Raw genomic sequence first — 72,089 nt, forward strand, 5'->3', positions numbered from 1 at the left:
AGCACTTAGAGAAGTACAGTATTTCCTTATTTTACATGTTAGTTGCTCATTTTTTCTCTTACCAGCCTGGGAATACAGCACTCCCATTAAGGTGATATGATATCAGATTGCTTTTATGGCACAGTTTTTTGGGTAATCTGATTTGGTGAGGATTTGAGCTACTGCTTGTGTACCCTGCTTGTATGACAATTTCCTGGCTAGGCAAAGTAATTCCTTTGCTTTTTAAAAACAGCCAACTCCCCCCTTTCCCCACTTCCTAAGCGAAGAACTTTGACCACTCCATGAGGCAGCAAGGTCAGGGTGCCCCAGGAGGGTCCCTGCAGGCTCCCACTCTGCACCACTCCAGCTGTGCCTGTGCATGTGCCCAAGCCCAGAGGTGGGTGGCAGGAGACACTGGGTATTGAAGGAGTCAGAAAAAAAGTTAGGCAGAGGAAGTTCAAAAATAGAAAAGCTTTTCCTGTAAGTCTGAGTTATTTAATTTGTTGTTGTTGGTTTGCATTTAGGAGCCTTTCTTTTCCCCCCTCAGTGATAGGGAAACAAAGAAAGGGAAAAGCTTTGGGAAACAGGCAAGGAAACAACAAATCTTTTAGGGCAAAGATGGGGGGAAAGAGAAGGATTTTAAGAGGACCAGTGTCAAGGACAAAACCTTCTCCTAGATACCCACCAGATTTTAATTCTGAAGAAAGAACAGAAACCAAGACAGTTGGAAAACTTCCTTCCTCTTCTATCCAGGCTTTCAGCACTGCCATTTGCAGCTGGGTCCCTGTAGCCCTTTCTGGTGCCCACCCCAGGGCTGGGGATGCTGTGATACCCACAGCCAGGCAGGGACACCCTAAGGGGCAGGACCTGGGCTCCATGCCTCCAGAAAACCACATAACCCTGTTGCCTTGGAACCCATTCAGTGCTGTGCCCTGCCTTCTCTGACCCCAGCAGCTGCTGCCCTCCTACCCCATGGGATCCAGCCACAGCCCCATCACTCCATGTCTGGACACAGACAGGAGTTCAGCAGCAGAGGCTGATGGAGAGGAACAAGTCCTAAGGCAAGCCAACCAAACTCATGGATTGCTGACAAAGCAAGACCTTGACCTACACTGCCAAGGTCTCCTGCAGTGCAGTGTCACCTCCTAGCTTTACTTTTTTTAGTGACCAGGACTTTATCCCGCTATAAACCCCTGGGAGGAACACAGAATAATTACTGTCTGCTGTATGTGTAACTGTCACCAGAAGCAAATCAGCATTCCACTTTCCAGCACCACCTGGAAAGTGGAAAACCCCCTTACCAACACTGCTGGCTGCATACACCCCTGCATTACTCACATGGAACTGCCAGAACAATTTTCAGGGAACTCTGATGAGATGCACAACAATAACAGGTTATTTCATCAGTGGGTTTCACCTGAGGATTTCAGAGTATTTTACATCACCTCTTGTCAGCTTGACAAACCCCTTTAAATGCTCCCCCATGCCATAGGTGGGGATGGAGGTGCCAGAGAGTCACCACAGGTGCCCCCACTTGGGAGCAGACACAGCCCCTGTCCTGGGGCAATAGCTGGCATCATGCTCAGTATGTGCTTAGCAAGTTAATTAGCAAAGAAAAGAGAGAAACTTCACCAAGCCTGTCCCCAACAGCATCTCTAGTGAATTTCACTTTTTTTCACCACAAAAAGGGGCACAATCCGGAGAAGGAACACAGCCCAGCCCCTGCTACACAAGCCAGCACTGTGGGAGGGCTGAGGCCTCTTAGCTCCTGCTACCTGCCCCAGCAGCACTGCTCAGTGAGCTCCTCACTGCAGACCCTTATAAAATCTTGTTTGGTGTATTCCCAGTTTCCCCTGGCCTCTGGTATCTGCTGCCTGTCAGTGACACTGAGGAAAAGGCTCACATTCTGAGGTCTCACCTCTCTTTTTCACAGCCATAAAAGGGAAAGCAAAATGTTTGAATTTGAACGCTTTGAAGTTCTGCAGAATAAATAAACGTCTTCATGAAGATTGCAATGGGAAAAATCCACAGTGTCTCTGTAAGATGTAATAAATCTGGTATCCATTGCATTATCTGTGCATCCATGGCAAATAATACATTAAAGGCCTGAAAGCAAAGTGCTTGGGGACACCATGCAACTAAAAAAACAGGGAACCAGTTTTGCTATGATGGAAGGCAACTGGAGCATCCAAGGCACAAGTAAAGATGGGATCAAAACCTACCAAGAGGGCTGCAGGACTCATAGAAGCATGACATTAATGGAATCCACTGTAAAGACCCCTAAACTGGAAACATTTTCTTATAATGAGAGCTGTTTTTATAGAGATGCCCTTGGAGGCCTGAAGTGACTGTAAATGTGTACTTATGGAGTGTTATGGGCCTTCTATGCTGTAGAGAAAAAGGGTGTGAAAAATGGAAATACGTTTGGCATGGAGGCAGCTTTGGGCCATTTGTTTGTACTCTGTCTGAATTCCTTGCTGGCCTTGTTTCTAAATCATCATTATCACAGATCCCCAGCAGCTGAGTGATCTCCAATGGAAAAATGTCCAGGCAGGCAATGTGTAAGGAAAATACTCTCCTACATTAGGCAGATCTCTCAGGCATAACTTCTAAACAAGTACTGGATGAAACTACAGCTCAAATGGATGGATTTAGATGCAGTTTCCAGCTACTTTTTAAACTTTGCTTGGATAGCTGGTTAAATGAGATTTGGATAAGGCTAAGGCTTAAATGTATTGCTGTCAAGGGAAAACATCCACACACACATTATAAATGATTGACTTGGGGAGACATTGCTCGCTTTTGTTTGGATAGTGTCTCAGCACATACCAAAATCCTGGCAAAAATTTTTCAGCTGTGCTGTATAGAGGGTTATACTCAGCTACTGGGACCAAGCCCCCTTGAACACCCAGGGATGGTGGTATCTGCTGTAAGTCATTTGGGTAGGGAACTTCTCACCTCCTTTCAGCTGCTTGGGATTGAGCATCACACAGTTGGTGCTGGTCACCTTCCAACTCCAGCCAAAGGATGCAGAAAGGAGCTGAAGGAAGAGGAAACAGCCTGTGCCACCTGAGGGATCTGAGGCAGAGAGACCTAATTGTACCTCTGAACATCCTACCCCTGGAGCCTACTGATTAGTTCAGCCAGTGATTATTCCTTTTCCTCTAATCCCTGTTTAAAATATCCTGAGCCAAATACTAAGACAGACAGGACCTGTTCCTGCCAGGGCTGAGCACACCTGCAGCATGGAGAGGAGAGCTGTCAGTGACACTGGGAGCACCTGAACTGGCCTCACCACGTGCCACATGTCTCACCTCTGCCACACTTCCTCATTCCTGCTGTTCTAGAGCTTGTTGCCCTCTCTGGTGAGAGGATGCATAGGGACACTTGGCACCCCATGCTCCAGCCTTGGGGCCCAAGGGGAACACCAGTTTTGGGAAACTCACCACTTCAGTCATCTACTGACACACTAAATATTTTTCCTGGGGGAAAGAAAAAAAAAAAAACCTAGGATGTTGTCACCTTATCACAGGGGTTCCATACTGTTGTCTTCTTGTCTCAAAAGTTTCACACCTTCTTGGTGCTTCTCACGGACAACTCCTCAGATTACTGACTCTTTCTTCTTCACAAAGCAACCAACTAACCCCAGCTCCCTTCTCACCCAGCCACCCCACTCTTTTATAGCATCTTCTTCTCACTGGTTACAGCTGTGGCCTGTTAAAGTCAGGCCTGTTCCTAATCTTTGATAATTGGCCCAGCTGCAACTCCTTAGGGGTAAGATTACTTTCTACATTATCTTTATTTTCTTATATTCTATCCCCCTACAGTAGGACACAGAGACAATAAGGCCTGGAACATGCAAGTTTTGAGCAGACACATATTTTATATTTGTGTAACTTCCCCCAGAGAGTCTGACTTACCTCTTGCCCCCTTATGAATGAGGACTCTTGAAGCCTACCTAAGGGGAACTGGGGTGATGAAGCTGAGGGAAAAAAAAAGACATTGAAGTAAACAAAGGGTTTTTTATTTGTAATGAAAGCCCTAAGTGTCCTACTGGCAACCCCAGTGCTGTGGGCAGCAGGGGAGCCTGGCTGGTGGTGTGGGTGCTGCAGTCACCCCGTCCCACCCTGCTGCCTGGGGTCAGTGGGGTCAGAGGGTGGCAGGGTGGCTGTGGGCCTGCAGGGCTGACTGTCCCTGATGTGGGCTCTCAGTGTGGGCTGGAACACAGCAGAAAAGGAGGCTTGTGCCCATGGCAGCTGCTCCCTGCATTGCCATGGCAACACATCTGTTTCCTCCATTTCCCCATTCCTGCCAAGGGAGAGCCCCAGCCCTTCTGGCATCAACACAAGCCCAGGAAAAATCCAAGTCTCAACAAAACACCTTTTCACTGGTCCCTCTCTCCCCAGGCTGCAGCCCTCTCTGCAAAGACTGTAAAAGCCTTTACTCTGTCATGGACAGAACATTCTCTTACAAACTCTTGCCTTGCTGCTGCACCCCTGTTTTTGTAAAGCACCTTAACTCTTGAGCCCGTGGAGCATAAGGGCCAGCAGAACCCCACACCCCTCCCCACCCCTGGGTATCATCACACCCCACAAGATGCAGGAGCCCCCTGCTTCACCACCTCACTTTTTTCAGGCATGCAAGGTTTTATTTACCCCCCTCAGACACTTGATAAGCACTAGATTTTTTTTCCAGGTCCTTTTCACATGTTTCCGACCAAAAAATCTTTTGCTTTGCCAGATTTATGGCAAAGCTCCACTTGCAGGAGGTACAAGCTTAAGTTGATGCACAAGTTGGACTCACGACGTCCCAGCCTCATTTTTCTGAAGAAAACAGCTACAAGTACTTGGGTGCTCACAGGAGAGTGTGGGTTATGGTGCTGAGGAGAGAGTCCCAGAGCTCTGGAGGAGCTGTGAACAGCACAGGTACTGTGGCAGAGCTGGCTCATTGATGCTCCAAGTGCCTGGCTGCTGGTGCTGGCAGGGATGAGCCCTTGTGCAGCTGGTTTCTGCTAATGGATGTTATCAGCAGTTTGGAAGCAGTGCCGCTCCATTTTCACAACCTCTGCAGAAACACTTGCCAGCAAAGGCAAAGCATGGGCTTGGCAGCTCATTGGGGTGGCCATGCCAAGCTCCTGGGGCAGGAGCAACCAGCCCTACCTGCTTGGCCAATCCAGCCCTCAACTGGCAGGGCCACGTGGTTGCTCCTCATCTGTGCAAGTGCCAGGCCTTGCAAAGCCATTTCCATCAGCTCAGAAAGTTTATTTTCTTGTCTTTTCTACTGATTCATGCCCCTGATAAGCTCTCTGGTTTGAAAAAAATGTGTCCAGGCCCATGGCTTTGTAAAAATTTTCAGCTCATTGAAGGCACAGGGGTGACACCCCCAAGGGTTAGGCTGTGTTTCCAAGGAGCACTGTAGCCACCCTGTAGGAGCACATCTGTGCTGGGATTCATTTACCATGTCCTGCCCCATGCAGATACAGTGTGGGCTCTGGCATGTTGCGGGTGATGGTGAGAAGGGTCAGTGTTTCCAGAATGACACTGGTAGCACACTGAGCTCTTGCAGTGAGGATTTAGCAATAGGTTTCTTGTATTTAAAGGAAATAAATTCTGTCCCTTTGAGGCTGTCAGTTCTCCTCAGTGCGTCCGGCACAGAGATGCTGCAGTCATGTGGGTAAATCAACTGCCTCATGGGTAGCATCACCTTCAAAACATAGGTGAGAAGTGCTCTGCTGCTTCCAGCTGTCTTGCATCCAACCACAGTAAGGATGCCCCTCTCACTCTCCAGCCCTGCATTGCAGAGGATCATGTGCTTTGGGAGAGGGACAAATGGGTAAATGAGGTCACAAGTCTCCCAAGCACTAATCCTGCCTGTATTTGCTCCTCCATTTCAGTTTCCCAAAGCTACTCTTTGAATAGGGTATTATTTTGCTCTGTGGTTTTGTTTGCAACTTGTTCTGAACTCATCTAGCTCCTAGATATAGCCAAAAACTTGATCCTAAGGATAACCTTGTGACTGTACTGGAGTTTTGTGCTACTTAAACGACTTTCTTCTCTCTGCTCCCAGCAAGGAAACAGGATGCCAGAGCTTTGCCAAAATATTTTACTAAATAAATAGAACTGCAGGCAGTCTCCACAAGCCAGTCCAACAGTGCCACATGACCCCAGCTGGCAAGAGACAAGGGTTACATTTAAATTCAATTTTAATTCAGAAAAACATCAACACTTATTTACCACAGTTCATAAAATTCATGTGACAAAATTCCTCTAACAGAAAGTTTAGTAGCTCTCTTACTCCAGCAATGTAAAAGCACAACAAATCAAGTTAGTCTGTGCTCCAGCATATCATACCAGGCCGGAGCAACACATGCACTACAAAGGGAATGCTTGCTGAAATCTCTGGGTGCTCTGTGGCTCTTGGTGCATCTGGAAGTCCTGAATTCCCTTGCCACCTGTGTCAGGTTCCAGAGGGACCTTAGAGTTGTCTGAAGTAGCACAGGTCTGCCTTTCATGTAATTGCAGCACTGTAAAGAGACACGGTCACTCATGTCCCATTTGGCCCATTGGGAGATGTTCGGAAGGAAGCCCCATCTTGCCATGACCATTCTCAGTGTCCATGCCACTGCCACCTGTCACAGGATGTGGTCCCCAGACCCACTGCTTTAGGTGCATCTTCCCGAGCTTGGCAGCAGGGGAGAGGATGGACTGATAAAATCATTCTTAGTAGAATGGTTCAAGAGTGCCTGTAATGCAGGTGTGTTACTCCACCCCTGGGATCACACACCTTGCCAGTGCTCCCCATGGTGGTACCTGGGAACCTAGCCCTCACCAAAAGCCATCAAACCCCACTGCTCATGATTAATTCACTCTTTGACAGTATTGTATTTTAAAAAACAACTTCCCTGCCAGCACAAGCTCCTTTAAACGTGTGCCTGGGGCCAGAGGACCAGAGTGAGGTCCTCATGCTGCTCTGGGCTTCCTTATGTGGAAGCTCCTTCCTTATGTGGAAGCTCTGGGGCCATTGCCATTCACTGCACGTCTGCCAATCTCATGTTCCCCTATGACACACCAAAGTTCTCAATCCCAGTGGGAACAGGGCAGGTCCAGCCCAGATCTGTCCCTCAGGTGCTCTGCATCCAGTGTAACAGAGAAGGGCACGGTGATGGGAAATCAGGAGCTGAGCCTGGTGTGCCAGGCATCCATGGGTGGAGGTGGGCCTGCAGAGAGCTGCTGTGCTGAGCTGCCCTGCTGGTGGGACACCCAGGGCCCTGCCCAGCCCCTGCCCCAGCAGGGAAGACACTGAGGGGCCCATCCTCACCCTCTTGTCAGACCCCCTCCTGTATCCATACTCCTGCAGCATTCCCAGCCTCTGCCTGTGTGCCACTGCAGGGGCAGCACGTCCCCATGCCAGCCCCCTGCCAGGGCTCACCCAAAGGCAAAGCCAACTCAGGCTGCTGTGTTTGCCACTCTCCTCCCTCCACTGGGACCACAAGCACCAGAGAGAAAGTAATTCCTGCTCTATCTTGGCAGGACAGTGCTGTCTTGGTATGAAACACCAAAACTGAAACACATTATTCCTTACAACTTAAAAAAACTGAAATGAGGAAAACATCCTATACCAAATGCAGGCAGCCCAACTGCCTTTGGAGCAATGTCCAAATCTCCTCAGATTTATAGGGGAGTGTGTCAGATGCAAGGACTGACGGCACCATCTCCCTGGCAGCACAGGCACATGACAGGGGGGAGGAAGCAGCCCTTCCACCCTGGCTGTGGGCTGGCAGGGCTCCCAAAATACCCCCAAGCCCTGGCAGAGCACAGAAACCAGAGTGGGGGAGTTGCTCCAGCAGGAATGGTTTTTTTCCTGGCCATTTTGCTGGCTGCTGGAGTCAAGCAGTGGAAGGAGGTGCACAGGAATGGAGACCATGCAGCTGTAAATCCTGTCAAGGATAACGATGTTTTTTTAAGCATATTTTCTTGATTTCCCTCCCAAGGGACCAAACCCAAAAGATGGTTTGATCTTTAGGTAACCCAGAAACAACGTGCTTCCCAAACAAATAATCACATTGCAGTCTGACAATGGTCATTATTACAAAAGAGCATTTTATTTCTGTTTTTTCTGGGTGTACTATATTGCAATGTAACACTATGCAGGTCTATTATGATATTAAGATTCTTGCTACAGAATTAAGTTTGTCCATTTGGTCAAATTTCAAAGTTTTTTCTTGGCATTCCTGCAGGACTTGTCACCACTTAAGCACTTGAATTACTGACGTGCCAGAAAAGTGATATAAGACTTGGAGCAGGCATTTTCCAATCAGAATTTGCAAAAGTTGTTGGGCTGGCTGGATGCACGAGGTCAGCACAAATATCCATTCTAATTTTGACAAAGGGGGAGATTAACATCTCCAGATTTTGATCACAAAGTAGATTTGCTTGTCAGGCTCAATGTGCTATGAAGGTTGTCTTCTTATTTTTGATGCAATCTTTGTCATCTCTAATTCTGTTACCAAGGAAGATTTTTATTATTTTTGAACAATAATGGAAAAATGCCTTGCTTAAATTCTGGAGCTGTCATACTTGTTAGGCACCTGATTAATATAAGTAGTTATAGAAACTCCTTGTATATATATAAACCATGCTGAAGTATTGTCCACAAAATGTCCATCCACTCTAAGTCAAATACTATTGGTCACAGAAAGTCTAGTATGAATTGCACGTGAATATACATATGAGCAGTACATGATTCACTGAGTAAATATGGCACTTTTACATATTTTCCTGGATGTTATAGACAATTAGGGAACAATCTTCCCTCAGCTGACTCATTCCTAAGTTACTGTAATATGGGTTTGGAAAATACACCCCAGAACAGACAGTAAGAGGTTTAGAAAAGTCAACAGTGCAGCTACCTGAGTTTGTTTCATTACGAAATTAACAGTAATGTGATATTTTATCATCCACTGCGAGCCTGAGGGTTGTCTACTCACAAAAGCCAAGCTGCCTCACCCTACTATACATAAAACAGCACAGTTCTCCAAGCACATGGCTTGGCAAGATGATGAACTGACCCAGCATCTCCAAAGGGACTTGCCCTGACTTCTTGTACAGACCTCAGCTGAGAGTCCTGTCCCCTTGTTACTCCCATCCCAGTGCCCATCCAATCCTTTAGAGAGCTGATCCAGCAGAAAATGAGTCCCTTTTTTAGACTGGCATAGTTTTCTGCTGGCTTAAAAAGCTCATTTATCCTGTGGAGGGATCGGACCAGCACCAGACCTGTAAAGGTACATGAGAAGCAGCTGGAAGGTGTTGGCAGGAACAGGGAGCAGGGGAGGAGGAGGAGGAAGCTGCCCCTTTTTGGTGACAGTGAGCTGTCAGACTGAGGATGTTGTCTCAGCTGACCAAACCCTTGGAGAAGATACAGTTATTAGTGTCAAAGTGCTTAGACTGGTATAGTTTATTCCTTGCACATTGAATAAAGATATGCCAGCACAAGGCACTTTATACTCTGTAACTGTGTCCACATGAGGGGTTGCACTGGTATAAATATAATCAGTTACAAAGAAAACCCCACATCCCCTAAGTGATGTATTTACAAAAATGGCATAGAACATGTCTCCAACCTTCAGTTATGAGATGTGCATAACTTCCATTCAGAAACAAGACCACAAACTACACATGAAACAATATTACACACAAAATAAATTAGGGGTTTAAAATGCTACATCAAGGAGTATAAAGACTTTTGAAAATACTTTAAATGTAATCCCGTATTTAAAATCTAACTAAGAGAACTATACAGCTCCACCAATTACCTGGACATTTCAAACAGTTTACATTCATCAGGGACAACAGCACTTTGGTTTACATAATTAGGTTAATATGACCAATGAAATGTTTCTCTTCCTCAAATAACATCATAGTGAAATATATTTAGAATATATATACTGCCAAACTGTTCCAGTAAGTGCATTCCACACACAAGTAAGGGTAGCTCTTACAATAGCTACATCAATTACAAGTCTTAAATAGAACTAAATCAAACCCCTTTTAAAAAGCTTGATTTGATTCCTTCACGCCTGACCCATTTTTGATTAATCTGGATCTTCTCCAGAACACAGCCAAGCGCAAAAAATAAGTCTGACCTGGTACTGTGGCAAGCTCACGCCAAATTGCATAGCACACCCTGGATTAATGAGGAAGGTCTCATTGTAGTTTGTCTCACCACCTTTGTAAGTCATACTCTTAAACCAACTGTATGCTTTTGTACCAAGTTCAAGATCTCAGACTAACTGTAGCTCAAGACACACAATGGCAGTTAGAAAACATTTAAGAGCAACCAATCTGACAACTGTCAAATATTTTACATAAATTTGAACAAGCTGCAATTTAACCTCTGCAATTTATGAACAGTATTGCCTCCTAGTGAAATAAGGATTTATTCCCAGATATTCTTGCAAAACATTTATTGAGTGCCTGCATCTGACTCAAATATGTGTTGTTGGATACGATGCAGAGATCTCCTCCCAGCAAAATATTTTACTACTTTTGATTAGCTTATATTAGCTTGTGAGCAGCACAGCTCTTTAAAACCTGACTAAAAGAAATCAAATGGCTGGATTAAATAAACAGCTGAACATGGCTTCAGAGGATAAAGTTCCCAACATGATGCACATCGGAGATTACATTATTTTACAAAGCAAACTTCCAACTGTACAATTTCCAATTTAGTTACTCTTAGGGAGATGAAAACATAGCCTTCAACACTGTCCTTGGATATGCTGGGTAGGCTGAGACTTGTGAGAAATTAATGTATTCATTTAATCTCATTTTTGCAAATCTGCAAATGTTCCTGTGCTGAGCTAGGTTTTATGCTACCCAGGCTAAATCAAGGAGCATATTAGAGGCTATTTCCCTGTCAGAAGCTTTGATTGCACTGTTTCTGGATCCCATTCCCAGAAGGTGCCAAGCAATTTGGGGGGAAGTGGGCTGAGGGGGCAGAGGGCACTTTCTCTCTTGCAGCACTGGTGTTTAAGGGAGGATGGGGTTTTTCAAGACAGCATTTCATCTTGCTGAGTTGACACTTCCAAGATAGTGAGTTCATTGCACCCGTTCCACTCAAGTTAGTAGGAAATGGGCAGCCACATCCCTTTGCACTGTTAGGAAAACCCTTACATGAGTCACTTTGGTCCCGATTCCACTGTGAACTATGACCTTACTCTTCCTGCACCAAAGAGGAAATCACAGTGAGTGCCTCCTGCTCAGTGCACTGTGTGAATGGCCAACAGGCCCTGAAGGAGTTCTGCATGCTCCCTCTCACCCGTTAAAATACATAAAGAGCCTTTTCCACTTGCTGTGACCATCTGAGAAAACCCTGTTGTAAGTAAAAAGGGATTGTCAGCCTAGGTTTGATCTTGTTAGATGTTGAACACCTTCTACTGCCACTGAAGAAAAGAGGAAACAAAGGCATTCAACACCTGCAGCACCACCTGTTGAAGACCATGTCCTAAGGGATTAACAATAACTAGGAAGACAATATAATAATCTCTTACAAACTATGCAACCCAAAGCATACATCTTAAACACAGTTTCCCTGGTGGGATTAGGAAATGGAAAGAAAAACAGACAAAATCATTTACTTTTACCAGTAAAAATTAAGTTACAGATGCCCTTGTTCTCAGGGCAAACAAACTAAAAATATCTTAAAACAGTGAAAAAATATGAGAAAATTTTATTTAAAAATATACGTACTCCTTACTCCAAATTTGTTTGTACAGAAAGGATTTGAAAAAGAAAAAAATAATGACAAATTAAATGCATAATCAGAGTATGCATTCTCTAGAGCGTTTTTGGTAGAAGTGTTATTTCTGTAAAACTGAGCAAGAAGAAGTTATTCAGCTTTCATTTGCTCCCTGACATCAGAAGGCAAAGTTTCAAACAAGTTGTCCTCTACAGTGAAACCAGTCCTCTTCAGAGCTCTACACTCACCGAGCTCAGGCGGGAGGATTTCAAAGTGATTGCCTTTAATATCCAAGTAGGAGAGCAATGTCAAATTACCAATTTTAGGTGAAAGGACTGACAAGTTATTTTTCCCAATTTTCAGAGTCTTAAGTTTTTTGCAAAAGTACAGTTCGTCTGGCACACTCTCCACTTTGTTGCAAGTAATGGAAAAGTACTGTAAACTCTGAAGAACTCCTATTTCAGGTGGGATAAAGCGAATGTCATTGTAAGACAAATCCAAGTATCTGATTTTGTTGCATAGGAACAGGTGGGACGGAAGAACCTCTATTTTGTTATGGCTGAAGGAAAGCCGCTCCAGACTGGTGAGTTTCTTTATATGCTCTGGGATGTACGTTATACTGTTGTACCACAGCTTTAGAATGGTCAGCTTTCGCAGATGTTGAAAACTTACTATTTCTTCAATGGATTTGAGGTTGTTTTCCTTTAGATCCAATTCCTGAAGACTGAGAAGGCTGAAGACTGCATGAGGTATGCGCTCTAAATCACAATGAACCAATTCCAGCTGTGTCAGGTTGACCATTTTCTTCAGGTTGTTGAGCATCACTAACTTAGTGCCATCATTATGGATACACAATTTCTGCAGGTGACTTGAAACATCAACTGCAGATTGCGGGATTTTGGACAAATTACTTTTTATGTGTAGAACTTTTAGGCTTTTAAGTTCCCGAAAAGACTCCAGTGTAATGTTTTTAGAAATATCATGACTTAGGGAACCAATTAAATAGAGTTCTTCCAAATTTCTGAGGCCATACATCCAATGTGGAAGTTCTCTGATGTCATCAAACTTGACGCTCAAGATCTTGAGATTCTCCTTCAGAAAAGCCAAGGCAGCACTGTGGATCTTCACAGAGCACTGGTGCAATGAGAGCTCCTGGAGATTGTCCAACTGTGCAATGGTTGCTGGTATCATTACATTATTAATTATTTCAAGTTTTAAAGACTGCAGCTCAGTAATTTCAAACACTGTGTCTGGTAGTCCAGAAAGCATGAAAAGCTGCAGCTCCAAATGGCTGTGGGAGTTTGTCTGCAGCCTCTGTCGCAGTTTATCTGCAGTCCACTCATTGTTTAGGTTCAGCTGCTTCAGCTTATTTTCACTGACTTCGGACAGGAAGACAGCAAAGCGCTTGGAGTAGAGAGGATCGTACTGATCGATCATATGAAGCATGAAGGCAAAGTCGTTCTTGACATCGGGGATGTCGTCGATTCCCGTCTCCTGCCGGACGTACTCAAACGAATATTCCTTCAGGGAACGGTAGAACAACCAGTACAGTGTATAAAGGCATGTCAGGCCATAGATGCTTACAAAGCACAGGTAGCAGTAAGAAAGTTTAGAGAACAGATGTGCCATCGTGTGATTACAGCAAAAGTTCTTGTATCCTGTCATGTCTTCAATATCAACATTACAGACTACTGTAAAATTAACTTCTGAGACAAGTGCTGTGTTGTAAGCAATAATAATAAGGAATTTAATTACCTTAAGTACAGTCTGGCGAACGTACATGACATAGAGTATATCACCCTCCTCAACATGCAGTCGAAATTTCTTCACCTTTTCAAACAGTGCTTTGGCCTGTTCACCTTCTTTTTTATCTAATGCCCCAGGTGTTCCCTTATCCACAACTAACTTCTCAGGGATTGATTTTAAAGACTGCGTCTTGACCAAAGTGCCTTCAGTGCTTGGCTGAGTAGTATTAGACTTGTTAATGTTGTTCTTCCTGTTATCCTTCTCTTCAGAGTCTTCCCCTGACACTTCAGATAAAGCTCTCGTTGTCCAGGGAGAATCAAAACATTTCCCAAGTATTGAAATGAAGTGTTCAATTTTGGAGCTGGATCCAGGGAATTTGAACCAAAAGTTACTACACAGCATGAAGACCAGTGTGTGTATAAGGACAAGGTAAGGGAAGTACTTGGCATACCAGTGCAGAGCCCGTTCATAGCACACCTGATTTATAAAGCTGTATTGCTGAAGGTCCAAGTCAGTCTTGAGTCCCTTCATTTCAACTGTAGCTGGAGGGGTGGATGGCCTCGGTGGGGGAAGGGGGGTGGTGTCTGGCATTGTGCTAAGCACATTTGAACTGTTAGATTGGTTCTGGCAAGGCTGGACGCGCTTTGGAAGGCATATTATCTTGTCTTGCATGACCTGGAACACACAAAAAGATATCTTTTGAACTGATGTACAAACAATGGTGGCAGCACCAATGGGTAGCTGTCCTTGGAGCACCTCCAGCTGCCAGGCATTCCTCCACACAGCCTGCTACTTGTCCCCACAGGCTGCACTATTATTATTCTCAACAAGACTCTTGTTCTGCATGCCAAGAACTAGGCCACCCCTTTCCATCTACAGCTAGCTTTCCATAATTTGAATAAGAGCGCATTGACACAATCCAGAAAAAGGAGAAATGTGGGGAATGCTTCCAGAAAAGACCAGGGATCTCCTGCTCTGCTCTCCCCAGAGACAGACTGTTACTGCCAGGTGTATTCATCCTGGCTACATGATGTTCAGAGATAGCTTAGGCTTGACAGCAGCACAACTGCATTCATGTGGCTACACTCTCACACTGTGATGTCTTACCACACCAAAAACTGCTGACAAAGGGCTAATGTGACCTTATCTATGCAGGGACATTATTAATCTTCAGTCTTAATAAAGACAGATAAGGACATTTCTTTGATGGCATTTGTGTGTGAAAGGACATAAATTTTATTTAGTTTCTCACACATACACATAGAGTCCTCATAGAATCATAAAATGATCTGGGTTGGAAGGGACCTTAAAGATAATCTACTATTCCAGGGATAGGGCATCCACAATTTCTCTGGGAACTTCAACCTGTTACACTGCCTCAACATCCTCACAGTGCAGAATTTCTTCCTAATAGCTAATCTAAACCTACCCTCTTTCAGCTAAAAGCTCTTACTCCCTGTCCTATCACTACATGCCCTTGTCCAAAGTCCCTGTCTATGAGGGGCTTCTGTAGGATGGACTACACACCTGGGGGAAATGATCTAGCTCTGTTCTTGAGTCTGTCTATAAAAAAAACTAAAGAAGTTTTCTTAATCTGGGATGGTCATCCATGCTGACAAACTGAGGTCAAAGTGCCTCTAGGGACCAATCACCTTTGGTTTAATTTGGGATAACACTTCTGAGTTCAATGCAAGGGTCCCTACAGGTCTGAACTAAAATGCCAATCCATGTGATAAACCAAGGAGCTCTCTTACTTGCCCTGAATGACCACTTGTGATTAGCCCAAACTAAGAACATATGTGCAGTGCAGATGTACTCTTTGACATCATGGCTGTTGAAAGCACTAAACATAAGGTATCCAATGAGAGCTACCAAAATCAGATGATCCTTGATGATCCACCCTGGTGTAGGGAGATGCTGAGATAAGACCACACATGGTTTTTAACAGTATCAGTGCCACAACAAAAACTTCAAACACATCAAAAACTTCTGTAGTTAATTTATGTCTGTAAAGGGTCTGCTGTTGTGATATACACCCGCAGTTACATCCTGGATTTATGTATCTCACAATAAGTTGGAATAACAAACCATTTGTCTATTATTTCAGTCTTTCCAAACACTATTTTCCAGTGTGCTTTCTCCAATCAAGCAGGTAAACTTAAACAGGTAACTGATAAAACAGATGATTTACTTTGTGTGGTTAAGCAAGCATCTACTAATGGAAAATTTAGCTATATAAAGAGATTTTTAAACATGAATGTTGTATCAATTAAAAATAGTTGAGAATGGAGAATACAGGCAAAACTACAGTGGATTTCCTGTGAAATTTGGGACATAATGTATCTAAATCTTAGGCCGTGTAAGTGAGCAAATTCCTCTGAAATAAGAGCTCTGTCAGTGTGTCCCTTTAGCTCCATTTCAAAGTCATGCCAAGAAATGTGAGATCCATGCTTGAACCAGTACTGTAACTTTATATTTTTGTAGAGTCATCCCAAACAGTATTTTTCATTTCTTTTCTGCTTTTGGCTCATCAGCAAAATGTAACTAACAGTGACTGACAGTAATGTCAATTGTTTATGCGTATGCATCCTCAGAGACATTTTGGAATGGAAGAGACATAATATTAGCCATGGGTGCCGTTAATAAAATCAGCACATTAATTTCAAATCTCTTAAAAGCATAATGACAGAAATAATGTTAACGTCTGCCAAATAAAGAAAAACAGGAATTACAGAATTCCATTTTTTAAACTTTCAAACAGCAAAAATGGTAACAAAAAAGAACTGAAGTTGATAATCTGTTTTGTTATGCCAAACTGAGGTGAAAACAGTGATGCAGACACCAGCCAAACCAACAGCTCTTATCTTAGCTGGCACAGTTCCATTGACTCTATGCAAGTCTGCTGATTCACAGCTGCTAAAAGTCTGGTCTGTGTTATTTGATGTTGCTACTTAAACAGCTTTAATCCTGGGACCAGCACATTTTTGCTTTGTTCACGGTGAGCCCAAGAGATAAAACAAGATGGGACAGCATCCTTCCGAGGCCCTTACTCGTTTGCGGTGTTCCTTCAGCAGCCCAGGAGCAGGCAGGAGTCTGTGCCTGTGCTCACCTGCAAGGTGCAGCCGAAGACGCCGATCATCAGCATGGCCACCGAGAGGTAGTCGGTGAACACATCCCACCAGGGCTTCAGCACGCGGAACGCCGGCTGCTGCTCCGAGAACTGCCGGAACTCGGTCACGGGAATCATCCTCCTGCAAAACAGCACGGCCAGCTCAGCCCCTGCACATCACAGCCCTCACCCTGTGAGAGCAAGTGGAAGAGCCTCCTCTGAAAATGGAACCCCCAAAGGTGGCACAGAAGCTCCCAGCTACTGACACCCCACCTCAGAAGAGGGATGCTCGTGCTGCCACTACACAGCTCCTGGAAGGGAGGAAGGGAGAGCCTGCAATGCCATCCATGCAGGCAGGCAAATCCCTCTCCCTGTTGACTCCAGCCATCTCTAATGGGTCAGTGAGGCCTTCTGCATCCTTGAAAATCAGCCCATTCTGTAGACAGAGGTGTTCAGCATCACACACATTAGCCGTGATCTCAAAGGTCTGGCTGAAATGCTTGTCCTGCATTCAAACTTCACACACCTTTTTAGCTGTCAAGTTTCACTCACTTCCATTTTATTCATAGTGGTTTCAGGAATGCTTTGAAATATTTTTGTGCATACTCACTGCAATTTTAAATCTACTATGTTTTGAATGCAAGCTCCTAAAGTGGTTTAGGTAACCAAAACTACAGCCAGATCAAGGGCTTTATCTTCACCTCAGATGTACAGGCTTACAACATCATGTCCTCTGAAAAATCAGCTAACACACGAGCATGTACAGGCAAAGCAACCGATACTAAAGCCTACAGCATACTGTGTAACTGAATCCCTGAGATCAAACCAGTACTGAAACTCCTTAGTAAGTTACAGTGGAAAGATAAATTCAGATGGGAATGTAACAAAAATACTCCCAAGGGCAATTAACGAAATTTGTCCATTAACTAACATCATAAATGCTCATCACAATCAGTTCATATCACAGTAACACTGGAAGTCTATAATCCTGATTCAGCAGCACACTGGGACCCATTAATGTGGGTTTGGTGACGTCCATTTCTGTGCAGGCTTAGTGATAAGCACATACTTGCTGAGAGGCTGCTCAGGAACTTATTGGATTCAGCTCATTCAGAGCCAGGGAACAGGAAGGGAATGCTTCAAGCCCTAATGGCTGCAATCATTGCAAGGGTACAGCCATCCTAAGGATTTAGAACTGACCCCCACTAACTGGCCATACACATGTGGAAGGATGTTCCCTTTGGCACCTTCTCAGGGACTGCTCTGTCTCTGCCTGCCCCTCGGGTCCTCAGGAGGTACTGCAGTCCCCAAAGGCATAAGGTGAAGTCTGTAAAAGGAACTTGTGGTCGTAGTTAGGCTGGGGCTTTGCAGCTGAGTAGCATAAAAACTTTTGTTTCTTGCACCCCTCTCCTCTTGCAACCCTTCTATGTTGCTTTAAGCACTACTTGGCCAGACAGGAGAATCCCCTCTCAGATTCCTGTCCTTCTAAAGTCTGTCCCCAGGACGCAGGCTGCAATGCCAGGTGACACCCACACACACCTCTTGCACAACTGGCAATCCCCAAGATGAAGGCAGGCTATCCTCCATACCACTTTCCAATTAACAGACCATCAGTGAAAAGGATGGCAATGCAAGCCTGACACCACACAGCCAGGTCAGAGGCTTGGCAGCACCCTTGAACAGGCCTGAACTGCTGCAGTGCTGGAAGAGGAATGCAGCATTTGTTATCAAATGGCAGGCAGCCAGGGACCACAACTCTGCTTTTTGTGTGCTTGTCTTGCAAATGTTAGCAGGCATTTAAGGGAAGATATACTTCTCCAGCAGAGAAAAGCTGGCATGGCTGCTGGGACAGACCTTTGTTGCCTTTCACTGTTGTCTATAAACACTGGTGGCAAAAGTGGATCTCATCAATTAGAAGTGCCCCACATAGCTTTAAGTACATGCCCAGCACTCTTTCAGCTGCTGGCAGCTCCCAGTGGAGCTGAAGAACATCATACACAATCTGTCTTCCATTCCATATGCATTTCACTGCCATTGGTAAGGAATTACCCCTCTCTTTTTCATTTCCACATAAAATGCAGGTGACTTGAGTAGCTGCTGGTAAGCTTGCCTTTTTTTTTTTTTTCAATCAAGCACTGAAAAACTTCGAAAATTCTCAAAGGAATCCACTAATACAAATGTTAGCTAAGCAGTTGCCATGCAACAGCCCTGCTCAAAGTTTTGTAACACATATACTACTGTTGGCTCAGTTTTGAGGCCAGCTGGCTGGCTGAGTGGAATGCCATCAATACACCCAAGAATACCTATCAACAGATTGCTTTAAAACCACCACATTTTCTTCCCAGCCCTGCAATAATGGCTCAGGAGTGCTTTTTCATATTCTGATGGCACAGCCCCTAGAAATCCTATTTGTAAGGTGTTTTTTTCAAAAGGATAAACAATTTGAATGTCAGGTAAAGACAGAATTATGTTTCCTGCAGTGGAGATTCTTGACAAAACACAAGTGCTCACATGCACAGAAATGTGGGGAGACCCAGGAGTCACTGGTTAGACACCCAAGCAACTGTGGGTCTGAGCCACGGTGTTATGAAAGGTGAACTGAATCAGCACTGAATCAGGGCAGTGCCTGACAGCAGATGGGACTGGAAACTATCTTGCAAATTACTGTGCAGGGACAGCTTTCAGACCAAAAAATCCTTTGGCTGTTGTTTTTTATAGGTTTCACTATGTCTTTTTAGGGCTCTTTGTTGTATCATATATTTGCTTTATTTCTCCTAAGTGATGTGTGGGGAATTTAGATGAAGGCAGATAGGTTCTGATACCACAAGCACATGCTGCCCTGATCCCTTGTTCCCTTCAGAGGCTGTTGTTTGCATAGCATGACTCCTCATTAGCAGAGTGCACATCCTTTACCCCCATTAATGGGCCAAGCAGAGGCAGAGCTGCACACACAAAGGCCCCCTAGAAAACCATCTCTGGGGGTGGAAGGTGATGTCCAGCACCAGCATCAAACTCTGTCTGCCACTAATGTTTTCCTTTACGGCTAAAAAAAGAAAACAAACATCACTGAATGATGATAGTAGTACTGCACATAAAATAACAGTAAAAAAACCAACAACGTCTACTGACAGATGATTTTTTAGCTTTGGGGAAAAAAGATATTTGCAGAAACTTTAAATGGCACTTGAACGTGACGAAGTAGGAAAACCATTTTCCAACACTCACTGGAGGAACCCTATTGCTTCTCCCCTTGCTGTATTAAGAATCAAGGAAAATGCTGGAAAGAATTGCAGAGCAGCCTAGGCTAACCAGCACTGCTGACATCTGCACGCAGAACAAAATGACACCAAGTCACTTTTCATTTGTCTCCCACTTCCCTCTAGCTTTTTTTTTTTTTTCATTCTGGCTTCTCCAGGGATGGAAAGGACAACTATCAGCAGCAACTCAGACCTCAGAGAAGACACAGCAGGTCCCCCTGGCACACAGCAATCCTGAAAATCCCTCCTGGCCATGTCCAAAGCCCAGCTCTTTCCCACTGCTACACCCAAAGGTGCACCACTGCCAGACTCCTTTATAATCACACACAAACCAGGTCTGCACAAAATAAAAGGATTTAGTCAACCATCAATTTGAACAAATCAAGGGATGCTAAAAAGTCACACTGCAGCCCAAGTCACAGCACACCATTTACTCTGGGACAGCACATCATGCACTGAAGTTTCTTATCTCTCCTTGTAACAAGGAGATAAAAGACAAGGAGTTCAACATTTCAGCTGGTTGAACATTTCAGACTAAGACTGCATTACTAATTTGTGTTCACTCACATTCAACATATTATTTAATTGCACTGTACATTGTAGCTGATATGTGGCATCTGACTTATCAAAAAGTATTATTCTAACCTACTTTAGTAAATACTAGAGCTCTAGATATTGGAAATTCTTTTCAATTAAAACCAGAATATGTTCTTTTTTTTCTCTTGCATTTTAAACAATCCTCAGACCCTAGAGAAAATAAAATGGTACATGAGATAAATCATCTGCTATTCAGCTACCAGAAGGAAATAAAAAAGGAACTTGGATTAAAAAACAGTTAAGCAGTGCTGTAGAACAGAGCTGTGGGTTCACCAGATTAAATAAAAATAATAATAATAAAAACCAAACAGGAAGAAAAAAGTAACAAAAATCCCAAAACAAACAAAAGGAAAAAAAAACAGAACACTGGGAGATAAATCAGTAGTGATTCTTATTTTAAAATTTTTAAGAAATGTAGAAAACTTGGCGAGTGAAAATGAATATGTCATAATAAGATTAAATACCTGAATCCAGGCACAAGTGTGATACCTACTCTATCAGAAAACCCAACTACAGGAATCAGCTAATGCACAGGACACTGGGGGCAAGACACAACAAATTGATGTGACCTAAAAGAGCCAAGGAGAACAAATAGATCCAAGTCACAGACAAAAGTATTGGAACCAAATTGGACTTAATAAACCAACAGACTGAATCAAAGGCTGATTGTGAAGCGCTGCAGCGTGGAGCAAACCAGCCTCTCAGCAGTTGGTTTATATCTGAGGGAATACAGGAAAGCAGTGAGGACAGTTTGGGAGTAAGGATGGCTCTTGCCAAAGAGAAAACCGGGGCACCGGGCAATCCACGTGGTGTCCGCTGCAGAGTGAAAGGAAATCAATGCACGAACCTCCTGCCCACGGGGGCTCTGGGGGCCTGACTGCCACCAAGCAGCCCCACTGCCACCAACCAGCCCTGCTGCCACCAACCAGCCCTGCTGCCACCAACCAGCCCCACTGCCACCAGCCCCACTGCCACCAGCCAGCCTGGCTGCCACCAACCAGCCCCACTGCCACCAGCCAGCCCCACTGCCACCAGCCCCACTGCCACCAGCCAGCCCCACTGCCACCAACCAGCCCCAGCAGCCCAAGGGACCGCAGTGCCCCGGCTGGCACAGCTCACTGTCACAGCATGGAGGACAAGCCCTGGGGACAAGCCCTGGCGCTGCCTTAGTGCTGCAGGTCGGCACTGTGAGCTGTGAGCTGCCCGGCACGGCTCAGCACGGTTCGTGCCCACCGAGTGCTGTGCCCTGCCCTGCCCTGGCACACAAGGGACCCAGTCAGAGGCAGGACACACCGTGCCGGACGGACAAACACAGGGGGACACGGAAATGACACGCCCCCTCATTAAGCTGCATTCACTTTGTGTCTTGCGAGACTCTTCCAAAGCAAGAACATTAATGCACAGGAAACAGCCCCTCTGGGACAAGCCTGAACAAAGCTGCCTTTGGCTTGCAGCACCTTCCAGGCCCCAGGCCCCACTCTCGCTAGGTGACTCTGGCTATTTTTAAGCAGATTCTCACAGAGTCGCTTCATTCATTTCAGGGAATGGTTTGGAGCAGCCCTCAGGAGAATTCAAGGGTCACGCTGCTGGGAGAGCCGCACCACCAGGGACACCAGTGACACCAGTCCGTGCCACTCCCACTGCCCCACCCAGGCTCTCAAGGCACAGCCTGTAGAGACACGGCAATTAGCAGCAGCACAGGGAGCAAAACAAAGCGAGTAACTGGGAGGCTGTGCCTTAGTCCCAGCCAGGCAGGTCTGACAGCAGAGTTCCTCACTGAGGCACAGCCCCAGCAGCTCCCCACCATGACGAGGCAGCCTTGGCCTGTCTGTGCTGTGCTGCCAGAGCTGCTCCTCACCCCTCCCTAGGCACTGCTCGGTGTCACCCCATGGGTGACAGACAGCTGCCAGCCCATGCCCTGGCCATGGCCTCCCCGCCCAGCAAAGCCCAAGAGCCTGTCTGTGTGCCCTGCTGAGCCTCATGGGACAGACAAGCGCAGTCACTGCTGCTCCGTGTGCTCAGGCAGGAGACCAGCATTGCCAGGGCTGTGTTTGCCATGCTACAGGTGTTACTCACTACAAGTCAAGCCCTTGGCCATTCTGTCCTTCCACTAGTTACTCAATCGCATCACATGCCTTGAAGCAATCAGTGTCACCCATTGCTTGTTTTGGGGGAACAGCCAAAGCTGTGCACCAGAACTGGGGCACTATCATCCTGGATGTCAGACAGGCAACTATCATCCAGAAAGTGCTGGTATGGCAAGGGCAGGGTATGAATTACACACCAGAGGGAAAAAGGAAAAGGAACATAGCTGGAGGAGAAAGAAATAGTGATATTGGCAGCTGGGAAGCACAAAAAGTTGGGGGGAATTCTTAAGCTGACTAGAAAAGATGTTTAAATGATTAGCCTGCTGACATTTTACCTCATTTCCCTGACATCCCACCAATCCTCCTCAGATGCAGGATCAGCATAACCACCTTCCAAGAGTGGCACAGAGTTTAATCAAGCCCCAGGTAGCAGGGGAACAGCCCTGATCCCCACTAGGGAAGGAGCTTGCTTTCTGGCATGAGGAACCTTGGGCTGGAGGCTGCAGGACCACAACTGCAGCCCAGCTGAGTATAACAGAAGGGCCAAAGCTCAGATGTCCTCAAGAGCCAATTCAGACTGGCACTGCTTGGTCTTTCACATCAGAGATCTACTGAAAGGAGAAAATGCTAGGCCAGTGCTGCTCTCCTGGCTGTTTTAAACATACTTCATGTTAGGGTGAATTATGAAATGCCTTTTGGGAATAGTGCTGCAAGGTCTCTGCGTTGGTTCCCATACATGATTTACTGCACATCCATCTTCATTAAAGGAACAGAGCACAGCTCATATTTAATACAAAACAAGCTTGTGACCTGACAGCAGGGACTCAGCAGAGCCCAAGGGCTGTGGGCCATGTGTGCAGGGGCCAGAGGGTTTTTACACAGAACAAGGCATTGCACACTCCAAACCCCTCATCATTCATTGCAAACATTTGTTACTCTGCACAAATACCATAAAGTCACTTTTCAAGAGTTTTGTGCTGTTTGGCCTCAGCTGCCATGGGCCAGGAGGTGAAGTTAAGCTGGAGTGCTTCTCAGCACAGGGCCTGAGGCTGCACTGAGAAGCAGAATTTTGCATTCCTATTTTACCTGCTTTGGAACTGCACACCAAGACAGTTAAACAAGCATGAGTAAGGGAGTTTTGCAGTCAGGTTGATGGTGATGTATTCCCAAAGAGGATATTTAAACAAAATCACTGGTCTGTGCAGAGCCCCAGGGCTTAGGGCAACAATCTCCTCTAGACAGCTGATAGACAGCCTGGCGTGAAAATGGCTTGGTGCTATCATCAGTTATATATTCTGCTGAATATAACTTTGCTAAATTTGTATTTTTTGGTGGGACTGGGTGCCCAAAACAACTGTAAGGAAAAACCTGTGTAATTTAACACAGAATTTGAACAAAGATCTAGCCAGCAATTGTTCCATTCTAGAAACCATTCTAGAAACAAGCTTAGGAAAACAAATTGGATGTGAACCCTACAAAAATTGTGGTCTTTGTATTTAAAACTTTTCAGATCACCCATGCCCCAAAATTTGACCTGTCTCAGCGTGTGCCCAGAAACCCCTCACAGCTCCTGGCACTGCCCGTGCTGGCACCACAGATGACAGATTATGGACCTGCTTCATTTCATCACCTAACCAGGACTAAAAGTAGATGCAGGGACAAGACACCAAGCCAGGGAAACTACGATTAGACAAAGGGGCGAATATGATGATAAGGACTGGAATTAGTAACTCCTAATTCCCAAGAGGTTTATGTTCCATTCTTATCTGTGTATTCTCACACACATTGTACATGCAGTGAAATAATGTGTTATCTACCCTGACATTCAGTTTTAGTAATTATTTTGCTACATGTTTGCACTGACCAAAATATCCAGCATTTTGGTAAGTGTAGGTGCTTGGTCAGTTCCCATGTAACATACAATAAAACCTCTGCTACTGACTTCTTGTATTTGCAGCATTTCAGAAGATCAGTTTCCCTGCTAGGTTTTATTGCCATTGGTGTTTCCTGTAATATAAAATTCAATTTTAAAAATAATTTTTTAAAAGGCATAAACTTTTTGGCTGGAAAAACTACTTTGAACACTGGCTTGTGTTGCCACTGTTTGAAACATGATGGCTCCATTTTGTTCCACTGACTGCAATGGAGATTTTCATGGGAAGAAGTAGCATCACTCTGCAGTAAGAAGTACAAACAAATGATGCCGGTTCTTAAACATAAATCCCATGTAAAGGAACTGGAAAGACATTAAAAACAAACCATTTGCATCCAAACAGTTATTTTTAACAGCCCATGAGTTTACAGTATTTTCAAACAAATCCATGTCCTTGTGGCTGAAGCTGGTGAGGAAATGTGACCTGGAGGAACAACAAAGAGTCAGGAGCCCCCAGTGGGACATGGACATGGACAGCTTGTGCACGCCACATCAACCCACCATGCCACCACCTCTAGCTGCAAAACAGAAAGGTATCCACCTTCTTTAGTACCCTTGGTGGGAAATATGAATGAATAGTACTACAAAATCATAACATAGCTTTTTTCAGTTTTCTGCAATGCCTGAATCCAAACTGACAGCATTGTCAGAACTCCCCTACAAAGGCACTGAAGTGAATTTGATTTCATACTACACATTACCAAAATTAAAGGTCACAGTTGGTATTAGTTTACCAATCTGGAGAACAGACAAAATACAATTAGTTCACAGAAGACATTATTCAAATACCCATAGTTTGGTGGTTCTACAAAACACGTGTCCCTTGTGTGACAGCTGTTCAGAGTAGGGAAGGGGTTTCATTTTCAGGTGCACTGACTGGGGACAGCTAGGCTGTGCCACCTGAACTCCAGCAAGGTCCCATCCAACAGCTGGAAAGCTGTGTTCCTTTATGTCAGCTGCCAGAACCGAGCTCCCCCAGAGCTGCAACTCTGCAGGACCACAACCGTGGGCAAGATGCCAACGGGGGATTTAGTGCTGGAGAGAACTGGAAAGGGTGTAACTTCCAGAAACATGCTGAATACCTTGCCCACTCCTTTCCCTCCAAGCTCCTGAGGCCCACACTGCAAACATCCAGTCAGGTTTCCGCTGCCCTCCCGCCTAACAGCCAGGAGAGAGCGTGGGGGCATTCAGAGGCAGCAGCAAATGCCCCTGCTCTGCTCTGGGTACCATCTGCTGTGGCACTGGAAGCTCAGAGACCCGAACCCAGAACTCAGAGGAGACACAAGCGTTGTAAAAAGAAGATATGAAGAGGAAGTGACTTTAATAAACTGCATTTCAAAATATATGTTGCAATTTCCACCTACATATACAGTAAGTGCTGCTTTGGCAATGAATCCCAGACAATAACCTTGTTGTTAGTTCCAACTGAGTCACAGCACTTTTTCATGTATTACACACCAAAAAGACTTCCTATTGTCAGCAGCTCTTTGACTTCAGCTTGGTTGGACTAAAGACAAAAAAATGTTCAATGCAAGATTCTGCCAGATAAAGCCTCAGTGAAATCAACAGGAGTTCTTTCCATACCAAGCACATGGGCCTGTGTGGAGCCTTGGCTTTGCTGAGCTATTTCTCCAAATCTAAAGAGAAGTACACTCCACACATTTCCACGTCAAAGACTACTTCAAAGGCAATACTTACCATTTTTCAGCTCTGGAAGTAACATTCTTTGTTTATCAGGGCTATCACTCAAGATGCCTGCTCTCTTTCCAGAGCTGCAAAATGGTTTTAATGTGAGTAAAAGCTTTTAACAGCAAACCAAAGCAGCAAGCAAGTAACAATCCAGTAAGTGATATTTTCGTATCCCTGAAATAAATCTAAACAATTGAGACAAATCTAAGCAATAAAATCACATCAAGTTTTAACCAAAGTTATACCAGGTTTTCCACAAACACTATCTAACATACTCAGATAATGAAGACAGAAACAATGCTGTTAAAATGTCTCAGAACAGACAATAGTACACAAATCAGTGCCATTCCTCATCCAAAAAATAGGCGCCTGAGGCTAATACAAGTGCTCATATTTAAAAATGTTCAGCTGATATAATTAAAAATTAATTCCTAATTGGAACAGGAAGCACAAAAGGTCCATTCTGAGTCTTAAACAGCTCAATCATCTGACAAGTTAGTTAAAAACATTTTATGCAGTGAGTGAGCAAAAACATTAAAGAATTCGTCTTTTCATTATTTGGGAGACTTTTTCAAATAAAGAATCTTTTTTGCTCCTACTTGCCTGCAACACAAAAGAACTTTATAAAACTTAATGATAGTCTCATAAAACATGGATCCCAAAACACCTTGATAAACATAAAGGTATTCTCAGCCTGAAGCAGTTGGTGGATTTTCTTCCTCCAAATCATCCTTTGTTACAAAAATCCCTGACAATAAAAATAAACTTATGGTCTCATCCATATCCCTGAAAGAATAAGAAAGACTAAAATAGATAAATTAAAGCACATAAATTGCACGTGATCTACACCCACTCAAAGAGATACACTAGTAACTACAGAATCAGAATTGGTATTCACATAGGATGACTTTTAAAGATCATGAACTGGAAAACCAGGACTATTTTCTCTACTGGACCTTTTCAGGACAGTGTCCATCCATAGACCACCAAAGGGGGATTAGCTGCAACCTCATTCCACCAAAAAGTCTGTTGCTGCATAAAACAGAAAAAAATGCAGTTTCCACCAAGCCTAAACTGTGAGATAAAAGCAGTTGCTAGAGGGGATTCTGACAACACTACAGCAGGTGTGCAAGTCTTTGAAATTATGTCATCATGGTTAAATGACTGCAAAGAGCAAATACTCTTTTTAGTCACATTACACTTAAAAAGGGGCTTTTCCGAGAATACTGTCTGTGAACACTGGTGAAAACTACCTACCCCTGAGACAGCTCATCAAACATTCACATCAGCTGGAAAATGTGGTCTATAATGGTCCCTGCTCAGAGCATCAAACCCTCTGGCAGCAACCTGCACTTCTGAGCTGTTGCATTCTGCTGTAAATGGCACAAGTATCAGGATCTTACACTGCTGCACGCTCAGGGCAGGGCTTGACCTGTGCTCTGCTTCACCACATGCTCCAGAGCAAGCAATTAGTCCAAACTCCCACCTTCCTCTCAGTGATAAGTAAATAAAATTGGAAATGTTCTCAGCTGGCAGTCTTACTGTAGGGTTGTTGAATTTAGGTTATTTCATCAATAGAAAGTCACTATGTACTATTGCCACCAAAGGGAGATGTGAGCTAGCATCTCCATTTTCAGCACATGGTAGGTCAACCCAGGATGAGAAGTTAGTATAAAAGGCTGTATTCTGCTCATCTGGAAGTCAATGGAAAAGTTAAAAGTTTACTTTGACAGAGAGAAATGGATTTTTAATACTGTGGTACAGAACCAAATATTTTTACATGTTCTGGTTCAAATTCAGTGGAACTTTATACACTCATCATAACAGCGCATTAGCAACTTGCCCTGGAGAACGATGCCATCCTGTGCTGCAGGAGGGGCCTTTGTTTCACTTTAAAACCAAGAAAAAACATACATCCTTATGGCATCCTTGTTTGGGAGAATCCTGCCACCCTTACGGCAGAATTCTCCCAAACAAGTGGGAAATGTGCAAAGCACAGGCATGGCATTATCCTGCCTTTTAAGAATCTGACCAGATCAAACACCAGATTGTAAATCAATCCTTCAAGGGGGAAAGGGACTGTACAGAAACTCTGTACTGGAAAAATTCTGAACAAACTCTCATCCTGGTCCAAACCTACAACTCTCTGAATGACACAGTTGTAAAGTTTATGCTGTGTCTGATTAGCTGCATGTGCCAGGCACTGAAATGCAGAATGAATACAGTGACAGAAAGCTCACCTAGGGTCTGACAGCTGAAAGACAGCTCTAACACACTTTGCCTGCCTGGGGATAGGAAGGCAGAAGGGCCTGCCCTGTGTTATGAATGAAAGCAGTGGAACAAATGACATAATCACATGTGGCCAAGAGGCTGAATCAAACCTAGTATCTTTCTAACCAGAAAGAGGTCCTAGAAACACAAACCCAACAAAGTCACTGCACTATAGCTTGAATCTGCAACAGAGTCTTTTTGCACAAAATCCATGGGTGAACAGCTCAAGGATGAAGAAGAGAGTACAGTTGCCATTGTGTTGAGCATGTGAAATCCAACACTTGTTAACAGTTCTTTGACAAATTATTTTGGAAGGAGAATGGCTTCTTTGACTTATTAAGAAAGGCTTTAAAGTATTTAGAAGGTTTCTTTTTCCTGAGGTCAATTGTTTCATTTTCTGTGTTTTCTTGACTATACAGCCAGCCCTCCCCTGCCCTTCACAACTCTGACAATGAGGACAGCATCTTTCTACCAGGTTTCCTTAAAGAGGAAAAAACTATAAAATTGAACTCTAGCTCCTGTTATTGTGAATTGTTTGGACGGCAACAGAGGTTTTTTTTTTGTTTTTTTTTACTTCCCACAGCTCTCAGAAAGCCTTGGGTTGGGAAGTGCCTTTCTGGCCGTGAATATGGCCCACTTCAAGCAGTCGCAGCTGAGGTCAGTGGACAATCAGGGGAACTGCTCCTCCCAGCACCGTGACCCAGTCCATTATTCTGGGTGTCCCTGTGCTGTCCCTCGGGCCCTGAGGCCACCTGAGCATTGTTCAAGGCTCCGGCCTGCCCAGCCCGGATGCTACCCCCCCTCCCGGTCACAGCGCCTTCTGTGGGCCCCAAAAGCCAGATACCGAGGTGGGATGAGGCTGCCTCAGGAAATCAACTTCAACTGCGACAGGAACTGATTGCAAGACAGCACAAAGCACTGAGTGTGTGCTTGTAAGGAGAATTTAGCAGTCTCTGATTTCATTTTTCACTGGAATCCACCGTTAACCTTTTCCAATACTGGGCATACAAAGCAAACAGATTTTTAGCCTTTCCACCCGAAAGCTTATTTCTAAAACTGCTTACAAGAGTAAATAATAACAAACAAAACACACAGAATGTTATACTATGGCAAAACCTCTAGCAGGGCCTGTCAAGTATTCAGACTGGAAGAAAACAGCAGCACGGATGTCGCAAATTTAGCAAACTCAGAAAGTAGCTGGAAAAGGAAATGATTCACAAACCACAGGTGCTCAGCACCGGGCTGCTGTGCCCTGCTGGCAGCCCTGGGACACAGGCACTTGTGAGACAGCAGGAATACAAGGCCAGGTTAAAATTAGGGATCATCTCAGAACTGTGCTCAGCCCAGCTCTCCACACTGATCTGCACCACAGGAGCAAACAGGTTTTTCCAGAAGAAAAGTGAGCCCAGGGGAGTGCTACCCTCTTGACTGCTTTCATCATACCAAAAAGAAAAGTAAAAGCAGTTCTAATACACACGGAGGCAGGAGGGGGGTGATGGGTGGAGAAGGTAAGATGCATAGTTGGTTGAATTAGGAAGGGAGATTTTTAAATTCTTATTTATTTCCAATGTTGTCATGTTTTTCTCCACTGTCTTGCAAAGCACTTTTCTGCCTGTACAATCTTTTCCAGCATCATTCAAACCTACAGTGCTTTGTGGGAGCAAACATTACGTGGTTGTCTTCAAACAGTGGTGCTAATACTGAATCTCTCGTCACAGGAAGTACTAACTCCAAAAGTAAAAAAAAAAAAGAAATAATTAAAAAGCCAAACCATAACTGACATACTTACCTTAGCAATAGAAGTCCTTACTTTTAAACACTTTAACTCTCATGAAATTCAGGTAGGATACATTCAGTGGTCTTTCATAAGCGTCTCATTTTGCTTGGTCAACTCTTTCTAATGAACTGGACAAACTGCACTTGGTGAATAATCGGCAAAACTGCCCATCACTCTGCGACAAGGCAGAGCTGGTTTTAAGCCGATATAAAATCGAGCTTTTTTTTTTTTTTTTTTTTTTAATCCCTTCAAAAACGGAGATATCGACGCCGGAGCAGCCCCCGGGGAAAGGACCGGCGGGCGCGGCTGGACCGCCGCCTCCCCGTCCTGCTCGCATCCTCCCCGTAATGCGGGCTGCTCTGGGGCTTATTATCGCGGAAAATGAGGCCGCGAGCTTTCCCCGAGCCCTTCTGCCCAAAGGCTTTCCCAAGCCGCCCGTCTCCACGGCGACCATTTCCCACCAGAGCCCCTCGGCGGCCCCGCTCCCGGGAAGCCCCGCTTGGCTCCGGGCCGCCGCCGTGCCGGGAACCCCCGGGGCTGCCCCGCCCGGCCGGGGATGCGGTGGGATGGATGGGGCGTGGGGGGCTCCGCGGCCGCTCCTCCGCGGGAGAGGAGCCCACGGCGATCCCAGATAAAGTTTGGCTCCTCGGGCACTGCCCCGGTTCGGAAGCGGCACCGCCGGTGCCGCCGGCGGGCAAAGGCGGGCCCCGGCTGCCGCGGGCCGGGCCCGGCCCCGTCTCTTCTCCCCGCGGGGGCGCAGCGCCGAGCCCGGCGGGGCGGCTCCGTTCCCGCGCGGCCCCCCGGGGCCCCCTCCCCGTGGCGATGCCCCGTCCCCGGCGCGGGCAGCGGAGCGCCCCGGGAGAGGCAGCCGGGCGCGGCAGCGCTTACCTGGTGCTCGGCCGGGCGTGCGGCTCGGGATCACGGGCGGCAGCGGCCGGGCGGCACCGCGAACATCCCGCGGCGCGGTGCGGGGCTCAGTGCGGCGGGCAGGGCCGGGCCGGGAGGCCGCCCGCAGCCGCGCTCCGCCCGCCGCCGCTCCGCCCCCGCGGCCGCGGGGCCACGTCTCCGGTCTGACGCACGCGGCGGGTGCCGGGGGGCGCCGGTCGGGCCGTGCCCGGCAGCCCCGCGGGCCCGGCGGCGGCGCTGGGAGGGACGGCCGCGCTCCGCCCGCTGCCCCGGAGCCGCCGGTAACGGGAGCCGGGAGCCGCGGGTACCTCCGGGCGCGCCCGCCGCATCCCCGCCGGAGGAGCGGCGAGGCGGGGGCTGGGGGAGCGGCACGGACGGGCCGGGCCGGGGCTGCTCCATGGCCCGCACGGAGCGCGGTCGGTGCCGTGGGAAGCAGCGGCGGGCGGGGGAGCCGCGAGGCGCCGTCCCCGCGCGGGCGGGCGGGCGGCTTCGCGCCGCGTCGGGGGAATGACAGCACAAATTGTGATGGAAGGATCTGGACCTCAGCACGCAGGGCCGTGGAACGACTATAAAGAGACCAGGCTGTAAAGCGCCTGGGACTGCATTAACAATGGAATAGTGTCTCAGAGAGTGACAATTGGAAACACAAACTTCTGGCCCAGCAATTCAAAAAGCGCAGTCTGAAAACTGCTGCTGAAAGAAACCACATGTTTAAAGGGACTTCGGTCTAATATTTCCAGAAAGATTTACATCTCTGGCAGAGCAAAGAGACAGGACAAATTCTGCATCAGAGGGAAGTACTTGCCCTCCAATAACTTGCCCCTAACCTTAGGGGTAGTGTGTATATCCCCCTCGGGACACTACAAATATGTAAACAAGGAAATACAAATATATAAGCCCACTGGGGAGGAGTTAATGAAAACAAACACAACATGATGCCTCACAGCTGTTTTGCTGCAAAAATATTAACTACATCAGAATGTGAACCAAAGGTCTGCCAGGGATAGCTGTGGGGAATTCTGACTTTGTGACCGTCTGCTACAGGGACTGCTGAGGGCAGACTCAGGTTCCTCATTTGGGAATCATCAATGTGATTTATAGCTGTGGGAGTTTGGTTCCTCATTTGCCTGAAGTGTTTGCTTAAGTGCTTTGTTGTGCAGAGCTGCTTTTCTCAGCTGAAACCTCAAGGCTTTCTGAGGCACCTCAAGAAATGAGGGTCTGAGTGTGACAGGAGCTGGAAGAGGATGTCAGCACAGCTCCCTCACAGTCCTTCAGAGCTGCCAGCCTAAAACGTTTCAGCAATATTGCACCATTACATAATTTTAAATGTTCCCCCCAATGCTTTTTGGGATACGGCTAAGAAATAAAACAGGACAAACGAGCAAGATTTCCATACTGACAAAAGCACTGGGTTTCTTTTTCTGAGCTGAAGAAATAGTTATGGTGACTGCTGTGTTCATTTTATTGGTTTCTTTCCATTACTCTTAACTCCTGGCAGCAGCTTAGAGAATCCCTCCCTGTCCTGGATGGTTTCTTCTTTCAAACATTTGGAGGCAGTTGTTCCATTCACCCTTTCATCATTGCTTAGCTCATTTAATCTTTCCTCATAAGTCAGTCCCTCCTGTTACTTAAGTGCGGTGCTGCTTTTCCCTGAACTCCCTCTCAGTTGCTCGTTTATTTTACGGTGACATGGTGGCCAGTAATCCTGCCATTGTTAACGTTTCCTGTTGTGAACTTTGGGGTTATTTTTGTTCAGAGTTACTGCAGTACTTGGAGGACTGAGCTAAGCTTCCCCTGTGAAGAATAATTGCAGGCAAGGTCACTGATACTGCAGCAGAAAACATGGTCCATGGATAAATATAGCTGCTGAGTTTGGAGATGGAGGCTTACTGCAGTTCTGGTGGAAGAAGGCCCAAAAATACACATTTGATAGTAAACACACAACTAGGGCTCCAAATACCTTTGCTCTAGTGGAAAAATTCTGCTGTCTGCAGAAAACTAATTTATTTGCAAATTCCTGCATTATTTTAAGACCATCTAGGCCAATGAAATCTGAAGTAACTTTGCAGTATTTCTTTTATTAAAATGGTAGGCAACAGTAACTGGATTCAACCATGTGTATGACTGCAAGTTTTTGACATGCTTTGATTTCACTGTTGCCTCTTTTTCATTGACTCCAGAGGAATGCGGGACAGATCACATATGAAATGTCATTACTCAGTACATTTGCCTTTCACTGTCAATTGGCTTTTTCTGTCATTCATAACTTAGAGGTTCTCAAAGTGTCATTGTTGCTACTGAGTGCTACCTTGCAGCACTTACACTGTGACAGAACCAGGGGCAGAGTTTGATTTGCACTCGAGTTAAAACTATCACAGACCAGCCTCCAAACTCAGTTAACACAGGGACAGATTGCACTGCCAGTGCTTACATTGCAGTTGTCCTCTGTTCATGGAGCCATGGGCTGATTCTCACCTGTGATCCAGGTTCAGGATGCCTAATCCTGAAGTCCTGGCACCAACTGCCAGATACAGCCCCCATCTTCTGCTGATTCCTGCTCAGAGTTCTGTGGAGTTTTTTTCCCCTTTCTAATCCCTTCATGATTTGAGGATGTACCCTGAAAAACCACAAAGCCATCCCATACACTGAAGTCTGGGGTCCCAAGAGCCACACTGAAGCTAGGTCTGAGGGAATAGTGCTGCACAGAGCTTGACAGACCCTTTACCCACAGCCTCAGGAGAGATCAGGGTAAGAAACCGGGGTTTGAGTGCCACAGCTCTGTCTGTACTTGGAAGCACACCCACAATGAAAATGCTTTTCATCAGTCATCTCTCCAACAACTGTTGAAAACAGCATAATCTGCTAACATAGAAAAGCTAAATTGCTTTCAGACGAAGCACTGAAAAAGCGCTTCTGTGATTTGATTCAGCTCAGATCCAAAATGCATGATTTGACAGCTCCAGTACTTCTTAGCTGCTTGAAGTTTCTGTCAGAATTTCTTTTCCCTAGTTTGTTCTTCTCTAGTTTCACATTTTAACCCTTCTCTCCCCAGATTAGTGTTTTTGAAATACTACTTTTAAGGGCACCAGATGTTTAAAAAACAGCAGTGCACTGGGAATACAGTGCTTCTAAAATAAATTGCATGGATGCTATGGGCTGAGTCTGGGACACTGAAGCAAAACTTCAGAGCAGGATGAAGAATACAGCCATTTTTTAAGCCCACAGCATTTTCTAAGTACTAAAACTTGCTTTAATCAGAAGGAAAGCACTGAAAGAATGTTCCTAAGTGAAGAAGAGCCACATTCATCACTGGTATGATTACAATGAAGGCAGCACAACTACCTCAGGGAAGAATTTGGCCCAAGTAGATGTTTCTAGACCTCTAGAGCTATTGACAGCCGTGCTGTCCCCACATATTGTTGAGTGTTACAGAGGTAAAGACATACCAAAAGAAATAGAACTAGCTCCCATTTTTCTTTGGCTGAACTGGAGCTCTTGGATGTGAAGGCTACTTTACCTCTGTAACACTTCTGATCATCATTAAGTGATCTCTCTGATCAGTGATCTGTCTGAAAACATCTTCATGAGGAGCTGTGCAGCTCTGCCTGGTCCAGCTCTTGCAGCTCTGAGCCCTGCACTTCACAGCATCTTACCTAATTTTAGATGTGATGCAACAAGTGGGGGTAGCTCACATGAGGCAGGAGGGATGCTCTGAGCAGCTCAAGCTCAGAGCAAGCACTTTATAATTATCAACTGCTACTTTCAAAATAACAGAGGCATTTATTACTACCAATGCACATTTATGGGTGTGATTCAATAAACAAGCTGTGGCAAGGACAAACACTTCTGGTGGAGGATATTAGGACAAGAATCAAGCAGTAGGCTTGCTGTCCTCAGGTGGCAGCTGAGGATGCCCCAGTGCTGCCTCCCAGGCTTCCACCTCTGATGTTCTCTACTGAAATGCTGTACCTGGATCAGACATACACATAGGCTTTCTTCTCCATGGGAACCATCTCTTCCCCTCACTCAAGTGTTTGGTTTCCTCAACAGCTTTTTGCCTCTCACTGAATTAGTCTGCTCATAACCAAAATCATGCAGAGAATCTCTACATTAGTACAAAGAAGCTCTACTTTTAGGGAAGTCTCTACTTGCCAGAGCAATGACCTCTCCTGAGCTACCCTGGCTCCGTGCTGTACTGGATGGAGTCACTGGTTACATGACCTGCTCCCCTGGCTGACATCCTGCAGAGATAACAGGCTGTTGATGGTGCTCCAACTTGCATCAGGCTTTGGGCTTGAATGTTTTGAAGAGGATTCAAGTCTTTCACTGGCATTAAACTAGCTTAGAATGTCTATGCCTGCTCTGAAATTCTACCATGGAATCACCTACCCTTTTGTCCACTGTCTTTAAACAGTTAATGGTATATTTTTTACTGGTAGCAAACCAGTGCCAATAAATCATATTCTAAAAAGCACAAACAGCACATTCTTAACGAAAATATCTTTTACACATCTAAACGATAAAGTAAATGTTTGAGAATAAAGTCTCTAAATATTTTCATGGTATTTTAAAACAGTCATCTCAAAATAAACAAGAAGAAATGTTTGTTAATCATCTGGAATTTTTAATTTCCTACTTTGCATGGGAACCTGAGTAATCAGACATATGGTATGCTTGTTAGCTGGGAAAGGGTCAGGATTAGAATAGATTCTCAAAATTAGAAAGCACTAAAATATAGCAGCAGTCTTGGCTGCCTAAACTTAAACAATGTTTTGTGCTAATTGCTGGAACAGAACAACATTGAAAAAACACCACACATCTAAATGATTCCCTGAAATTTCTCTTGATTAGCAGGAGAGGAAGTCTCAGGGGATTGGGGATGAGCTAGTCCACAACTTACCTGCACAGGGGGTTATCTGATAGAGACATAGCTGATAAGGAAAAAAATGTGTTGGTGGCTTCTGTACAAGCTCAGTAGCTGTAAGAGTTGTGAGATTCCTAAGACAGTAGAGGCTGTTTAGATCAAACTAATAGTATTTTTGGATTTACAGTGCTAAGCATCATTGAGCCAGTCAGCAGTGAGAGCATGTCCTGGTGTCAGTGAAGGCACAATCTGCAGGCCATGCTGTGCCATCAGGGCAGGTGTGGGGAACGAGGCACACCAGCCTCCTTTGGGCCTGGAGTCGTTCTCTCACTCAGGAGGGCAATGGATGGCAGCAGCAGCTCCCAGCAGTGCCTGCGTCACAGGACAAGGCCCACGCAGGGATCAACGGCTTCGTGTGCTGCTGCTTGTCCGTGACACAGATCCACATCAGCTCCGCTCCTGCCCGCGGAAGGCAGTGAGGATCCTGCACTGGCTTCCTGCATTGCTGTGAGGATCCTGCACTGGCTTCCTGCATTTCCGTGAGGATCCTGCACTGGCTTCCTGCATTGCTGTGAGGATCCTGCACTGGCTTCCTGCATTTCCGTGAGGATCCTGCACTGGCTTCCTGCATTTCCGTGAGGATCCTGCACTGAGCTTCCTGCATTGCTGTGAGGATCCTGCACTGTGCTTCCTGCATTGCTGTGAGGATCCTGCACTGAGCTTCCTGCATTGCTGTGAGGATCCTGCACTGTGCTTCCTGCATTTCCATGAGGATCCTGCACTGGCTTCCTGCATTGCTGTGAGGATCCTGCACTGTGCTTCCTGCATTGCTGTGAGGATCCTGCACTGAGCTTCCTGCATTGCTGTGAGGATCCTGCACTGAGATTCCTGCATTTCCGTGAGGATCCTGCACTGTGCTTCCTGCATTTCCATGAGGATCCTGCACTGAGCTTCCTGCATTGCTGTGAGGATCCTGCACTGAGATTCCTGCATTTCCGTGAGGATCCTGCACTGGCTTCCTGCATTGCTGTGAGGATCGTGCACTGAGCTTCCTGCATTGCTGTGAGGATCCTGCACTGGCTTCCTGCATTTCTGAGAGGATCCTACACTGTGCTTCCTGCATTTCCATGAGGATCGTGCACTGAGCTTCCTGCATTGCTGTGAGGATCCTGCACTGTGCTTCCTGCATTGCTGTGAGGATCCTGCACTGTGCTTCCTGCATTTCCATGAGGATCCTGCACTGAGCTTCCTGCATTGCTGTGAGGATCCTGCACTGTGCTTCCTGCATTTCCGTCAGCGACTCACCGTGCAATGCTTCTGACCCGCTGCAATTCTGTCTGCTCTATTTAGACTTGCCTCCATTTCAGTGCTCACGGGTAAAAGGCTTTCTTCCACTGTTGTTTTTCAGTCATGTATTTGCTCCTTGCAGTTCACTAGGAATCAAATTGAATCCAACTATTGGAAAAACATCCCACCAAAAAAAGCTTTGGGATAGTTTACAATTTCAGCTCTGGCTACTTCCCTCTATTGCAGTGGGGGAACAGCCAAAAAGACCATGTATTTCATTGCAATGTTTGGGAACACTGTCTGGAATAAGCTTTTGTGATGAGGGGACATAAATAATAGCAATCTGTGGCCTGCACTAATTGTCAGTCCAATGTCATGCTTATTCAGACCTCATACACAGAGCATGCACCTGATATTTTCATTTTTATTCTCACCCTTCCTCGATTGTCAGTGATTTGGTCTCTCCTGGGACTACACCAAATTCAGCCAAGTCAGTGACTTCACATTTAAAAGTCTCTATAATTTCTTTAATCGTTATCTCTGTATCATTATTTCTTTTCTTCTCTTTAAGTGCTTTTGTATCCTCCATGTTCTGGCTGTAAGCCCTTCACACAAGTAAAATATGATAGTCTGAGGGCTCCAGTCTTCCCTTGTCACAACTGGAAATGTTTCTGGTGGATGTGATTTGCAGACTTGTACAAGCAGTCCAGGCTGCATTGCCAAAACTTTCTATCAATATGAACAACTACCACACTATTCAGAATTAAGGCTGCAGATATTTTCATATACATATATCAAACAAGCCCTCATGCAGCTGCAATAAGAGATAAGGTTGTTTACTATAGCACAAATACAAGGGGATGAAATATCCATGCAAGCTGTTTTGGTCTAGTTGTTGGTTGAAATGGATGTGGTATGTTGACTCTTTTTTTCAGCAAGAGGCTGATTATGTACCTACACTTAAGACATTTAAAACTCAATGTTTCAAACAACTTCCCCTATAGACTGGTCAATAATAATTTAAGAGACAGAATTGTGCATTTTTCTTTGCCTGCCTTCATCTGCTGTACTGTGGTTTTAGAGCATTGTATATGACAAACCTTCCAGGAATCTCAAACACAAATTGAAGTCCCACTGAATCACTTAAAGCAGCTGAAAAACACCATCAGAGAGGCCACACAACTGCATGGAATGTGATGAATTTCCAGGAATAGGATTGTTTCCTGGAGATTATTGTGTAAAATACAAGTATAAAGAAGGAACAAAGGTAATGCTGACAGTGTCTACACCACCAGGCTATTTTAGTTTGTGAAAAGAAGAATGAAGAAAAAAGACATGCTGTAAGACCTTTGCTAGGGTAACAGGAAGCCTAGATGTCAAGAGCAGACTCTGAAACAAAGCAGTACAAAATTATCTCAGCATAAAATATAACTTCTCTGTGATTTTATCTTGTAAACCAGATCCATTTTTAGCTTGAATGGAGTCTGAATAGAGAGGTTAGGAGCTTTATGTCCATGCTTCCATCCAGCAATAATAAAAGAACGATTAGGTAAAAGGCAATGATTATATACAAAGAGATGAAGCCTGCAGTTCTGAGGAGAAAGGGGCACAATTGATTTGGGGCACACAAGCAAGAGGAAATCTGACCATTCATTTTCATTAAGAAATCAGTTCTGCTGACTAGGACTTACTCTGAAACAGAGGTTATGCAGAGAACTTTCGGAGTAAAATATATCACATAGCATGTGCAAAAATTGGGCCTCTGTATATAACAAAAGCAATCCTTCCAGGAGAGCTTTTTGCTTTTTTTCTTCAGAGAGATTCTGCTCCAACATACTGGAGGAAGCCTGATTTAAAAATAAGTGGACTCTTACAAGTAGAAAATCTGGTATAGTTTCAACCCTGGAAGTGCTTGTTTCTCAGCTTTATCAAGAAGATCTCAGGTCCTGACACTTGTTATTAGTGAGTAAAGTCTGCAGCTTCTACTTAGACATCAGGTGTCAAACTCAGGTGACATTGGGGTTACTGTTCAGTGTTTGTGTTCCTCCTGTTTCAAGTGATACTTGAATGTACAAAGATGTTTGGATGGAACACAAAACAAGGAATAGCACTTCATGAAACAGGTTTTCAAATGCTCTCATATTTCTGTTATTTATTTACTTTTTGGTGCAGCAAAGAGGAGATGCAGGAATTAAAAAAAAACCACTTCTGTGCATCCAAGGATGAGCAACTAGCCACAGGCAGCTTATCAAAATTTAAAAAACAAGGATATGATACTGGAGTTAATTTTCATATTCATATATTGCAAAGAACAGCCTGTATCCATGCAGCTAAACTCCCTCATTGCCATCAACAGAGCTCCACCCAAAGTGCCAGCAGGACAGTCAGTGGCCTCTGTGCCCCAGTGTGACAGGGAGGGGTGCAGCCCAGCCCAGAGCTGTGCCATGGATGCACCAGGACGTGCAGGATGAATGGGGAGCGTGCGAGTGCCTGGGCCCCCGCCCAGAGCTGCTTCAGCCTCCCCGAGCCTTTCTGCACAGCTGCAGGAATATCTGCAGGGAGGGGAGCAGGGAGGGCAGGCCAGCAGAGCCACCTCCCTCAGCAGAGCATCAGCTTGTGCCAGCTCATGCTATTCATGGAACTTCAGCTCAGCCCTGACAACAGCACTGTATGCCAGAGAGATACAACTCCTCCAGGCTGACACTGAGGAAACATGCAGCAGTGCCAGCTACCAAAAGTGATACACCAGCTTGGAACAGAGAACAGAAAGGGAATTTTTTTTTGCTCTGCACCTGTATTTTGCCATCACCTTCACAGCATCTCAGTGGTGTGGCCTTTAGTCCATGGATCACAGTGCAATGCCCCCACACAAGGCACCACTGTGCTGAGGTACTGAGCCAGTCCTGAGGAGCTGGGAGAGCTGCCTGGCACAGGCCACAGGCCTTTGCTTATAGCCCAGAAACAGTCAAGCTGCATTAGCTGAAAAGGAAGACAGCAATGCAGGCAGCCCAGCCAGAATAGAGAGCAGCCTGCATTCCCTCTTCTGGCATGTTTGTTAACAACTGAGAACTCCTGCAGGATTAAAAAAAAAAAAAAAAAAGTTGTCACTTACTGTTTAAGTTCCTTTTCCTTCCAGTCTAAGAAATAAAACCACACTACTGGCTCAAATCCCATGAATTTGACAAGAACATTAAGTCATTATGAAAAACCAGAAAGACAGGAAATGATGAGCAACTTTCCAGCAGAGGCAACAGCAACAACAAAAACCCTGATTAGTTAAAGCTTTGATAATTACACCCAGGATCACCCAGGCAATCTTGTTTTGTGCCTTTGGATAGGTCCATGTTCCTTTTGTCTTCTCCCATCTGTTTATGTTAGACTTTGCTGATAAAGTTAAAAGCTGAAAGGAGATTTGATATGTATAGATGGACACTTGAAACTCTGATCCATCTTCTCACTTAAAGTATTGCTTTCTTCACCTTTTTCAAAGTTCATTAAATATGGAATGGATTAACTGAGCCAGAGGTTACTGCATTTGTAGTAAAAAATACAGTTTCTGCAGATTTCTTAGAAGGAAGACTATTTACATCATATTCCCAGAGGTAATTAGGTAAAGCATGAACATTAATGATGCAATATCTGTCCTTCCTCTAGTAAATATTGAATGTGCTGGTTGACTTCAAACAAATATACCAAAGGAAGTCTCAGTTGTACAGGAGTTCCTTCAAGTTGCATGAAGAGAGATAAGTGGCTACCTAGGGGAGGAAGATAGTATTTCCAAAGTGTTCCAGCCAAGAAAAAGCCTTGAAGATTAAGTTAAAACACCAGAAAACCTGTAAAAGGGAGGTCACTTTTAAATAACTCAAGTATGAGAAAATCTTCAGGGACACTGATGTGTAGACCAGGCTTCATTCCTGCAGCTGTTTATGAAATGATGCAGTATTAGATTTTTCCTCCTGGGTTCCAGTCTTCTCAGCTTCCATCCAGTTATGAAATAGTTTGTCAGACTTCAGGCTGATTGTATGCATCTCCAAGCTGGAAACAGTAAAAATCATGTTCAGGTAGGAATGTAAAGACAATACCTGTGTGTCTTGAAAATCCCAGGGATCCCCAGGAGTCCTGACTCTGATGAAGTGCATGTTGTACTGACAGGAGTCCCTGGCTACACACATTAGCTGGAAGATTACAGCTCTGACATGCAGCTATGGCTCCAGACCAGTTCTATTGCTCTGTCCTCTTGGCTGTGCCACTGTTCCCCAAGGCACTCACCAAAAGCTGCCTCAGGCACAGAAAGGCAAAGGCTTTCAGATTTTTTTTTTTCCTTTTTGGTTCCTGGTACCTTTAAAAAGCTCCCACTGATACTAACTCCTGTCTTCCATCTTCTGTCCTCCTAACCTTGGAGAGTGGCAGGATCAGGAATATGCCTTCATAAACATCCAAAGCATTTTGGAGTATGTTCTCCTACAAACAAGCAACCATCCTATAATGATGTGGTAGTTGGTGCTCCAGCTGGAGAAGGTGATGTTGACCTCTGGTGACTATTCTGGGGATGCCTGCTGGCATGATCACAGTGAAACATTTCTGGGAGCAGCTAGGCAACAATTTCACTGAAGCTGACACATGCAAACAGTCACCCTCTTCATGGAAGCAGTTACACATCCCTTCCATGGAACAGGAACACCCAGCTGAAACAAAGATCCCCAAAAGGCTGCCTTATAGCCTCAAATATGCACAGATTTAACTAGAGAACAACTGCACAGTGGCTGCAAAGTCAAAAGAGAAAATGCACACGGCGTGAAAGGACTGAGCAGAGCAGTCCATGGAGACAGACATCATGGCATAATCCAGGAGAAAATCAGAGGGTGAGGAGTCAGTTAAGAAAGCACCTTAGCTGGCAGCAATGTATTATTTAGATTTCTCAAATCACAGAAATGAAGCAAAAAGTGACAATTGGGATTCACTGCAAATAAGCAAAACAGCAGAGGAACACCCCAACTAACCTGTTGTCTATTTGTTTGCTGACGTAACCGAATAGACACAACATTTTGCCAGATTGTAATGAAAAATATTATTAGACACTAAGAATTCGTCACCAGCAAGCTATGCATTTGATTTTTAAATCTCATTCATTCTACATAATGAAACAATTTTTTCAATTACATTTGAACTTCATGTAGCTTATGCTATATTAGACATTCATAGAATAAAACCAGAATACAATACATGATGCCTTAGGAAGTTACTCAGAACTCATTTACAGATTCAAAATAACAAGTGTTTTATTTTCCCACTTATTCAAAAGAAATTAAGAAAAAAACGCTTTCCAGCAGTGCCACTCAAGGTACCTGAAGAAAATAAGATATTTAAGAAAGGTTAAACAACACAAACAATTTGAGGACTGAGAAGGAGAGTAGATTTCAACCTAGTGACACAGCCTAAAAGATGTAGTGACTTTAGTGCCCTATGCAGAAAGAGATACCAGCAAAAGGGAAATTAGGTGAGCAGAGCATGCCTCCAGGTAACTGTTCTGACATGGATTAGAAGTGGGAAGAAGATTAACAGAATTTATATTCCCTCCAGAATTAAGCTGCTTATCAATGGAAAAGGATTTCTCATTTCCCAAGATGTTTTCCATTTAATACAACTTTTGTAGTAGTAACATCAATCTTAATAACCCAGCTTATTTCTCAGCTTGGATAGGTTAGCATCAGAACTGGGCAGACACCCTGACAACAAAAAGTAAACTAAAAATGCACATTCTTCATTCAAATCCATATATCAAAATAAGGAATTCCTTAGTGTTTTTGCTATTTGGGTAGTGCATTTGCTTTGCACAGCGAGGACAAACTGGTATTGCTGCCCCACATAAGCTTTCCATTCTGCTTTCTAGTGTATTGCTCCATACTGCAGAAACTGGAACTCAAGGGTGTGTTTACAGTCAAACCTCAAGGAGCTTACCTTATAATTTGTATTTAATTCATTTAAATGCTTTTTTCAAACGGCCTTTGCAAGCAGATGCCGGCACCTGAAGCCTGCCAGGGCTGCCAGCAGGCAATAGCGCCGTCAGGGGGAGACCCACGGTACAATTGCCTGAGGCGGTGGAAAGTACGAGAACGCAGTAGAAACGCCTTATGCAAGTTCTTGGAGCACTTCAAAGCTGAAATAAATTGGCATCTCAATAGGAGATTAAAAAAAAAAAAAAAAAAAAAAAAAAAACACAGAAAAACAGAAAAACAAAACACTGCAGAGCTTTGCAAATGCTCACTTTAGCTTCCTGGGCAATACCTGATAATTTCTGACCACTTAACTAGTAGCTTAATTTTTAAATCTTTAATTACCATACACACATACCTTCTACATTTGTGTAACTGTTCATACATGACTGCAGTGTTTTGTTAGCGTTCCTCAGCACATAGTCTCTCAGCTGGAGATGTTCTAAGGATACATTCCTATTTTGGGAGGGAAAGGCAGAGACCTGATTTGACAAATACGTCAAGTCCCCATTTACACAGGATGAATTTTCCATGCTTCACCGGCAATCTGATTCAGTATCAGTTTATTCAGCTTACGCTAAAAAGCTTTCTGATTTTCTAGCATATTGCTTTGGCTGAGAAAAAGTTCAGGTAAACGCTACTCCCTCCCCACTGATCTCTGGACTTAAATAACTGCCAAGGAGCCATTGACTTAACTCTATGAATATGGCAAAAAGTAAAGCTGTTAGCTAAGCACTGCTAAGGATGAGAAAAGAAATGCTGGTAAGGGGAGACTCAGACCTACAACCAAAGCTTTCCCTTCCAAATAGTATTTTTCCAGTACCCTTTGCCAGCTCAATTCTTTCAACATATAGCAGGGACAGCCTCTAGAATGACTGAGTTTGCCTCCCAATCTGTGTGTTTCTTACTCCATACTTTATAGTTGGATACAGCCACTATGTAGGTCACTATGTATTTCTATTCTGGATGATCACAAGTGGCACAGCCACTGAAATAATCAGCCCTACTGTGCCCTTCCCAGCTCCTTCTCTCATGCCAGCACACGCCTGAATTCTCTTACACACCAGTTTGTGATTTTGTCATCAGCTGGACCCTAAGGGAGAGACAGCAACCACAATGATTTAGTATCTCCCTGGCCTCATTACAGAAGCCAAAGGAATGTTTACCTAGACACACAAGAGATAATTTTCGCTGTCATCTAGAAGCTTTAGGGGACTCCTTTGTCCTATGGAATTATTATTATGATTAAAAGTCAAGTAGGGGTGGGCTGTTAATGAGAAAAGGCAGTTGAAATCAAATGGCACACAGTTAAAGACAGAAACCTTTGAAAAATGCAAGAGGGATTTTGCAACTTAATGGATCTCAAAGCCTTATTAACCATAGCAGACTTCTGCAGCACGGCTTTGTTATTTTCTGTTAAAAACCTCAAACCAACCCAAAACAGAACAAAACAGCAGGTTTTCTCAGGGGAAAGAAATAATTCCCAAACCTCAACTTGTACTCTGCTCCACTTCTGTTTTGACTCTCAGTGTCCTGGAGCAATACTCCAAGGAAGCAAATGACTGAGATCTGAACTGATTACCCCTGAAGTCTTTTAAAAGAAAAGTTGTCATGCACTATTTGCTACTTCACTGCTGACTCAAGAGCATTCAGCTCATGTGCATATTCCACTTCCCCATCTGCTCACTGCTTCAGCTTCTCTCTGACAGTTGTGCATTTCCAGAACAAACCTCTTTGATATATTAAGAATTAAGTGCAGGGCAGCGTAAAATGTGCACCACTTTTCATCAAGGTATCAGAAGCACTACTCTATCGACTATTAATCTTTATTTGTGAGCTTAACTTATTAAATGCCTTCATTTTAACATAATAAATAATGTAACTATGTACGGTAGCTTACTGCAACCTGAAACGTTATGTAGAATTTCAGTCTCCTCTGCTATGGAATATGAAGCTCTGTTTATATCATAGTGGATCTGTGTAAATCTATGGCAATGAAAATCATCCTGTCTTTATAACATGCTACCATTATTAAATACAGAAAAACAGGCAGCTATAGCTGAAAGCAAGACTCAGTAATTTCAAAATTTTGTACCTAAGTTTATCAGTTTTTCTCTGAAGCAATGCAGGAAACAACACGTTATCAGTTCAGACTGTTTAGTGGATTTATTTCTCAAGCTAGCAAAACCACACCCACTTGGCATAAAACCAGATTAAAATCAAATAAGATTTATATGTACTTGCCTTTGACATTGTTGCTCATTTCATACCAGAAAAGGTACCTGTTTCCTTTTCATGCATATGTTATAATTTATAACCACAGAACAGAAAGAAAACAAATCTTTGTTTTACAAGATCCTTTTACCAAGACATCTTGAAGAGCGAGTTGAATAACTTGAAAGAGTTATTTGGAACGGTATGAATAGTCTGAACTTCTGCTAGCTTTGGGTGGCAGTCAAGTACACTCACTAAGCAGTTACTGAAAAACTCAGCACCTTACAGAATCAATCCCCTGCACAGCCCTCAAGTTACTTCAGCAGTTTAATGAGACAGACTGCTTTGAAGGAAAAACTAGCAGCAGCCCTCATCAGCAGTGAAAAGGACTTGCTCTACAACACCTGGACTAGCTCCTGCTCTAGCTTTTCTCCCCTCTTCAGTTTTCTACCACCACTATACTACACTCTGTTGCTTTGACACAGCCACTTTGTCCACCTCATAAAAAGCAATGCCAACTTTGGGTTGCCTTAACACACACTGAAAAACAATTCAACTACTGCTGCTGGACAAGCAGAATCATCCCTAAGTAGCTGAAAATTTTCTACAGAGCACAGAAACTGCTATCACTGCTCCATAATAGAGCACTAATCAAGATAAAACACAAGCACCCTGAGGAAAACAGAGTGTTAGGGATTAATGAGTGCACATATTCAGCAGCAATCGCGGGTTGCACAGCATGGAAGTATGATTATTTTCCCTTCTGTTCCTAAATTTTCAGGCAGCCAATGCAGCCACAGCAACTGAGCATATCTGTTATCTGATAACAGTTCAAGACATGCTATTTAGAAACTCTTGAAGAGTTTTTTTAAATCTATCCCTATACTTTCTTCTTCTTGATATTTTACTTTAGATAAACATATTTAGTATATTTGTGTGTCCTAGGCCTGTTTAATTGTCATTCAATATCTATGTATGTGGATATATGTAGCTATATGTATGTAATATAATCCATGAGAAGTCATACCCATCCAGTTGTAATGTTGTACTATAATTAAAAAAAAAAAATCAAACAAAACCAAAGAGGCAGCCAAGGATAATTACTCTGCAAGCAAATACAAAGGTGCACCCTAAGCAGTTATCTTAAGGGGAGGTACTGATCTTTGTCCTGCTCTGCTGCTTTTGGTACTAGCCAGACTGTACCAGACTAATTTAGCTTGTTAAACCAGCAGAAAACAAGTACACTAAAGTGTTTTGCCAGGCTTTTGCATAGAGTCAGCTCAGCATAAGGTCCAGCAAAAGCAAAAACAATGGTTAGACCAGAGGGCCAAAGCACAGAGGTCAGAGTGATGAACACCTTTAGCTATAATGAACAGCTTCACTAAAAAATCCTACCCAACTGTCTCATCACAATTTTATGCATTTTTGCTACTGAGCAAGGCAAAATTCAAATGATCAATCAATTCACTATTTACTTGCAGATTAGCTATGTTTGCAGTGAAGATAATGAGCTACACTCCTTCTTCCCCTTGCCATCCATATGCTAGAAGCCTGAACCCTGACTTGAGAGGTTTTCAGGTTGCATTGCCAGGGAGATTGCACTGACTGGCTTTTTTCCTCTCCACACTTTTCAAATACTTGCTTTACAACATCTTTTGACAAGAGTATTGGTTCTGCAATAGACAGATATGCAAGTATGAGGTAGGGAAAAAGACAAGAAAGAACTTTTATTCAGGGTGTTATAAATAACACTTATCAACAGTAGCAGTAAATATTAGAAATAGCATTTTGATAAGAGGAAGAAAACAATAGCAAGTAATAAATGTACCTGTTTAACAGCAGGCCCACTAGCTCTACAGACTGATACCTCCCTGTGTTAAGCACCATGCTGCCAGAACTGCCTACCAGCAAGTTCTATTTCCCAGGAAACACTTCCCAAGAGCCTGCTGGGATAAGCAGTAATAACCATCTCTCCAATCTCTCCTGTTACTTGGAGGAATTATTCCTCTCCCCTCTCTCTGAAGGTAGACTCATTTCCATCCTCTCTTCTCCACGTGTTCTCCAAATGTTAAATGCATATAACTTGCACATCCATAGGACTTGAAAGTCATTTAGCTGGCTCATATGAAGCAGAGTGCACATTTGTACAAAATAACAACAACAGATTATAGGTTATTAGAAGTTGAACTAAGAGGGAATGGATATTCACATAAATGGAGCAATATAAAGAAGGAAAAGACAAAGATGTCCTTTGGTCCTTTAAATGGTCCTTTGATAAACTCACTCGACTGAGATAATGCCTGAACCCTTCAGATGCCAGTCCAGCCCGAGTGGGTTGCTACTGCCCCCTGCATCACCTACATGTCCTAGCAATGGAGCACTGGGAGAAACTCTTCATGTAATGCCAGGATGGAGACTTCTTCAGACACAGGAATTCCTGAAACATTGCTGTATCCTGTTAGCATAAACGACCACAATACACAAATTTGTAGGAGTATGGAAAAAACCAGTTTTTAAAAGCACAATCTGCTTATTTTAGTAACACTACTTCCTTGAAACAGGTAAGTTGCATCATTTTTTATTAGTTATTTCATTTCATGCCCAAGAAAAAAGGGCCACAGTTCCATAAAAATTACTAGGAGGGTTCTCATTTTGAAAAATAAAAATACTTCATTTTTACTTGAATATGTAACACTACTTGCAAGTCTGAGCTTTTTCCCGTATTTTAAAAACATGGTATCAAACCCAAGCCTGCAGAAAAAGTCATCAGGTATCATCTTGCATTTCAAGGGAAATGAGATGTTTGAGCTAACATCACGTGCAATACTTTAAATACATTCATGATTTACCATGAGCAGCATGATTTCTGACAGTTTAGCCACATGACATCTGTATGTGCCAAGCTGGGGAGAGGAATCATTGCCCACCTGCTTCTCCCAGTACAATTCCAGTCTGCATTTCATACTTACCCAGCTCACAAAAATTAAAGTGGAAGACTTGGAAAAGGTTGTGTAGCAACAATTAAGAAGGAAGCTTTGTTCTAAATCAACATAAGAACTTCTCTCCTAATCCAGAATATGAAAACTGTTTTGACATGGACCATAGTTTTAATTTCCCACTGCTGTTCATTACCTTCACACTATCCTGTAGAAGATAGGCCTGCTGCCACATAGATACAGAAGAGCTGGAAGCAAACTTCTGAGCTTTGCATTAAATGCAACATCTCTGATGAAAAAGAAAGAACAGTTCATAGAATTGTAATGCAAACAAAAATTTAATCTTTAAAGAAAACGTTCATGATACGGAAGGTCACAATACAAAGTTCTTAAACACAATATAACACAAACAAGTTGAAAAGTCTTTTTTGATTGGAAATTATTATTTATACAAAGACTACGTGCCAACAATATTATTGTACAAAGTCTGACAGTGGATTCATAAATTGATTCCCTGAAAATTCCGTTGTTTTGAAGAAATAGTGAATATTAAGGTAATGGCTGAAGTGAATTCAAGGAATTCAGAGTTACATTTGTTTCCATCCTCAATTCTAAGCACTTGGATTAGGTTTCATGGTACAAAAGGGACAGTAAAGGCACTGTGGTTTGAAAACAAGGCTAGATATCATAGCCTTTACATGTTCTGGCTTTTGTCTGGGTGTTTTTTAAACACCCAAACATGCAGCTAAAATAATCCAACCCTCCTGAGGGGCTGCAGAGTGAACAAATTAAAGTCTGCAAAAAATGTAACCCATTTAGCCTATAAAACAATATTATTATTAATTATACATGTGGGTCTCAAATCCTCTACCATTTTGGAGTACCTTTCTCCAAGTTATTTCTGTTAATTCACTCCTGACAAAATTAGTGTAGAATGCACATTTACGATAATTTTTCACCTTCATCAGTTTGGTTGATTATGGAAAAGGACTGATGCACTCCTAAAAAGTTGAAGCTATTAGCAAGTCAATTACTTGCTGATTTAACTTTATCAACACAGCTTTCTAATTTAGAAAAAAAGCTTTAAAGAGAATTCACATTTAATCTGATAAAAATTATTAGACGGCAAGCCTTAGGTGTCAAATTTTGGCATAGTGTGTTCTTTAATGTTAAGTCATGAAGTCCAGACAGGCCTATTGCAATTATTAACACAAGTCTTGCCAAAGGGGTGTAAGTCAATGCATTATGGTTTAATCACATGTACCACAACTAGCTCTGTTGATGAACCATGTCAATTCCTATGGGACTGTTATACAACTCAAAATGAGTTAACAGAGTTTGGAGGAGTTACATATGGACATTATGAAACACTGTTCAAGCAGCACTGGTCTGCACATAAACACAACTAACTAGTTTAAACTAAACATTTCTAGAACTACATAGAAAGCAATTTGTTTTACCACACTTTGGTTCCCTGAGAAGAAAAGTGCTCCAACTACAAAGGTCTTTGGAATGCCATCAGCACAGTGGATAAACATGCACCTCTTGCACTGCTCCTGCAAAGACATCTACTTTCATGTTGATAAGAGTTGTTTGGGCATTTTCATTCAAGATAACATTACACTCCAAAAAACTGACAGTGGAATGGGAGCAAGAGATGACTAAAAGTAGTCTAGTACTAAAACTAGTTTAATCTGTGATGATTTGTTATTACAAATTGGAATGCAGTTTGTTAGCACACTTCTTGAACACAAAGTCATTACGGGCAGTTTACTTCAACTGCTTAACCCATAATTGAGATTAGTTTTTGAAAACTGTATTATGTTAAAGTTTTAAAATGTGTTTTTGGAAAGAATGCTAACCTCTTCTTTCCCCAGGGCCATAACTTATGTTTCTGGTGAACATGATAAACATATTGTGAATTAAGACTTCAAATATAATAAAACAGCGCACAGCAGAAGAATGAAGTCAGGAAACATTTTATTTCCATCCAGTTTTGCAAGTATTAAGGATGGCATAAGAGTTTTTCCCACCACTCTGATTTATGAAATTATTACATCCCTAGAAGAGGCAAAGCTTATAACGCTTCCTGTCTTTTCCTCCCAAATGCTTGTAAGCTGTGTGAATATTTAGTTTGTTTTATTTGTCTCTTTCTGTCCCTATCTAATACAAACCTCAAACCTCCTTCATCCTCTCCCCAATAACTGGGTGTGGAGAAGCTGCACTGAGGCAGTCAGTAATGAGAAGTTATAAAAATATTAATCAGCAACATACACTACACTAACACCTGGGATGCTCACAACATACAGAAGACAACTTTGCAACTATTCTGTTTGCCATCATGGTTTCTGCAGATCAGTAATGTAAGACTGGTTCTCTAGGACATGCGCACAACAGTTACTTCAGATTCTTCTGATTCCTCCCAATTTCTAGGCAACATTTAATTTTGTATTTACTATTTTTAAGACAAAATGCTGAAACCAGTTCTAGGTATTTAATAGCAAGATTCAAATGGCATCTCCCACAATTATAGAATTAATGCTTAGTACTCGTCAAAAGCTTTTAAAAATTAAGTTATGTTGAAAAATTACTTTCCGTATACCCCATGCAATTAAACTGCTCAAATAGTTTAAACTCTTAATTTAATACATCCTAAGTTAGAGAAGAGTTCATATTTAGAAACTAATTCAAGACAGTTCTTAGACCTCATATGGCAGGAATAAAACTATTTTAAATCATTGCTATCAACAGAAAAAAATTCTCATAGGAAAAAAGTATATACACTCTCACTATAGCCAGACAATCATCTCTTCTTTTTCAATACTACCATCAACATTTAGCTGAATTATTTCAATCAGTAGAAACTAACCAACAATTCATGTTCCAAAATTCAAACATGTTTACTTGTAAAAGGCTGCATCTTTTGTTTGAATCTGAATAAATTTTTCTTTTCCAATCAACAATACAATCAACTTAGTTCAATGCATTTAAGACTGATTTGTAAATTGCTCTCTCTCCTTCACTCCTCTCTATCCATACAGATCTTTAGAGAGATATTAAGCAAGACCTGTAGAGTGCAACAATGCAGAGTTTCATTTTAAACTTAGGACTTATCTGGGCATGCCTGCAAACGCTCTCTGACACGAGGTGGAAGTGTTTTTAACAACCTTTCTTCTACAATTAGATTATTTCGCTTTAAGAGCTGACATTCTTCCAGTTCAGCAGGAAGTGATTCAAGATAGTTCCCAATGAGCTCTAAGTGAACAAGATTCAGTAGCTGACCCACAAAAGGGGACAAATTCATCAGACTGTTATTTCCCAGAAGAAGAAACTGCAGCTTTTTGCACTGAAATAATCCATCAGGCAGCATTTCAATCTAGAAAAAGAAAAGAACAGAAATAAAATACATTAGAAGGTGTTAGCCTATGTGCAGCTGCATGTTTTGACTTTTCCCCTTTTTATTTTAGGGTGAAATACCCTCCTAGTTTGTGAAAGGAAAAGGAAGACTGTAATTCCTCTATCATTATGTGATCAAGTGCTTGAGAGCACTACAATGGTTTTATTATCCCTGTTTTCTTACAAAGCTGCTTAGCTCCTGGCACAAGCAAGCCTGCAAGGGGGAGCACATCCATGTATGCATGCAGAACTGCACACAGACACGTGCAGGTGGCAGGGCAGAGGAAGAGCCTTCTATTCCAAAGAATCACTTGATGAAGAACAAGCACAGACTGTGGAGAGGTATTAGCAGCTCTTGTGTTGTGAAACCTGTACAAGCAGTTATCTGGGCAGTGAAGTTGTCCTGGCCCACTCTACTGACACGTAACATCCAAAACCAGCTTCAACAATGCAAACAATTACAAACCTCAGAAGAATTCACAAGCCTGAGCTCCACACTAACAAGCCAGGCAGTTAAGCACTGATTGTGAGGTTACCAACCACAATTATTTCTCTCTTCCCAGTCATACACCTGAGATGCTCATCAACCAGCTGCTCATTCACTTTAGCTTTCAGCTTGATGTTTTAAGGTAAACATTAAACACTGTTCACTTCCACTAAAATACTTCATAGGATTGACAACTGCAGGGCAAGGGAAGATCTGTTTCTGCAGCCATGCTAACCTATACCATCTCTGGGTCAAAGCCCTTAAGCAGCTACAAACCAGGACAGTACTTATTTAGTATTATGTGAGCTTTGCTGATACCAAAGCTTTAGTAATTAAACAAGCACCACCCCTTTTTTCTGGATTTACTTTAATCATGAACACCACAAAAGCTAGAGGTTGTTCCAGAAGAAATAGCAGCTTAAGTCTGTTTTTTGGTTTTGAGTATTAATTCAAAGTTCTACTTACATGGTTTTTTGTCAAAGCCAAGTACTGCAGGTTGGTCAGATAACCGATTTCTTCAGGGATGGAGGTTAGCTTATTATAGCTAAGATCCAAATAGTGTAACTTTCTGCAAAGAAATAGCTGCAATGGAACATTCTTAATATTATTATAATTTAGATACAACTGTTCCAGGTTTGATAATGCACCAATCTGCACTGGGACATACGAAATACTGTTGTGCCACAATTTTAAGCAAGAAAGATTCTTAAGATGTTGGAAACTAATTATTTCTTCCACTGTTCTGAGATTATTTTCTTTTAAGTCAATTTCATGCAAATTGTTTAGGGTAAAAATGGAATGGGGAATGCGCTCTAAATCACAGCAGATTAGTTCCAGGGTTCTCAGGTTTACCAGCTTCTTCAGGTTATTTAGCACTATCAGTTTATTTCCCTCATTGTTTATAGACAAATGTTGTAAAGAAGGCAGAAGATCTGTGATCACTTGAGGTAAACGGGAAAGGTTGTTTTTTAAGTGAATTGATCTCAGATTTTTTAGCCCCTGAAAGCCATCATTGTATATGGAGTTGTGATGATCTAGCATGAAATATCCTGTTAAACACAATTCTTGTAGGTTTTTTAGATGAAAGACCCAAAATGGAATTCTTCCCATCTCACTAGACTTCAAACGCAAGGTTTTCAGATTTTCTTCTAAGAAGTTGACTGCTGGATAATCCATTGTTAGTGATGAATGATAAACATTGAGTTCTTTGAGATTGACAAGCTGGGTCACAGCTGAAGGAAGTTTGGCTTCAGGAATAAGTTCCAGGCTTAGAACTTCTATTTCTGTCAGTTCAAAGACACTGTCTGGAAGACCATTTAACATGAAAAGGTGAAGTTCAGTCTTGTCTTGGGAGTTTCTTACTAGTTTATTTTTCAGTTTTTCCACTGACCATTCATTGTTAAGATTTATCTGTTTGAGCTCATTTTCACTCAAATCAGACAGGAATATTGAGAATCGTTGGGAATAAAGAGGATCATACTGATCTGCCAAGTGAAGAATAAATGCAAAGTCATTCTTTACATCAGGTATGTCAGTGTAATTACTTTTCTCTCTCAACTTCTCAAAAGAGTATTGCTTAAGTGAACTTCTTAACATCCACCACAAACTGTAAGTACAAGTTAATCCATAGAAGATCACCAAAACAACATAAAATGAAGCCAAAACTTTAAAAATTTCTGCTAGTGAATAAACACACTGGTACCTTTTGTAGCCTGTAAAGGCTTGAACATTAACTACACAATCAATTTCAAGTGTAATAAATGATAAATAGTAGGGGACATAAGTTACTATTATGACAACTACAAAGACTTTCACTATAATCTGTTTCATATACACTGTGTATACCACATCCTTTTCTTCGGCATGTACTTTGAATTTCTTCACTTTTTCAAATATAGCTTTAGCTTGTTCCCCTTCTTTTTTGTCAAGAACACTGGAATTTTCTCTTCCAGTTGTTTCCAAGCCATGTTGTGAATATGGCAGGGACTGTCTGCTGGCCCCTATGTCTCCTGAACACTGAGGTGATGAAATTGCTGGTTTTGATTTGGCTGTTGGCAACTTCCTGGCAGACTGCTCAGCAACTGTTTCTGAGAGGGCACGCGTTGTCCAGGGAGAGTCGAAACACTTCTGAAGAACGGCTACAAAGTGCTCAAGCCTGGAACTTGTACTGGGATAGTAAAGCCAGAAATTACTGCAAGCTGCAAAAATGAAGGTATGCAAAAGCACTAGGTATGGAAAAAATTTGGCAAACCAGTGAAGCTGTCGCTCATAACACACTGCATCGATGTAGGAATACTGCTGCCGATGGAGATAATTCTGGATTTTAAGCGGGATGATTATCGGTGCTGTCGAGCTAGCTGACATGTTAAGGTTGGCTTTAACTAAATCCCAAGGCACAGCACAATGATTGTCAAATTCTAGCTTGCAAGGAAGACAACACAATACTCTGGTTTGAGTAAGCTGGAGAGCCCCAGCAAGCACAGCAACTAGCAGCATTATCATGGTGAGGTAATACCAGAAGACATCCCACCATGGTTTTAGTATGTGGTAGGATGACTGGGCATCTGCTAAGCATTTGAGTTCTGTTAGCGTGATCATGACTTTCACCTGTGAGAGAACAGCAGCTGGTAGAAGAAAAAAGAGAAGAAAAGACATTCTTAGAGAATTGTTTAAAAAAAACCTCACCATTAAATACTTGAGGTCTATTATTGTTATCACAGTTCTAAATATGTGTAACATGTGACCTGGACTCCAGAGCATAGCAAAAGGATCCAAGAACTTCTGGGACCCAACCCCATCCATCATCTCATGGATTTATTTTAAGGAAAGGTATGTGGGAGTGCAAAAACTTAGAGTGAAACTAGCCTGAGAGAAGGTATATTAAAACCAAACATTTGGTTACTGCTGCAGTAGAAGCCACAAACAGGTATAAGTCAAAGAAGTGGCTGATGTACTATTAGTAGTCCTTCACTATCATTATAAACTTACATAAGTGATTTTTTATTTATGAAGAATTCCAAAATCAGAGTGGTACATGAACACGATGGCTCTTGTAATTTAGAATCTTCTACCAGATTAAATAATTCTACCCAATTAAAAAGACACAAATTCCCAAAAAGCCCTTGTGTATTACATATTCTTATACATAATTCCTCATCTTCTCCCATCAAGAGAACTAAGCGTATTGGCAGAATTAAAATTAAGGTGGCACAATGTATTATTGTTCAATATTAATATATATATATATATATATATATGACACATTTAACTCCCAGAAGCATAAGTTTGATTCATACTTACTTTACTAATTAAAGAGAATAAAAAACACAGCACTGCTCAGTCAGGAGGTCTACACCTTTTAAAATTCCTTGGACATGCCATCTTTACATTTGTCTTCATTCTGGATGAAGAAAACATTGAATATACTTATTTAATGGCTTAATGTAAATAAAGAGCAAACATTTCTGCTTTCATTACAACTGCTGCCTCATTATGCCTCCATTAAGCTCTGCGTTGCTACAGCTACATGAAATGGAAAAGATGTATATATGTGATCATGCAGCAGGCAAAGTCAAAGTTTTGCAGTCACATCAACAGAAAAATCCCCAAACACCCAGGAAAACTGCCTACAGCTAAGCCCTATTTCAACAAGGAAGTTATTTTTTTTCCCCCAAATAACTATGAACCTGTTACTTAGGAAACTGACCCCTACCTGGCTACACTCTCCTTTCAGGCAGCTGTAGAGAATGATAAGTTCCCCTTGACTGATAAGTTCCTCCGTTTCTCCTGGATGAGCTCCTCCAGCTGCTCCTCACAGAATCTGTGCTCCAGACCCTTCCCCAGCTCCACTGACCTTCTCTGGGCTCACTCCAGCCCCTGAATCCCTTTCTTGTAGTCAGGGCCCCAGAACTGGACACAGCACTCGAGGCAGAACCTCTCCAGTGCTGAGCACAGGGAAGGGCCCTGGTCCCCCTGGCTGCACTGGTTTTGATACAGACCAGGATGCCATTGGCCTTCTGGGCCACCTAGCACACATTGGCTCTTGTTTATAATATATTGGTACTGTACATTTCAATTTTAAACAGAGCTGACAAACTGTTATAAAAGTCAAACAATAGCTGAACCCGATTCTTACTCCACATTCAAGTGGAAAAAATGACCAAAAATAAATTAACCCTTATTGCAATGACAAAGCTATCTATAATAGAATACAAAAACTTACCAGGCCCACCCAAGGGAAAGCAGCTGAAGAAGGACTGGATAGTTACAATACACTCCTGTAAGGAAAATAAATTGTCATAAGACTGTGAAATGTTTGGACTCCAAAAGCTGTGAGTATTAGAGCAGCAGCTCATTACTGCTTCCACAGCAGCAATTCAAAGAGCCAACATCTATGAGTAAAATATCTAAGGATCTACAAGATGCCAACCCCTTCAAAGTATCTACGTGTTCACTATCTGAAAGCTGCTTCTCCTGAAGTAGAAATAAAGTAATGACTTAGTCATTCTCCCCTTTCTAAGCACTAAAAGCCATTTAAGCTCAACAATTTTTACATTTACGTAAAGTTACAAGTTCTGCAGCTGAGATGCTACACAGCGGAAAAATAGCAATTTCTTTAATCACTCCAACTTCCAAAAGCACATTTCAAATGCCTTTAAAATGAGTTCTTTTGACATAATTCTTGTGTTGAATATAAATTTGTCAGTATAAAAGCATAAAGGGATACTAAACCCATTCAAACTAAGGCTTTCATTCTGCAAAGAATACCTGGATCACATCTTGACTCAAGCCAAACATGCTTGATTTGAATGTAAACAGAAGAAAATCAAAAACATTTTTTCCCTTCCAGCCTAAAATTTAAACTAGTCAATTCTTCTTGCTTGAAGTTTGTTATAAAAATGTTAATAAAAATATTATAAAAATGGAAGACTTGGGACCTCTGTTAAAGTTGTAAAGAACACACTAAGAGATTAATATATTGAATGATGCAACAAAGTAAGATCAAAAGGTAAAAATAACAAACTTTTAAAAAAGAAAAACACTTGAAAAGTCAGAATTTTCACTAAATTGGCTGAGAGTTTCACATAGTGTGAAAGGTCTAATGAGCATGAGGATGGGAGCAATTCTTTTCCTAACAAACGTATAAACCTCATCAGGGACTTGGGAAGATACTAATGTTTTAAGATGATTCATATAACTAAATGCTTACTTGAGTATTCTTGGGGAATAAGGCATACCTGCTCAAAACAAAGGACAAAATTAGGGAGTACAATAAAACAGTTAACACTCTTTGATAAAGCATTTTCCCTAAAATTTACAAAATTGAGAACAATTCTGTGAAAATCATACTGATATACTTAAGAGTATGCATCACTCAATACACCTTTTTCAACCAATGACATAATGCTAAAAAATAAAAAAGTGCTTTGTTTTTGTACAGACGGAGAACTCAATCTGCGGCTGACCCAGGTAACTTTGTGAGGTCTGTTTTTATAAACTGCTTTGTCACCTCTCTGCCTTGCAGAGACTATGCAGTATATACAATTGTAACATAAACATGTGAATTATTGATGATAATTTTGCTGAAGACATTTTTCTTTCAAATCCTATCTGTATGCCAAGAGTGGCTAACCAAATGGAATAATGCTGAACTGTAATGGATTTGATAAACCTCATCTCCAGCAGCTTTCAACCCATATCAAAGCCATAAAAGCTTTTCAAAGGTGGCCTAACTCAATTGGCAATCTTTCTTACAAGAAGAGAGAATGAAGCTTAGCCCCAGGCAAGATGATGACTTCAGGAGAGTTACTCCAGACCAATACAGAGACACAGGACAGAAAAATAAAGTAATAAAGATCACTAATATTGAGGTAATTTTTAGTTACTTCAAGACTTATTAAATCAGAACAACAGAAACATATCCAGAATGAATAAAAGGCTCTTGTTCTGAAAAATATTATCTGTAAGCATCAGACACCCACCACCACCCCCAGCTGCCAAAAGGATACTTAGTATTGCATTACTCCCTCATTTGGTCATTGCTCACAGAATTTTAGGCACATTTAGTCAGGGATGTCTTTGCAGCAAGGCAATTACCTTGCCTGTCCTCCCTAAAGGGTATTCAACTGGTGTTTCTGACATACTAATTTAATCAAAATAGATTTATACAACTAAAGCTTTATGCAACTACTTGACAGGTACTCCCATGGCCCCACTGTCTTGCTTTTCTTCCCTCCCTCTCAAAGAAACACAGCCACCAAGTTTCCAGGCAGTCTCTTTAGACTCTTGCACCTGCTCCTCAGCCTAGATAGGGAGATGCTGAAATACTAAGTAATGTATCTTGTTTAATCAATTTTCTATCAAAAATCATTCCTGAACTACAGAACCAACTTAGCTTCTAGCTAGTTTAAATACATCACTTTTTCTTCTCAAGTTTTGGATGGAAAATTAAGTTTGACAATGAACTAAAAATATTGGTTTTGCTTCATAGGCAGTTTTGAGACTCCCCTATGAGATTCCCAGCACCTGTTTATGGTTTCATATGCACAGCCTGAGTCTTGCAAATAAACCCTCATGAAAATTCCCAAAAGAACAAAAATAAACAAATTTTACACATACATACACTCATCACCCACACCAGATCTTTCCTGGCAAAACCTTCTCCTTTTATTGTCATGTTACTGCTCCCTGTCTCAAGTAGTCTGTAAACAGCAAACGGCGAGGTACTGCAAGAGTTCTGGTGCAAGTGACTCCATAAAGAATGATACTGCCATATTTACTTTAAGTATTTACATGACTGCCTCTCCCCTTTTTAAGCTGTGATTCTTTCAGAATCTGTACGTTGGTCACCCTGTGCATACAGAGATTCAGTTGCAGGACCTTTTTCATAGGGATTGTGGTTTTGAATCTGTATTTCATTGAATGCTGAATAACACAAACAAGATTAGAGAAAGCTTCTTTCCAGCTCCTTCTGAAGAAGATCACAGGTGACAATTAAACATGTATAAGTGATTATCCTTTTGTATTTAAAACAAATCCAAAGACATTCCCACACTCTACAATAAACAGTAAATTCCTCAAGCACTGGATTTTTAGCACTACATTAACATTATTCCAAGTTTGCCATATCAACCTCTTAAATAATCAAAGACCTAAAGTCCTTCCAAATACTCAGAAATTAAGCTACAGACAATCTCAACCATGTGTACCTGGACTGGCTAGAGGCCCTTGACTTTCTTAAACACTCCTGCTCTCAAGACAGCTGAACATAAGGGGCAAAACAGTAACAGCAAAATTTTACACTGCTTAAAAATCAGTATTTGCCCTCTGGAGAGGGCTTACGTGAATCTTTATAGCAAAGTAATTTCTTGGGAAAAGAATTGAATTGTAAACATAGTTTAAAATTTAGTGAGTTAGGCTACCCTTTACGAGCTTTACCCTCACTGCTACAGCTTCAAAGTTCATTGCACAGCCCATAAGTTGATAAAAAAATCTTAAGATCAAGCAACTACTACCTCACTGTACCTCTATCCTATCTTCATGAAGCTGAAAAAACCAAGAGTAGAACATGCCAAGTATATCTCAGCTTCCTGAACTACCTAAAAGCTGGAACATTCCCAGGTTCAACACAAAAGGACTTAGGTAGAAAAAAAAAAAGCAACCTAAAGGCAGTTTCGCTCTTCTTTCTTTCTCTGGTACACTTAATGTAAGAAAAGTCTTAGACAAATACTCTAAAGTTGCAGTCCAATCTAAATTGAAAATATGCTTTACTCCAATTTGGTTAGCTTTACAAGCACAAGACTTTCCTGAAATCTGACAGTGCAGGACTAGATACATTACATTGTGCATTTCCTTCCTATGCCTGCAGCCTCCAAAAAAGACCAGTCTTCCTTGAGCCATATTAACTTCTCATTAAATATCACTGATATCCACCTATTGAGCCTTTTCTCTATTCCAGGAAGGCCAGTCAAGAGATAAACTTTGGTTGTAAAATCTGTCACTGTTCAAACACTCACTAGGGAGAAGGACCACATTCAAACATTCCAGTTGCCTAAAATGACAAACCTGTGGGCCTTCACAGATCAGGACCACATCAGTTAGCTCTGCCCAAGGGCATGAAGGTACTGGAGCTGAACTCTCACAAGAAGATGGGAGGGTAAAAACAAGTCCACTGTTTTGAAGATTAAACTCTGTAATGAAGCTGCATTGTAAGATTTGCATTTAAAAGTTGTGTTAAGTGTGCTTTTTATTTCATTCAAGTCTAGCCCATAGAGGAATTTCAAACACAATTTCACATTCAGATATAAATATTTTTACTAGTAAAAGCACTTTCTCCAGCCCTCTCCTCAAATTAAGGATTGTGTTCTATCTGAAATAGGTCACAACCTATGCTCCTAGAAAGTGAGAAAAAGATTCAGTTTAAACCCAAGTTTAGAACCAGAGATAGGTGAGACAATCAGTTTACAGAAAAACCCTACAAAATAAAATGTAGAAAAATTGGTAAGTAGGTACAAACCTAAGTTTCTGAAAAAGTGTGTTACAGTTAGATAGATAAGACTTCTAATGGTAAAAAAACACAGTAAAATGAAAGGTGGACCAGCTTTGCTTTCATGTAATTGCATCAACATTACCAATCTCTTTGAGAACAAGCTGTCTGCTTGTCCAGAGCCTATAACTCCATTTGTAGCCATGGTGCTTTCTGAGATCCCTAATGAACCAAGCAGGATCTGGACTCAGAATCAAATCTGAGCATTTCTAGTAAGCAATGTTTTTTACAGCTTTACTGTCTCAGTACTATTTTTAAACTCTGAGATGCATTTTTAAAATATACAAATTAAGGTTATAACTTAAAACTTGAGACATATCAGCCTCTAAAATACTGACTACAAGAAATAGCAATGCAAGCATCTGTTCAGAAGAGTGCTTTATCTTGATCATACAATAGATACTTACCTAGTAACATCCCAATATTTAATTAATAACTTATATAATTTGTGGTCATTGGAAACTCTAGCATTCTTGTTTGCTTCGTTAATTTACCTTTCTCCAAGCAGCTGTATATTGCACATAGTCCACTTTGAAGAGGAAATTATTGGATGAATGTGGCAGCAATGATGTAGCTCTCAGAGCAGCAAAGGCTGTCCTTCACTAATACCCAAAAAAATACTTGCAGCAACAAAGGGCACCATCCCTGTACAAACCTAATCTGGATGTCTAAAGAGCTTTATCATCTCAGAAAAAGGCAACAAAACCAGACCCAGCACTGCAAGACTAAGAATGCTCAAAGGAAAGGTGACTTAAGAAATCAGACTAAAGGAAGGGGCTTTCTAGCATAAGGGAAAGAAGGAGAATATAGTGGGGATGGAAAGAAGGGGAGAGAATTGTATTGGAAATGTATCTGCCTTCTTAGGACAGCAGCACATAGTCCATAAGGGCTCAGCTAATGTTAATTTAAACCACAGGAGACAGCTCTCTCCAGGCATGCCATGCTGTCAAGCATTCCAGCCCAAATGTGTCAAGGAAGATACCAGGAAATTGGCACAGATCACACTCTCAAGTGATATCTAGAAGAACAGGCAAAGGCCTCCTTTGTCCTTCCCCCATCTCCCAGTTAGGTTTTAAAGTCAGTAACTCAGTTGTAAAGACACTACAGTCTTTACTTCCAAGTTCCAAAGAAATCCTGGAGCAAGTTTGGAACATTAAATATTAAGAGTCTCCTTAGTGCTTCACCTGTTCTTTCCTAAACAAGCATGATGACACCAAAAGCAACCTCATTAGTCCCAGCCTAGGTCTTTTCGCTGCACATTTGGTAGCTCTCCCAGAAACCATCTTACACAACAGTACATGAAGTCCTTCATCCCAGTACTAACACAGAATCAGACACCTTCCAACTGCATGAAATAAGACGTTTCAAGCTTGCTTATTGTACCTTTTTATTCTTGTAACCATGTTTTTGGGTCTTTCTCATGCTAGGAAATATGACTACATAACCATAAGACAATGGTATCAGCAGTATCCCTCCAGCATTCTGAATGAGCATCAATAGTACCTATTTTATTTTGCATACCAAGATAAGTATTACAATAGAAAATTAATTTTTATCCCTTCAGTTTCTGTAAGTCAGAGATATGATGTCAATTAATTGTGCTGCCATGCTCAGGACATCAGAAAGCAAAGCAGAGAGAACACTAGAGAATATTCACAACTTAAATAATATTAGCTTTTTCTACAAGCAGATTCTTTACTTATAGTATAGCTTATTATCTTCAGTCTTCAAGAGCAGTAACAGTACAAAGGACCCAGCAGCATAATACAGTTAGAATTATATAACAAGAGACACTCTTTCCTTGGGAAAGGGCAAGGAATTGCACATACACCATCTTTCCATTTTCAGTGTCCTTCTCAATAAAATCATAAATGGCCAAAGACATTTGAAACAGCCAAGACAACTTCATTAGCCTTACTGGAAACCAGTCTGAAATAAGAGAATAGTCTCAGAAGGAAGAACTTAGGAATATGTCCACAAACCTGAACCAACTCTGAATTAATTTCTCAAGCACCACCAAGAGTGCTGCTGTCATAGCGGAATAAAGTACACTGACTACAAATCATGCTTAACAAGTCAGGTAAGCACTTGGGTCAATTTTGTCATCCACAAGATAACATGTTGCTATAACTAGGCTATCAACATCATTTGTAACATGGCAATGTAATATCATATGTACTCAGGTATTAACTAAAGCAGGTTCATATTCTGATTTGCTTCTTCTAAATAAAGGAACAGGGAATTCAACCACACTGCATTTAGACAACAATGGAAGGTGCCAACATTTTTCACACCACCTCTGCAGAGAGCAGAATAATGAAATCCAGTGGTTATTGTTATTCAGGACCTCCATTCTATATGAATTTCCTAGCTCAAACATTGCTGTCCAAAACAATACCCATACCTAACCTAGTTAATAATTTACTTCTGACAGCTGAATCGCTTCATGCAAGTAATTTCATTTCTTTCCAACTCAAACGTCTCAACTGCAAAATTATGGTTACATTTCTGCTATTCTCAAAAATTATTTAAATGAGGAATATTATACACTAATAATTTCTGACTAGCTGTTTAGCTGTTTTGGATTGTGCTAAGCTTCTCTTTGGTTCTGAGAACTGGAAATACATGCTATTCCTTTTCGTAATAGTGGTCAAACAGTTATCACCTTTGTCTGATCTCAGAAATATTAATTTGTATTTGCAGTCCTCATTCTACCTAGAATAATTCTGATGTTTCTAAAATATGAACAGTTATCTAGTACAATAACTTAAAATTTGAACATCTGGATGAAAAAAGGATACCAAAGTTTTTTCAACATTTATAGACTGCTAAGACCAAGCAGCATTCTCTCAGGACAGCAGATGTGAGAATGGAAACAGCAACTGAGGTCACAAAAAATAGATACCAAATGTATTCTGTCTCTGCAAGATAATTATTACCATGTACAAATATAGCCACAAGATTGGTCAAAAAATGGTCTTTTAGTTTTAATTTTTCCTGATGCTGCGTAAGATTAATGGAGAACTTTCTAGAAGGGAATATTATTACTTCCACAGACAAGAACTTAATTGCATCTAGGAAAATATAATTATCAGGGCAGCAATACAGAAACACATTTCACTCTATTAGTTCTGACATCAGAAAGCTGATTTGGATTTTCAGTAGTGGCTCATATCTCCTTTTAGAAGCAGCAGGTTTTCATCTTGTTTAACTGGAAAGACAGTTACTCATGAATGCCAGCCTGACAAACTGAAACACTCGATTCTAGATGTTTGGTCTAAACAGCTAAAATAGAATAATGAGAACAGATAAATTTCCAATTAATATCTGATGCAAACTCACTCTTTTTGTATGCCAGCTCTTCTGAAACCCATCTTATTATCTTTTTAAAGAATATCCCCACCCCAAAGTAAGAAAAAGAAAAACTTGGGACTAGAGTCAAATACAAGCCTGCTTGAAATGGAAATTGAACAGGCTTTATCAATCCTCCGGCAGTGTGCAATGTGGCTGTACAACCCCCTCAGCCTCTTAAGTATCTTCCTATTCATATTACTCTGCATTATGAATTTACTAATTGGACAAAGCAACCAGCTACATCATCTCTTCTTTTAATAAAATGAATGGACTGAAAGACAAATTTCACACTGCACACCGTGTGTGGTAGTGTGTGTACAAATGGCATGCCTAAACATAACTGCACAGTTCAGAGCTGCACATATGCACGGGATCAGGAGAGCTGAAAGCCACGTTGTACCTATCAGAAACATCTCCTAGCTGAAAGCCACGTTGTACCTATCAGAAACATCTCCTAGAACAATGCTAAGTTTCAGAACCACAAACAAGTGATCAGACTTGAATTCTACAGTAAATCCACAGTAATCCTGCTTTGTTTCCTGAGCAAACACAAAGCTAGTTCAGGACCTGTGTTCGCGCGTTGTACTTCCATCAAACCCAAGTGTGCTGTGCGAGTCTCCAACTGTGCAAAATTTCCTTTTTTGAGCAGGCTGTCTGAAGAGACCCAACAGCTGGTAAGGTTTTTCAGATAGCAATATTAATCAGAAGCACACTTTGGTAGGTAGCCAAGTTTAAGAACTACAAAAACAAGAGTCAAGGTTTTATCATCACCTGAATCAATTAAGAACTTTAAAGTAAAGTTCTAGCCCCATAATAATAATTTGAAGTAAAGCAGACACTGCTTTTAACTCCTCTTTGGTAAAGCACTTGAGAATTGACATATCCCATCTCACTTCAATTAAGCAATAATTTTCCCAACTTTGTAGTCAGTGTCACTGCAAAGTTAGTATTTAAACAATGTTAATGTTTAAAAAAAAGTATTTACTTGGAAAAGGCACTGGAAAAGCAACAATCTGTTTCACACTTGAATTGGCATAGGTTGGAAATTAAAGTTTATCTTGTGAATAATTTAAACACAGGCTAGAAACAAACAGTTTTTAGTTAAAAATTTTCAAATTCCCTCTCTTCTTCAAATATTTTGGGTTACATAACAAATGCACACTAAGATTTTGCTTTCATTCAGAAAGAAAAATTAGTTCAAAGGACTAATAATTCAGCATTAAAATCACAATATGCTTCCATTAAATTTCTGTGCAGCAGATCCTCATATTTGGATGCAAATGATTTTTTTAGCTACCAGAAAGTAGCTAAATAAATATTTCACAAACTGAACTTGTCACAGAATACTGGTATTTTCCCCAGAAAACCAATGCAATAATGTCTGGGAAATAAGGGGTTACATTTTCTGCAACTGAAATAAGAGCTCTAAAAATCAATGTCACTTTAATTAAGCCTGAGCAAACTACATGGCCGTGGTTTTGTAGCTGTTGCGTCACAAAACTGAAACTTTGCTAACTAAAATCACAATTCAAACTACTATCTCACAAAGAAACAAAGTGTTTGTAACAATGTCTAAATTCTACTCACAATTAGTAGCAACCAGATTATGTTACTACCATATTCTTATTGGTATCACTGGACCCCTTACCAGCATTTCAATCTTTTTAGTTTCTCAGAGTCAACTAAATTGTCAATTTCAGAATAAGAAGTTGCATTCCAGTTTACAGCATCCAAACGTACTTGGAGGCTGAGCCCTTACAATGGAAATGCGGTCATATAATTTATTTCAGTGTGTGCAAATGTATTATTTTGAAATGGAGCAACACCAGTGACAATTAAATTGAAAAAGTCAATTACAAGTTCTCCACAGTTCCCTTCTGATTGTTGAAAGACCCTAGAATCCTTGTGGGTGTACATCAGAAGAGTGTGTCAGCACTGTCCCTTGAACTCTGCATTTATAACAGCTTTACTGAGAGCTGCATCATCTGCCTTCCTCCCAAAGTACTACAGCACTACAAAGCACAGCCTTATCATATGGGTAAATTTAAATCAAATAGCTGGGGAAACCAATCATAAGTATTATGACCCTTTAGTTCAACAGTGAATTACAATTTGATTTCAACAAGCTAAAAATTAAATCCAGAACTCATTTGTAGCAGACTAACAACTCTTGGGGCACATAATCCCCAAACCCAAGCAGAAGTACAATAAACTGAAGCCCACTCACCAAGTCTGGTAAAACTCTAACTGGAATTATATAACCTATATCACTTAAACATTAAAGACATCATATGTAAACTCTAGAATATTAATTCCACTTCACATTTCTCAACCTTCTACATGGCTACCCATGATATCTGAACCAAACAGCTTCATGACCACAGCACAGACTGCTAACTTATCTTTAAAAAGAACAACTGCAAAAGCAACTGGCAGAATCCCACTATTTACAAGACAACAGCTGAACAGCTGTTATAAGGATGCCTAAGGATAAATACAGCCCACAGGTTAGTGCTAAGAATACAGAGAGCAGCGTGAAACACTTAGATAGGCAGCACAGAGACCCATAAAAACCACACCTTATCCCCTTAGTCACATGAAACATCCATTTCCAATCCTAGCAGAGTAAAGCTTTATGGCTTTGGCAGGAGGTGTTGTTAGCTGAAGTAGTGTTTTAGTGCCACAGCCTCTTTTGCTACCTGTAGCACATCAGGCAGAGCAGGCACAGCAGCAGCTAAAGACAAACAAGATTTCCCCCTCCATCCCCCTTAGAAAAATACTTCTTTGACAGTAACACACTGCTCTACAAGGTTCATTTTGCAAAGCTGGAATACAGATGGATGTTTCTTTAGCACTATTGGTCCCTTTCTAAAAATTATTCTACATTGTTTCATTAACTTCAAACAACAGCTGTATTGGTAACTTGCAATAAACAAAAGGCAGTCTTCTCCCCATAAAAATCATGTTTTCCTGAAAGAGGAAACAAATAAAAGCCAGACCAGTAACCCCCTTCTCTCAAAAGTGTAAGGGAACTAGCAAGTTAATATTGCACAATTTCTAAAAGTTACATGAACCCTACTGAAGTTATAAGTCAATTGCATTATGTGAATGCAAAAATATATATTAATATAAAACTCTCCAATAAACATTTGTTATCTGGCTACAACAGAATGCTTCAAACACTCAAGAAAACTCTTAAAAATCCCCCTGTATCATATATTAACTACTGGTTCTCTGCCATAATCATTCTCATTTCCACTCTCTTTTCATTTCATGCCCTTTGCACTGTTCAGGGCCACAGATACTGAAGGAAAGTTACCTCTTCTATTCCTCACGCTGTCATCTGAGCTACATGGATTCTGAAGAAAACATGTACAGTACAGATGGATGATATTTAATAAATTCTACAAGTACTGTAAGATATCACTGACAACCTCATGGGCTTTCCTTCATCACTCTCTTGAAGTTAAACAAGACAGATCAGTAAGGCCTAATCTGCTGCCCTCCCTGCTAGGAAGGTACTTAAGAAAAAATTCCAAGACACCTGAAACAATTGATGTCTTACCTTACCCTTTCAGCAAACAAAGAAAGCTGAGAGTCAGCAGAAGATACAGCATGAATACTTGAAACCATAATAAACCTAGCTTGTTCAATGACTACCTCACAGGTATAGTTTTAAATGACCACACTAGGGGCCAATTCAAACACAGCTTACCTTATCAGCATAATTAATTACATACTTAATATAAAATTAAGCTTTAGAGAAGTCTGCTTTAATCACTCCTACATAACTGGTCAACTGCAGCATTCACTACGGCCAGATTCTGACCCAAAGCCAGGAAGCTGCCCCAGTTTCCCTGAGAAGACGGGCACAAAGTCAGCCTGGCGCCACTTGCACAACTCAGCCAGGGCGCAAAGCGAGGCTGCCACGCAAGGGGCTGCTGCAAGATCCCTGACTAGCTGGGACGAGAAACGCATTGGCCAGGCAGGAGAAAGGAAGGCAACGACAAATAGGACGGTTCTTGTTCGACACGCAGAACTGTCAGGCCTCGGCACTGAGTTAACTGTTTTCTTGCTTGCGGGGAGGCTGGGACTTGGCTCCCGCCTGGCCCTTGCCCGAGGGCAGGTGCCGCCCGCACTCCCGGGGCCGAAGGGTGGCAGCTGCCGCCCGGCCGGGCGAGCCCGGGGCGGAGGAGAGCGGCCCCAGGCGACCTGTAGCGCCCGGGTCACTCGAGGACACGCAGATATCGGTTACGCAAACCACAGAGCGGTTTTCGCCCAGCTCCGCCCGCGGGCCCTGGGGCTGCCAAAGACCCGCTCGGCGCCCCGAGCCCGGTCCCTCACTGCCTCGGCGGGCCCGCGGAGCCACGGCAGGTGAGCGGCCCCGCTGCCGGGCGCCGCCGAGGGACGGGGCGGCCGCCGCGCAGGCTCACCGGGCCATCCGACGAGCGGCGCCGGGCACCCCGCGGGATGGCAGCGCCCTCCCGGTCAGCTGGCGGAGGGGCAACCCCGGGAAAACCTGGGACTGCGAGAGCTGCCCTCGGAAAGCCCCGCTCCGCGCCGCTCCCCTCCTTCCGCCCGTGCCTCCCTCACAGGCCGGGCCCGCGGCGCACCTGTCAGCGGGGGCCGCCCCTCCCTTACCTGCCCCTGCCGCCCCCGGCCCGCCCGCGCAGCGGCGCTGGGTCCGCGCGCTCCGTCCGCGCGGCAGCCGGCGGCGCAGCGCGAGGCACCGGCTCCAACCGGCGCGTCTGGGGCGGGCCCCGCCGCTGTCACGTTACCGCCCGCGCAGCCAATGGGGCGCGGCCGGCGGCGCCGCTGACGGGCCGGGGCGGGGGAGCTGCGGCGGACAAAAGCGCCGCGCTCGGCCCTGGCCCGCTCCTGCCGCTTACCTGCGGAGCCGCCTGGCCGCCCCTGCCGGCGGAGCGGGGAGCTCCCGGCCGCCTCGGAGCCCCTCGGTGCGGCACTGCGGCCGTGCTGGCCGTGCTGGCCCGCAGGCAGCAAATTCCCCTCTGCGTGCTGGTGTTTAAATAACCCGAGCCGTTGGAAGAGGTGGAGGAAGTGAGAAAGCCATTGTCGCCGGTCGTTAGCAAATAAAAATAGACACGGTGACACTCGCGAAATGCAATTTAATCCCACCAGAGGCTTCGGCTGGGCCGGGGTGCGGATCCCGGAGCGGCCCCGACCCCCGCTGGGGACGGGCGGAAGGAGCGGGGCCGTGGATGCCGGGGAGCGGTACCGGGGATGCCGGGGAGCGGTACCGCGCGGGTCCGTTCGGGATGAGCTCCCGGCCCAGCCGCGGCCCCGCCGCTGCGAATGTCCTGCTGCACCGGGGGTCTCCTTCCGGGGCCAGGGACACCCAACGCCGGCCACCCTTTCTGACAGGAACAGTCAAAAGTCTGTGCGGCCGGACTCTCCTGTGGCTCTTAGTTCCACTAAAAGCCTGATACCGAAATTATAAAGTTCACAAATAAACACGACGTTTTTCAAAAGTCATGATTCATCTGGCTTTCCTACTGCACCTCCTCCAGTAGGCAGTGAAGCTCCCTTCTCCAGATGTCTGAAGAGGCCAGTTCTGCTGGGCAAAGGCATGAAAGCCTGAAGGAAAATTTTGATTCGTACCTAGATTTCTACAAAAATTGGGACAAATGGGCTCTGTTTCCTGCCTCTTAGTCGTGCAAACAGCTCACTCTATTCAAGTAATTGTCCTGACATATTTTCATTATTAGTAACGCCATTGCAAGGACCTAGTCTAAACTCTGTTTACAGTATAATTACACTCCTTACACTGGCTCTGTTATGGTCATGTTTATTCTCTGTCCAGTGATCAGTTTCGTGGGAAAAGGGACTATTTTCAAAATATTGCTTTTCCTCCGTGAAACACAAAAATCCTTTTCCCTGCAGCTGTACAAAACTGCCTTCATTTTAAATAGCAAAGACACTAAATTTTACAAAAGCCAACAATTTTCAAATTGTATTCACAGTTTTCAAATATGTCTTCAGTACACATTTAGCTAGTAGTGTTAGTTTCAATTTAAAAGAGACATCATACTTTTGAGGAAGCACAAGCATTGCGCTGGAGCCAAAAGTGAAACTAATTAAAACAAAAGTGAGCCTCGCTTTTTAATCCGAACTTGTAGAAACACCGATGAAGAGGTGTGTTGAAAAAAAAAAGACTGTTTGTTTTTCTAGTTTGCAGTCCCGGTGGTAGCCTAGCAGGTTGACGGTTTCTACTTAGGCTATGTATGCTGATAGTAATCTAACCTCAGAGAAACAGCTACTGTCACCGCAAAGATGTCAACATCGTGGCATTGTCTGCAATTACCGCTCCAAGAGTCCTTGGTGAGGTTTGGTAAACAGCAGAGAACAGGCCAGTCTCTTCCCAGGAGACCAATTCCCTTTTGTCTCATGATCTGCCGCCTCCTTAGCTGGCTGTATCAGCGAGACAAATGTTCTGCTCTATTAGGGTTTCCCTGAGGAATTATTTAATCCATTTTACAGGGACTATTTCCCCCATCCGTGAGCAAAATAAATAAAAGTACATCTTGTTTTATAATCTTGTTTCCTACTAACACAAAAATTAAAAGTCTTTCTCTGGGATCTGCCATATTTTCTTTTTGTCAGCAATATGTTGGGAAGACAAATTCACATTTGCCTAAATTATAAAACCAATAACTATTTGCACTAAGAATCAAAGTATTGAATTAAGTCAGAACAAGGAAGTTAATGTTCATAAGGTTCATCATTGCTTGAGCAGAAGATTGCAGCACAATTATCTAGGTTTAGTTCTTTACTCTGATACTGACTAGTTCATAGGAAAGCACAAGGGGAGGGCTCAGCCCGTCAGTCACACCACACCAATCTCTGAACAAAGGAAATGTTTTGTTAACATCTTACTCAAAACCAGCCGGTTTTATCCATGCAGCTACTCACTGTATACCCAGCCAATCAAGCTCACCTTTAAAGTTAGCTTAGTGACAATTATTTCAGGATGAATTTCTTCCAGGGTTTTTCAAGCAACATTAACTGGAAAATGTTCTTCAAGCTCCAACACCCATTCTATTTGTTTGTGACAGCCATCTAAAAGATACTGAAAAACAACAGCTTGACAATACTGTGAAAGTTGAGCTTCCTTTCACACATTCTGCCATCCCCTGATCTTTTTTAACTTGCTATTTAGATGTCACAAACACAATTTTGAATATATATATGAAAAAAATTATTTCAAATATTATGCTCAGTGTGACTATTGGGTATCCAGAGCATCTGCTTCAACCCCTTCTCTTGTACAATTTTGGGAAATTCCATGTAGTAAGAAAGGGAAAGCTATATAGGAAAGTGCTGTATATTTTAAAGGTTAATACAGTAAAAATTTCACTTTAAAGTATTTTCTATTGAAAATTCTTTTTAATATTACAGAGATGATATTTCTCTTGTCTTTTAACCCTCCAGCAGTGCTTGGGGTTGCAGGAGCAGCAGCATCTTGATCAGTGATCATGCTGGCAGCAGTATCTGAAGCTGAGCCTGCTCTGTAAATAAAGCACCCTATGACAACTTGCCTTGTGATCACCAAGTGAGTTTCTGCCTATCTGATTCTCAGGATCTTGTCTTTCCATATGAAAGGCTACAGCTGCATGTTTAGCTGAAGCATGAATTATCGAACCACAACTCTTTAACCCCTAAAATTCCATACTATCATTTATTCTCCTTAAGAGAATAAAAACCATTTTATTTTTCTTAAATTATATTAATAACAAGTTATTAATATGATTTCATTTAATTTCCTGGCACATCCTGATCATTGCTCCTTGCTCCTTCTGGCATTTGCTAAAGTTTCTTTGTCTTCTACTGACAATTTATAAATCCCACGTTCCAGGTCATTGATTGCCGGTGCAGTAACGTGGCTCGCAGTGACCAACAAAGGCTCCC

General features: G+C 42.7%; 2 protein-coding genes across 3 annotated transcripts; both read right to left on the reverse strand.

Moving 5' to 3' along the window:
- Positions 1–8,051: 8,051 nt before the first annotated feature.
- LRRC8C (leucine rich repeat containing 8 VRAC subunit C) lies at positions 8,052–31,148 on the reverse strand. 2 transcript variants are annotated; one of them, XM_058030262.1, is made up of 3 exons: positions 31,070–31,148; positions 16,571–16,712; positions 8,052–14,136 (listed from the first exon to the last, which is right to left on the reverse strand). In XM_058030262.1, the coding sequence occupies exons 2-3, from the start codon at positions 16,706–16,708 to the stop codon at positions 11,866–11,868; spliced, it is 2,409 nt and encodes an 802-aa protein (XP_057886245.1). In that variant the 5' UTR covers positions 16,709–16,712; positions 31,070–31,148; the 3' UTR covers positions 8,052–11,865. The 2 variants fall into 2 exon arrangements, with proteins under 2 accessions (XP_057886245.1, XP_057886246.1); XM_058030263.1 differs by lacking the exon at positions 31,070–31,148 and adding an exon at positions 30,194–30,305.
- Positions 31,149–50,344: 19,196 nt separating this feature from the next.
- Positions 50,345–68,872, reverse strand: LRRC8B (leucine rich repeat containing 8 VRAC subunit B). The gene is made up of 5 exons (XM_058030112.1): positions 68,805–68,872; positions 56,487–56,541; positions 55,565–55,664; positions 52,730–54,888; positions 50,345–51,757 (listed from the first exon to the last, which is right to left on the reverse strand). Exons 4-5 carry the CDS (start codon positions 54,860–54,862, stop codon positions 51,485–51,487), a joined length of 2,406 nt encoding a protein of 801 aa, XP_057886095.1. The 5' UTR covers positions 54,863–54,888; positions 55,565–55,664; positions 56,487–56,541; positions 68,805–68,872; the 3' UTR covers positions 50,345–51,484.
- Positions 68,873–72,089: the final 3,217 nt, after the last annotated feature.

The sequence above is a fragment of the Melospiza georgiana genome, chromosome 9, assembly GCF_028018845.1.
Source record: "Melospiza georgiana isolate bMelGeo1 chromosome 9, bMelGeo1.pri, whole genome shotgun sequence".
NCBI classification, from domain to species: Eukaryota; Metazoa; Chordata; class Aves; order Passeriformes; family Passerellidae; genus Melospiza; species Melospiza georgiana.

Coding starts and splice junctions, on each gene's coding strand:
- LRRC8C (XM_058030262.1), bottom strand. CDS start 16,708: ATGATTCCCGTGACCGAGTTCCGGCAGTTCTCGGAGCAGCAGCCGGCG. Junction 14,137..16,570: donor TCTTCGGCTGCACCTTGCAG/GTGAGCACAGGC, acceptor TGTGTGTTCCAG/GTCATGCAAGACAAGATAAT.
- LRRC8B (XM_058030112.1), bottom strand. CDS start 54,862: ATGATCACGCTAACAGAACTCAAATGCTTAGCAGATGCCCAGTCATCC. Junction 51,758..52,729: donor TGGCTTTGACAAAAAACCAT/GTAAGTAGAACT, acceptor TTCTTTTTCTAG/ATTGAAATGCTGCCTGATGG.